The 60,948-nt window shown below is 39.5% G+C and overlaps 1 protein-coding gene across 1 annotated transcript; it reads right to left on the bottom strand.

The window, feature by feature from the left end:
* Nucleotides 1-542: 542 nt before the first annotated feature.
* LOC148595661 (potassium/sodium hyperpolarization-activated cyclic nucleotide-gated channel 1-like) lies at nt 543-44,503 on the bottom strand. The gene is made up of 3 exons (XM_088519974.1): nt 44,136-44,503; nt 17,929-18,352; nt 543-623 (listed from the first exon to the last, which is right to left on the bottom strand). Exons 1-3 carry the CDS (start codon nt 44,501-44,503, stop codon nt 543-545), a joined length of 873 nt encoding a protein of 290 aa, XP_088376100.1.
* Between the last annotated feature and the right edge of the window lie 16,445 nt (nt 44,504-60,948).

Raw genomic sequence — 60,948 nt, 5'->3', positions numbered from 1 at the left:
AGCAAGGGAAGTACGAGAATTTTTGGGATCAGTAGGGTACTATCGGCTGTGGATACCAGGATTTGCTGAGATTGCTAGACCGCTATATGAAGGGAGCCGGGAAAGCCCGGCCTGGTCATGGACCCCAGAAATGGGAGAGGCGTTCCGGGCCCTAAAGAAAGCATTACTAGAGGCCCCTGCATTGGCCCTCCCTGATCCATCGAAGGAATTCCATCTTTTTGTAGATGAGAAAAAAGGAATTGCGAAGGGGGTCTTAACCCAAACCACAGGCCCATGGCAACGAGTGGTAGCATATCTATCCAAGAAATTAGACTCGGTAGCCGCAGGATGGCCCCCGTGCCTAAGGATGATTGCTGCCACTGCACTAATGACAAACATTTGGGCAACAGTTACCGGTAACTACCCCTCACCAGGTAGAGGCAGTACTACGGCAACCGCCAGCCAGGTGGTTAACCAATACCAGACTGGCTCATTACCAGAGCTTATTACTGGATCCTACAAGCTTGAAATTTACCAATTCGTTGGTTCTGAATCCGGCTACCCTACTTCCGGGCACTGACTATGATGAACCAATTCATGACTGCCAAGAGGTCCATGCGGAAGTGATCTCGGTGAGTAGGGATCTGAAAGATAGACCTCTCGAAGGGGGCGGACTGGTGTGGTTCACTGATGGGAGCAGCTTTATAGAAAATGGGACAAGAATGGCGGGGGCAGCAGTGGTGGATGTGGATGGAAGAGTAATTTGGGCTGCCCGTTTGCCGGAAGGCACCTCAGCACAAAAAGCAGAACTCATTGCTCTAACAAAAGCCCTAGAAATGGCAGAAGGGAAAAGGTTGACTGTATACACGGACAGTCGTTATGCGTATGGGACCGTGCATATACATGGGGCCATTTACAAGGAAAGGGGATTTGTAACATCGTCTGGAAAAGAAATTTGGAACAAGCAAGAGATACTTCACCTATTGGAAGCCATACATAAACCTAGAGCAGTAGCCGTGATTCATGTCCCAGGGCATCAAAAAGCAGGGGATCTAATTAGCCGAGGAAATCAAGTGGCGGATGAGGCTGCAAAACTGGCTGCGCGTGAACCCATCAGAAAAGAAGTAATGCGATGGCGCTAAACCTCCCTCCGCCAGGAATGGGCCAGTTGCCGCCAACTCTAGTATACTCTGAAGAAGATCTGCAGTGGATAAGGCACAATGGGAATTTAAAGAAAGGAGAAGATGGGTGGTACCGAGGTTTGGATTCCACCTTGTTATTACCACAGACTTTGGGGGAACAATTATTAACTCAGCTGCACAAGTCAACCCATCTGGGAGAAAGAAAAGCAGCTAAACTCTTGGAAACGGCCAAACTTCAGTTCCACAACTAGGGGGCGATAGGCTGTAGAATAATAGAGGAGTGCATAGCGTGTCAGGTGATGAAACCTGGAAAAAGGGTAGGACAACATCTGGGGGTTAGGGAGAGGGGTTGGAGACCTGGGAGATCGTGGGAGGTAGATTTCACCAAAATCAAACCTGGAAAATACGGATATAAGTACTTGTTGGTTATGGTAGACACCTTTTCGGGCTGGGTAGAAGCTTTTCCCACTAAGCGTGAAACTGCCCAGGTAGTAGCCAAGGCGTTGTTAGAGGAAATAATTCCATGCTATGGGGTCCCGGAGGTTATAGGATCGGACAATGGACCTGCTTTTGTGGCAAGTACCACTCAGAACTTAGTCCAAATTTTGGGGACTATGTGGAAATTGCATTGTGAGTACAACCCCCAAAGTTCGGGGCAAGTGGAAAGGATGAACCGAACTTTAAAAGAGACTTTAACAAAGTTGGTAACAGAGACTGGCAGGGACTGGGTGACACTCCTTCCCTTTGCTATTTTCCGGGTATGAAACACGCCCTATGTTCTGAATCTTACCCCCTTCGAAATCATGTATGGGACTCCACCTCCGGTGTACCCACTAAGAGAAGGGGAAAGGAGAATCGAACCGGGACCAAAAGATATGCTTCAGGCAGTCCAGGCCGTGTATCAAGTACATAAGGAGATCTTTCCACTAATCAGGGCTATCTATAATCAAGGGAAAGGGCCTATGGAACCCGTGCATGATCTTGAACCGGGAGACTGGGTATGGGTAAAAAGGCATCACCGAAAGTCATTAGAAGCAAAGTGGAAAGGACCTTATGTTGTGGTTCTTGTAACCCCCACTGCTCTAAAGGTTGACGGAATCGACCCGTGGGTACATCACTCGCATGTGCGAAGGGCATCCTCTCCAGAACGAGAGGAAGCTGAGAAGTGGGAAGTTCAGCAGAATCCTGAGAACCCCCTAAAGATCCGAGTCAAACGACAGAATGCGGCATCTCCTGGTCCTAGTTCTGGTGGTGACTCGACTGGTAACAGGGGGAAGCCCTCATCAACCTTATAAATGGACTCTGGCAAAGTGGGAGGATGGGCAGGTGATACAGACAAGGGTAACGGCAGGCTCTCCTAGTTTCACTGCTGATCTATGTATTCTAGCTCCTATTAGCCCGTGTCTGAACCAAAAGGCGTATTATTTCTGCCCTGCTTCGAATCCAGGGAAGGGGGATTGCAATAGCCCCAATCAGTATTATTGTGCATATTGGGAATGTGTGACCATTTCGGCATGGGACTACCCTTCACAGGCTGATAAATACTTAAGGGTGGAATGGGGACCAAGGGGCTGTAAGCCTCAAGGATACGGTCCCCACGGGCGAATCAAGTATCCCTATAGCAATTGTAAATATCTAATCCTCAATGCTACAATCCCTGAGGATCCAGGGTGGAGGTTGCGGAAAACATGGGGGGGTCAGATATTGGGAACAGATAGGGGAGGCTTAATCCTTATTCGGAAAGAAGAAGTCGGGTCAGAACAACCTATAGGCCCGAACAAGGTATTGAAGGAGTCTAAGGGACAAAAAGATGAAACCAGAGGGAAAGGGGGGTTAACCACCCGTAGCCCAGAGGGCTACGTATCCTCCTCTCGTAGGGATGACACTACCCAAGTCCCTGGCTTTGGGAAAGAGGGGACCGGTGACGACCCTCTCTGGAAATTGGTTAGGGCAGCATATGAAACCTTGAACCAGACCAACCCGAATACCACTGCAGCGTGTTGGCTGTGCTATGACATTAGACCCCCCTTCTATGAGGCAATTGGACTCAATTCTACCTACAACCTCAGCACTCTGGATAGTCCTCCTCAGTGCAAATGGGAAGACAGGAAGGTAAAGGTACCCCACAATAGAAAGATGCTTTGCGGGGTGGAAGTGGAAGTGATCAACAGGACAGGAGGAGAGAAATGGGCAATACCTCAAGGAGGAGGATGGTGGATATGTTCTGAAACAGGATTAACACCCTGTCTCGCCTTAACAGTGTTCAATGAGAGCAAGGAATATTGTATACAGGTTTCAGTAGTTCTCCGCATATTGTATCATCAGGAAGAGAGTATGTACATTCACTGGGGGCAGGGGAAGTCAAGAATAATGAAAAGGGAACCAATAACCACGCTTACCATAGCAACCTTAGTAGGGTTGGGAATAGCGGGGGCTGGAACAGGAATAGCGTCCCTAACTTTACAACCTCAAAAATTGGCCTCATTACGAGCTGCTGTAGATGAGGATAATTGAAAAAATCAATATCATACTTAGAGAAGTCACTGACCTCCCTGTCAGAGGTTGTCTTGCAAAACAGACGAGGGTTGGACCTTTTGTTCCTACAGCAAGGAGGGTTATGCGCAGCTTTGGGCGAGGAATGTTGTTTTTATGCAGACCACACGGGAGTGGTCCGAGATTCACTGGCCAAGGTTAGGGAGGGGCTCGAAAAGCGCAAAAAGGAGCGAGAGAGCCAACAAGGATGGTTCGAAACTTGGTACAATCAATCCCCTTGGATTACCACTTTGGTATCCACTTTACTCGGGCCGGTAATAATCCTACTCCTGATCCTGACGTTAGGACCTTGTATCCTAAATCGTGTAATAGAATTTGTAAAGGATCGGGTGGGTACTGTACAATTAATGGTGATGCGACAACAATATTTAGATGTGGACGACCAAGATGAGAAGGAATTCTCAAAAGTGAACAAGGAGAAGGGGGGAATGTGAGAACGGAACATTATGTTTCTGCAAAACCCTTACACCCGGAAGATTTCGAGAAAAGACACTCCTTCCCCATCCACAAAGACGACCAATCCGAAGAGAACCCATAGTGATCGGACCTAAAAGGAAATATCTAGTTTTTGTGTAACCGCCCACCCCCTTGCTGGTATATAAACCCTGCGCGTGACACCAGGGGGGTCCTTGTGCAAGATTCCCCCTTTGAGGGTGAGCCGGGGACCCCAGCTAGCTGGTAATAAAGATGGATCCTGCATCTATCGGCCTCTCTGCTTCTGTCAGGCTTGCGGGCTGGGGAACCGGACTTAACAGCAACTAAGAAAAACAGAGATGAAACTGGAGCTTATGGAGAGACCAAACTGAAAATGAAGGTATTTTTGGAGAAAGGTAAAGTAAAGCAAAGATCAAGAAATTGGGATGGCACATATTTACTCCTATGACCTGATAAAGTAAATGCCAAGAGTAAAGCAGCACAAAAATTTGTGCTCATTTAAACCCTTTTTTAGAGGCCACTCTTTGTTTTTAAGGTCATGACTACCAACCAGGTCCTCAAAGGTAGATGGGGAGAAGAACCAGAGCAGGAAGAGACTTAGCAGAGTGGCTAAGGATTTATTGTTTTCTCTTTTGTTTACTGCAAAAAATACATCTAGGAAGCACATCTTTTATTGCTGGCATCCTTTACTTTTACATAAATAAAACACTTACATTATAACTATTGATAATGTAGCAGCTGTTATGAGACCCAGTAGGGAAATGACCATTTAGAGCTTGTTGTGTGTCCCCAAGACCATGTACAGAGGCAAAGTGCCAGGCAGCCAGACAAGAATGGTGTGCACATACATATACAGCAACACTTATAAAATCTGTCTTAATTTTAACTTTGACCTGGATATAGTAATGCAATGTTTTGTACCCATACTAAAGAAAAATTCCAGCTACATCTTACTCTTAGTGATATAAAAGAAGTTCTGGAAATAATTTTTGAGGAAAAGATGGCAAGACTATTTCCAAGCATGCCTGAAGTGATGTTTACTTTTTACACTTATTTTCTCCATGGTAACAGTGACAGAAGAGAGTGTACTACATGTTAGGTCAAAAGGCTTGAATATTTTCCTGTCAAGCCGGAGTCTAGTATCAATTCACTGCCAAAAAGAATCAGCTGTAATCACCATCTGGAATGTGCTTTAACTCTAATACTGACATCTTTAACACATTGCTCAGAAACACGTGAGCTAATATACTTAGGACATTCCTCATGCTTGCTATAACTGTATTTGTAACTCGTGTAGCCAAAAACTCCTGCATTTCAATTGAATTCCTGAATTAATTTGTATTTATTTGACAGATTCAGAGAAAGGATAATTAAACTTTTCATTCGATTCCTGTATTTAAATATATTTGCATATGAAGCATAACACATGAACAAAGCCTTTATATAATTTGGGAAGGAAGAGTTACTAATTTTTCATTTATGAACTCCTTTTGAGTCTTAATTTTCCACTTAAATGGAGGTGAAAGAAGGACAATGTGCATGTGCTGTGAGCTTTCAAGTTCATGATAATACATTTTATCAGGCGTTTCTGAGACTGACAAAACAGATTTCTCCATTAAATTTTAGCAATTTTAACAATTAATATTCATGCATTTCAAAAAGCACCTAACAACTGCTGTGTGACAGCTTACAAGAAGGTCATACTGGCTTATCAATAGTCTGTGTAATTATATTTCATCTTTCTAAAACCTCAAGCTTAAAGTAGTGTCATGATATTATTCTTTATCTCAAAAAAAAAACTCTCCAAAAATGAATTAATGAACTTGAATTATATGCATTATCTTTTATTTTGAATATATATATATATATATAAAATTCTGTTGTATGCAACCTGATATTGAGCACTTTTCACTGCAGGGTTACTTCCCACTCAACCAGTTTTTATAACTACAGTTTTTAACAGAGCAGTAGCACTCACGATAAGCAGCAGTGCAGTCACATTAGCAAGTTTTAAGTTCATCAGAGGTTCACTTAGTCTTCATGGAGATCTATATTAATGAGACACTAAAGCTGGAAAATCTCTGCAGCAGATAATTTTCTAAGGAACTATAGTTCCTTAGAACTTATAGTACCTTATAGCTCCTTCCTTTTTTCCTCTTTTTTTTTAGCCAGTTTTTCTTCCATATAATCATACTTTGCTCAGACAACAGTGTGATCTCTTGTTTCATAGAGATAAATTTTTTTCAAAAGCAATTTAAAGGACTATCTGAAAATAATGTCTAGATGATGGGATACCTAGTGTCAAGTAGAATATGGGAAAGTAGGAATTGACTGAATTTAAAGTACAGTAGGTGGGTTAATAAACACTTCATTTAACCTCAGATAAACATACACCTTTATTTTCCAATCTGAAATAATTTTCAGTGTTATTTGCTGTGATGTCAAAATTGATGCTCTAGAAATTCCATACAGCTGTACAGAAGAAGGATGGTTGTCATTTTAAATGAAATAAAAATAAATAAATGAAATTAAAAAATGTCATTTTTAAATGAAAATAAGACTCAAAACTTTGTTTTGAAAAAGATATAAAACCCAAACTGTGGTTTAAACTTATGATGGATAAAGTCCTGCTAAAGCCACTGCCTATTTCCTTAGGTTTTTTGAAGCTGATGATAACAAAATGCCAAGGTATGTACAGATCTGCAGCAGCCCATGCAACTTAGTGCTGCCTTTCAACTTAACACCTTTGAGTATCTTGAATACTATTTCTTGAATATCTTGAATATCTTGAATACTATTTCTTCTCCTAATTCTCTGAAGGCCAATTAGACTGGTGTTCTCAGAGTAGCCTAATTCAAACTATCAGGAGTCAGCTCCTCACGGAATTAAATTATGCCTATTAATGGCATTAGTTTTAGTAATAATGTGGCTGGGTAGATTCATGACTTCCTGATGACAGAGGTGGATCCCCTTTTCAGTCTGAGAGATCTGCTTCCACCTCACAGGACAAAAGCCTGTACCACCAGGTTACAAACTATACTGAAGGGCAGAACCCTGCATTACTCTGTGTTTTATACCATTTACCCAGTTGCTGAATGTATGCATTTGGGTGCTCAGCTTTTAGGATCGTCTGGAATCCTGTTCTGTCACTTTTCCTCATATACTATATAAGAAATCTCTGTGCCCTCAACAAGGTATCCTGCTCTCCGGAACATAACTACCAAAGATTATCATTTGATTATGCTGAACAGTAGTCATCAAATTTTTTTATTTCTCCCTACTAATAATATTAGTGATCCAGAGGGTTTTTTTTTTTTTGAGAGAGAGAGAGGATGCAGTATTAACTAACTGAATTAATATGAAAAAGAAAGAAATCTAAAACTTAGGGAGAGTAAGCAATTACAAAAACAAATGAAAAAGTGAAACGCTGATACTTTCTTAATACCATTTATTCACATGTCCAGACCTTAAACAGCAAAATCTCACTTCAAAGTACAATAATGTTCAGGTATATACAAGTAAGAAATTCCTTATGACAATTAATGGCATAAATATTGGACATCAATGGCTTTCTCTAAATATCAATTCTATGCTAGATTTTGTGCTTTGCATGATACCAAACTGGGAGGAGTAGCCGATACCCCAGAGGGCTGTGCTGCCATCCAGAGGGACCTGGACAGACTGGACAACTGGGCGGTGAAAAACCTCATGCAATTCAACAAGGCCAAGTGCAAGGTCCTGCACCTGGGGAGGAATAACCCCAGACACCAGTACAGGCTGGGGACCGACCTTCTGGAGAGCAGCTCTGCGGAGAAAGACCTGGGTGTCATGGTGGACAACAAGTTGACCATGAGGCAGCAGTGTGCCCTCGTGGCCAAGAAGGCCAATGGGATCCTGGGCTGCATTAAGAAGAGCATCTCTAGCAGGTCGAGGGAGGTGATCCTGCCCCTCTACTCAGCCCTGGTGAGGCCGCATCTGGAGTACTGTGTCCAGTTCTGGGCTCCACAGTACAAGAGGGATGTGGAGCTGCTGGAGAGAGTCCAGCGCAGGGCTACAAGGATGATCAGGGGCCTGGAACATCTGCCCTATGAGGAGAGGCTGAGTGAGCTGGGCCTGTTCAGCCTGGAGAAGAGAAGGCTGAGAGGGGATCTAATCAGTGTATATAAATACCTCAAGGGAGGGAGTGCAGAGGACGGGGATGGTCTCTTTTCAGTGGTGGCCACTGATAGGACTAGAGGAAATGGCCGGAAACTGAAACACCAAAAATTCCATAGGAACTTAAGGAAAAAATTCTTAACAGTGAGGGTGACAGAGCACTGGAACAGGCTGCCCAGAGAGGTTGTGGAGTCTCCTTCTCTGGAGATCTTCAAAACCCGCTTGGATGCAGTCCTGTGCCACGTGCTTTAGGTGTCCCTGCGTATGCAGGGGGGTTGGACTAGATGATCTCTAGAGGTCCCTTCCAACCCTAAGCATTCTATGATTCTATGATTCTATGTTATTAGCATTTTATTGTTGCAAAGAGAAGAGAAAGTATAGAGCCCTTAAGATGAGAAGAGTATTAAATAACGCATGCTGTAATTGAAAAGTAAAAGCCAGACAGCATCAAAACTGTTCCAGGCAGTATAATGGTTTTATCTGTTCCTGAAAATGAGTCATTATAATTCAGCAAATGCATGCTCACCAATCTTAGTCTGCACAAAAATCTGTTACAGTTTATGTAATTGTGTGTGACTCAGGAGAATATCTGATTAAAAAATACAAAATTCTTTTATATTGAGAAATAAATTTCTTTAGAAGTGAAAGACCACCTCCTTTTCTGACATTATCTGAAGGAACAGGAGGAGGGGAACTAAAATTGTAACAACCCTACAATATATATCACAGTGCAAATGAAAAATAAAGGTGATCTCAAAATGATTTGCTTTTTGTCAAAGTAAAATATTCTAGGTGAAGAATATTCTTCTTGAATCTTCCTATTGGTAAACTTGCAATTTCCAGGTTTTATTCTTTACCAAAGCAAATAAAATCTCAAAATCATAAAATCCTTCACAAAATAGAGTTGCTCAACAAGACATTGTGAGTGCAGGTTTAGCTGCTCTCTCCTAAAAGGTACGGCCTAAATATGCAAAATAATTTGTGGTCTTGTCTTTACATCTTCTTTGCCTTCCTCTTCCAAATACAAAAAGAAAAAAAAAAAAAAAGTGTAGGTGAACTACTCAATCCAGAATGTGAATTAATAAATCATGGAAAATCTGCACTGAGTAATCAATCAGTTTCAAAGTGTCACAAAAAATATCTCTATACTGTCTTCTGTCATAGTCAGATTGCACTCTAGATCTATGCAAACATACACACACATCATATATATATATATACATATATATATATAAGTTGTAGATAAATAAAGAGAAAAAAATGAATTAATTTACTATTCCTAAGTAACAAAACAATTTGGTACATTATCTCAAAAAAAAAAAAAAAAGGAAAAATCAAACATTCAAAACTGCCATAAGGATTGTGGCTTTGGTTCCTGTTATTTTTTAATGACAAAAGACATGTCTCCAAGTAATAAAGGTTGAAGCAAGTTTCCTGATTCTTTTCTCTGGCTGTGGGCTAAGGAAATGATGAGATCTATTCTGACTTTTCAAAGTTACAAGTACATTTCTACTCTATATCTCTTTCCTACCTGCAATCAAGCAATATCAACCTCAATTGAATCAGTGTATTGTCTGCCAAACCCTTTTGAAAATATGATGATTTAAATTTTTTGGATATCACCTTGCTTAGAAATGAAGGGCTATTAATAAGCAAACATTTAATTACACAATATATTATAAAGCCAAGTCACTTTACAAAGAGTTCACTAATAAAAATGAAAGACAATTAGAATTACTACAGTGCACAGACTTTGACCATTTCCCCAGCAATGAACAGCTGTCTTGTCACTGTGTTAATATTGTCTTTTGATGATCTGCCAGCCCTGACACTTTAAAAGCAACTGCTACTTCCTCTTCTGTCACTGGTGGTTATAAACATCTTACAGAAATGTGACAACTGGTAAAGCTCAGGAAGAGAAATGGAGAAAAGTTAGTTTTCAATGGATATGAAATGGAAATACCAGTGCAGAGAATTATTGCACATATTAGTCTAAATGTCATACTGAAATTTTGAAATAGGATACAGACATAACGTCTGCTTATCTGATTAACTTTAGTACTGAATAGGAAATGTGTCTAGAATTTCAAACACAAACAGATATAGCACTATGTGCATTGTAACAAGTCCAAGACATTTTTGCAAAAAAACAAAATAAAAAGACATTTCTTTCCAAGTAGCCTGGAGGCAAGAGCACTAATCTTAGACAAGAAAAAGATGAATTAATTCCTAAATACTTGTCTAATGACAGGCAAGATCAGAAAGAGAGTAGAGAGTCATCTGATAATTAGAACCACTCACTTGCAGGTACAGAAACATAGTCAGGTGGGGACTTTATCCCAATATTCTCCGGAAGTCTAGATGAGCTTTCTCATTTACTGGACATTGTTCTGTTTGGCATCTCTCTCTCTCTCCCTCTTCTACTTTGATCATAAATATTCAGACCTGAGAATGTTTTTCCCCATTAATGTTCTGACATTGGTACCTTCCCACCTATCACCTTTTTTTGAGAGAGGTGGGGGGTGAGGAGAGGGGAGACATCTATGAAGTGGCATCCCCTGTTGAAAGCTAATCTTGGCCAAAAACTCCAGCTCTAATTATCCTGCAGGCTTCAATTACCACTGCCAACGAAGGCAAGGCTGCATGCCGCTTTTCTGTGTTATGAACAAGGTCAGACATTGTTACTGCTGAAGCAGAAATTGTCCGGGGGGCTGCAACTCAGGCCTACACCTGTGCATGGCTTGTGGCCACCATGACCCTTTGGTCACTTCTATACAATGGGGTGCCTTGTCATATGCCAGGAGATGCATCTCTGACCCCATAGTAAAGATATTGCCAGTGGGACATGAGGACCTGCCAACACGTTGCCTCGTTTCACACTGGCAGCAGCCCTTGGGCAAACAGGGAGCCTGTGAGGCAGAGGAGAGAGGTGGCCTGCGGGACTAGACGGGCACACATCAAAGTACGTGATGAGAGAAAGGCATCGCTCAGGCACTGCTTTCCTCACTGGCAATATTACTATACTATAAATACTATAATAAGTTATGTTGTTTTAAAATACTGCCGTCTAATAAAAATTCCACATTATAAGTCTCCCCCTCATTAAGCTAGAAATTCACAGTTCATTTTGCACGTAATTTGGTAAGCCTTACACTTAATGTAATTTTTAATGAAAATCATTCTAAGTGTTTTTAATACAATGCTCAACAGCTCCCATAAAAAAAGCTCCCTGAAAGCACAGCCAAAGAAGCTTTTTACCTGTATTAAAAGCTTAAGTTGGGAGAGTTACCACTCTTGCTGCCAGGATAGCAGATGCAAACAGAAATTATATCTAGAAAGGCTCAAAAATTAATGAACAACAAATCAGACTCTAAAAGATTCTTTAAAAATAGCATCGTGTTACATTTCAACTGGAATCACCAAGAAATGCTAATGCAGGGGTGAACACATTAACTTAGTGACATAAGGTAGTGAATGCAAGACAACAGCAACAGGTTTGTTCCTCTACAAGCCACACAAACACACATGGAAAGAAGGAAATAGTACCTGACAGCATTTGAGTTGAAGGAAATTTATTTTAGGCCATTGCCTACATGTTTCATGTGCTAGGGGAAACATTAACACCACACCCACTGGGTATTTGCGCACATGAAAGCTCTGTTTGCAGTCTTAAGAGTGTGAAACGATTAAGCAACAGATTTTACACTCAGAACACTTACTAGTGATTCTGCAGGGAAAAGGACTATCCTTTCCATGAAAGTCACTGTGCTTAGATCATAAGGTAGGAAACTGAAAAAACAGAATATTAAACCTTGCTTGCATTTCAGTAATTGCCTGCACTACAAATTTGCTGTTCCTTTTTGGCAGTTAATATTCTATTATTAGGAAAACATGGATCATAATGCCTTCTAATTATCTCTATTAGTTATATATATTTTCCTGCTGTTATTTAGGCTTTAATAGAATGAGCAAACAAAAACCTCACAGCAAAATGTGCTCCATCGTCTATACATCTACACAAATATTTCATGGTTTTAGCTCCAATGATACATGCTCTTCTCAAATACATAATTTTCACTGATTTGAATGAGAAAGCACTGCCATAACTATGAGCAGAATCTACTCATCTAATGTTAATATATGTTTAAGTTTGCGGGAAATGAGAACCACTACGCTCTCAATTTTGTAAAGACTGTATTAGGTGCTCTATTTAGCAAAAAGCATATAAAAGGCTTGTAAATCACGACAAGAAAAAAATATTATTTAATAAGTCTGAGACTAGCATATCTATATATCTCGAGACCTATTTTTACTCTTATGATACCTTATATTGGAATTTATGTGTAACGTATCTTTTATATCTTTTCAGTTCTATACATATGTATATGTAATAGACTATAGTCTAGACTATAGACTTTGGACTATAGAAATAGACTATCGAAACAGAGTATCAACCTTTTAATCACACATCTGGCATTTAAAAAAAAAAAAAAAAAGTGGAGTGGAGAGAAGAAAAGGGCTGTTTGTCAGGATAACTTTTTTTTTAGGATCAGAGTTTGCGAATAAAATACCCTGCTCTCAGTTCCTGTCATAGAGACACACTCCCCATTAGCCCATGTCCCAGTCAAATTACAGAGGAATTCACCAACACCAGGAATCGTACCCCATAATGAACTGACAGCTGGGAGTGCAACTCACATGCACAGAAGTATCATGTTCCCTCTGGGGAACTAAGCTAAGCAATCCTGGGCGACACACTATGTGACATTTCTAAATGATCAGCTTGTACAGCTTGAAGTAGAAACACTCTAATAGCTCAGTGATGATGGAGTGCCACAGAAAGACTGAAGCCTTCCAAACAAAAGCAGGGGTAAAAAGTGGATTTTGAGGCTGCCTAAAACATCGTATCCAAAACAAGGAAGTTCTTCAAAGCAAGGAAACTCAGTTCTCCTGAGTGTTTTCTCCAGTCTATATGCTATAGATTGTACTGGATTTTTAGCAGACCAATAAATTACTCTTGACTTGAGGGAAAAAAAAAAGAAAAGGTAAAGCACTGGTTGATGTCACAAAATAGGGGAATAAAAACCTCCTTCTGAGCAGTATGGCCTCAGCCTGAAAAAGAATGATAAACATAAAAAAAACAATGATAGACATAACTATATTTTGATAATATATATTAAAAAAAACTCCTTCGGTAAAGATATATGAACGTATTCATCTTCCTGAAATACCCAACTAACTTGTTCACTCCCCCTTCCCACACAATTTTACAATCAATGATCCAAAGGAAAGACACAAAATCTTGATTTCTCAACAGATTACAGGATGATGAGCATAAAAAGTGGTTTGGTTTATATAGGGGGAAATTCATCTGTACACATACCACAGAAACAGCACACAATCAAAGTTAAAGTCTTCTTTCACCCAGGTAACACAAACATTCTTTAACAATATATTTATTTAGGCAGAAATTAATAATCCAGCCAATAAGTAATATTAATTTTTGCACTCTTAACAATAAGTAGAACAGGAACAAAAAGAGAGGACACCTAGTGGTGATCAGTGGTAATCATGATTGGATAATATCTCCCATAAGCAATAGACAAAATTACCTGATTTGGTAATGCCCTTACAGACTTGCTCAGTTTTCAAACGCTTCTGTGTGACTTGGCATGTAAGCAGGCTTGTGCTTAGGAGCTTTTCTGAATCAGTATTATTGTGAGGACTAGGAATAAAACAGCAAAAGTAGAATAGGACACTTTCATGTAATGTGCTCAGAAATTCTGCGAATGTTTCATTAACCACTTGAGGGTAGCAATGGCAACGATATAGGCTAAGTAACCTTAAAAAGGTTAGGAGAAATGAAAAACAGCTTTCAGTACAAATCAAACCAAAATAAGATATGGCGGGAATATATAATCATTGCATATTTTATAAAATATAACCTTCTTTGAATCTCTCGCAATAAGCATTCAGTCACTTTAAAATATGTTCCAATTCTACATTACCAGGCATCTCTGAGTTGCTAAGATTTAGAGTGCAGTTTTAGGAGTACAGGTTTCATTTATTTATACATGTCCATTTATTTATACATACCTGTCCTCTGATTGTAACAGTTTTAAGCAAAGCTAAACTCTTTTTTTCAAGTAGCTTCTGGAAAATGCTGTGATTGGAAAGAATCAGTAAATTTATATTGCAAGTAAATGTAAAGCAAAAATGGCATAGCATTTGAGATCTCTTGATTGAAATGGAAATTCAAATGAAAAAGTTGAAAAATTACTTAAAAATGTAAACAAATTCACTGTAACAATATATTTCTTCTTCATTAGTCATATATTTTATTATTATTATTACTATTGAGTTACCTAAAAATATAGGCAACTACTAGGAATAGCTAATTAGCTTCATGCAAGCTTATGTAAAATGTTTAGGGGTCAGCAACTTAAGCAGTCACAATCTCTCTTAGAAGCATTTTACAAAAAACAATTGCGAATTAGATCATTCAATATTTTATTATTATTGTATTTGAAGCAAATATATGTCCTTGTATTGGGTTGGATTTAAGTAAGTTATTCACTGCCCTATTCTCTGCATCTTCACTTTCTGATGTCAAACAAACTACAAAAGTTCTTTCATACTGGATTCTTTGTACACAGTAAAGTACTTTTCAGGAATCTATCCTAATAAAAAAAGCCCACTTGTAAGAAGCTATTGCTAAAATATAGTTTCTGCAATCAACAGTTTAAATAGCTAACTTTATTTGCATATTAAATTATATAACTTTAATTAAGTATATATATATATTTTATCTGTTTTGAAAAAGACTAGCATATTAGATATTGTAGAAAAAATAATCTGAGGACAATGTGAATTTGGAAATTCAGTAAATTAATTCCTGCAAAAATATATTCTGTATCTTTGTTTAAATGTCTCCTCTGATTTCCATTGTTACTTGTTTGAACAAAGTATTAACATCAGACTAAGACAAATATGTCATTATATTTTATATATATCTTGCACCACAGGTTTCAGCTGTTCCCTCATAACCATTAAAGAGAAAGCTTCTGAAATAAACACATTACCTCAATATTACCATATAAGATTTAGCAACTTGATACTGGTTTAACCAATTGAAAAGATGTGAAAATAAATAAATAAAAGGAACTCTGCTTCAAAAATAGCATATAATAAGCCTTCAAATTACTGTCTACTCATCCTAATGTTCAGGAAACATGAGGCTAGGAAAGGAAAAGCCCAAACAATTTCACCCTGTGTTTTCTGTTTAAGGACATAAATACCCCTCCGTGCGATAAGATTTTAAACAACTTTGTTCATTATACAGTTTTCCAGGAATTATCCTCTTGGCGATTTATTATGAATGATGAGCTTGCTGATCATCCTCTCAATATTTTTCACATAATGCTCTTTAATCTGGATCCAAATATACAACATTTTAGTTGCAGTCTGTATAATTCATATGGAAAAAGTACTAAAGCCTTTTAATCACACACATATAAACAGGGCTTGTGCATGTACAAACACCCACAATACAGAATAAAAATTAATGTCATCAGCAAAGGTTTCACTGACTATTGCCATGGGACAATCCAGCTACTGCTTTCTAATCCAACAAAGTGCATCCCTACTGGGTTTATTATTTTAAAACATTGCAATGCTATAACATGTGTTTTCTCAGAAGCTGAAATGGATCACCAGTTAGAATACTTACCCACCCAACATTCAAATTAATAAATTGCTGTGATAGCAACAGCCAAATATCAAAACCTACATAACTGCCTATATTTCTGACATTTCAAAGAGCTAGAGGTGATGGTTGCATGCCCTTCATTTGGGGAGTTACCAAATTCTACTTAGTCTCCATATTTATCCTGGCTACCGGCACGCTCCTGTTTAAAAGGAGCCAATAAGCTTAAGGTTGCTTTATGAGAGGTTCAGCAACAAAGAAAGGAATAGTACTACTACAGATTCTATCTATCTTAACTCTCTGAGAATATCCAGGGAGAATGATAACATGTTATCAAATCTAAAATCAGGGACTCAACTTATTTTTTAATACTCTGCAAAGAAAGGATCATAGGACAAATACTTCTCAAGTTTTATTAGTGGAATTGGATGCAAAACAGATGGCCCAGAGAAATCTTTGTTCTTGAAGAAATCAGCTGCCATTTGCTACAGATTACATTGCTGGTTTGGATTATATCCTCTGGTCTCTTCTAGCCCCATTTAGTGCGAGATTCAACTATTCCTGATTAAGAATACTTGATTTATCTTTGACAACAGAGGCAACAGAAAAAAAAAACTGTATTTATTTCATTGCTTAGTTGAGTTTTATTGTGACAAGCCATTAACTCAAGCTGCTGGAAAATAATGTCATTGACCACATTTCAGAAAGTTGTCTCTCTGCAAAGTAAAGAGACAAAAGGGTAGCTTTATGATAGAACTGCAAGATGTTCCTAATCATTTGCCTTAATTAAACTGCGTACAAAACTGCCATGTTCTTTTCCTGTGTAAAAAATATTTCTACAATGCATTACAGGAAGCAAAAAGATACAGAATTTGCTATAATAATAATAAAAATAATGACTGATTCAAGGAGATATTTAAGAAACAGCTATGAAGAAACAGCTATGATTCTAAGTTTGATACTTAGTATCATCTAGGATCAGGCCTTTTTAAATATAATTTGACTTCACTTGTGAGAAAGCTTAGCATCTAGGTTTCTGTAAAGGAGGAAGGTAAGGCTTTGAAAGCAACAGAACCAGCAGAAACTCACCAGAAAGGATATCAAGTAATCTTTCAATATTCATTTAATTAAAAAAAATAAAAGTAAGCAAATTTATGCGAGTCCATTTTTAATATTGTCCTTAAGTGAAAATGTTTCAAAAAATAATTCCCAGTACTCTTAGCTGCATGAAAGGCTTAAAGAACAGCAGTTATTTTTCCTGTGTTTTAGCACTTCCCTTTAAAACATATTATGATATTTAGATCTACAGGAATGGGGCAGGCAAGAAACGAAATGACTGAATCATGGTGGTATGTGCCAAAGTTTCACTTTCTAGCCCTAAGTATGCCAAATTAGGGAATGCCATAATTTCCTGGAAATGTCACCATGCCAAGTTGGCAGGAAGCATAAGGTCACGTCTGGAAATAGTGGAGTTTTGAAGTAGAAGTAAGTATTCTATATATTCAGCCTACATACAAGCCTTCAGACAATGAGTGTTCTAGGAAATCCAGTCAATTGTAAATGGATTCAATTTCTCCTGGAATAGAGAAATAGGAACATGCATTTTAAGTTCTCTTGGATTACAAAAGCATTTAACTCACAGTTGTAAGTGCTAGTCACTGAACTCACAGGCAGCTCTAGCTAGTTCCTAAAATTTCTGACTAACTCTCAGTATGAGCTCGTGCTCCTCGTGCTGATGGTGCCAAGGGGATTTTCAGTCTCTATGGTTAACAGCCTGAATCGGAAATGAACTTCCCTGTGCTTTCTTCAAAAACAGGCTTTTCCACTAGTACCTATACGTAACTACAACCAGTGAGTAAAAACCCTTGATTCCATACTGGTTCTGCGTAGCTCTCTGGTGAGAACTATTATATCTAGAGGAATAAGATCTTAGTGAATAAAAATATAAACATATCTTACCTCTTCCCACTGGTGTATGTATCTAATCAGTCTTGAAAGTCGTAATAAACGTAACAGGCTGAGGATTTTTGTAAATCTCACGATCCGAAGTGCTCTTGCTGTCTTATAAACCTCTGAATCCATTCCTTTTTCTACAATGAGAAAGATATAATCCACTGGTATTGATGAAATGAAGTCAACCACAAACCAGCTTTTTAAGTAATTCATCTTAATGACTTTAGGGTCCAGTATTATTTCAGAGCTGTCTTCATTAACAGTCCCAGTTCTAAAATTCATGATCAAGTCCAATAGAAAAACAGTGTCTGATGCCACATTGAAAATAATCCATGGTGTTGTTGTTTGTTCTGTGAAGAATGTGATTCCAACTGGTATAATGACAAGGTTTCCAACCATCATTATGAGCATGATTAAGTCCCAGTAAAACCTAAGAAATGGAAGAAACAGAATGGTTGATGTAATGCAGTATAACTTGCTTAGAAAGATGGTCTCTATCTCGCCATCACCTTCACCTCAAGCACATTTTTGGCTCTGTACAAATTAGCTACTGAATTAAAATACTGTAACGCATGGTCAGTTTTGCCATAAAATGCATACCAGGTTAGTAGCTATGCTATGCTGCTGTAGTGAGGTACAAGCTATAGGAGAATGCTGATATATTTTGTTAACACTAAGGAAACTTTAACTCATTTGATATATTCACAGTCAGCAGAGAAAACAAAGTAATTTAAACATTTTATTAGATGCCTTACTTCTCAAGGATATGCATCTAGGATGAAGTCAGCGCCATGGCTTATCATTTCACGGCATATCTGAAAGGTGCATGTGTGGCATTCAGTGGCCTTCTCCAAACTCCTGTCAAAACCTATTACCACGCTTATATAAGTAAAATGGATGCTTAGTGGCAATCACAAATGCTTTAGCAATGTGACTATTTTTTTTCATGGCTTCCATCCAAATGGAAACCCAAATATCTAACAGATAACATATTAAATGTAAGTACCTCTTTGCAAATGTATTCCTACCATTACTTTGCTGGAATAAAATTATTGGAAGTGAAAAAAGCACTGAAGCAGAAAATAGAATAAAAAATTAGATAATATCAAAATCTACCCTGACTTTTACAACCTAAATTGAACTTTCATGCATTTTTACAACCTGATAGCCTGTCTTTCAGAGCTGAATAATACCTGTAACTTTCACAGTAAGAATTGGATACTGTATTTCACTATTTTGTTTCAGAACTATCTAAAGGCTCCTCTTCAAACCTCACTGAAAACAGTTTGATACAGATGGTAAAGAGCCAGACTCACATCTTTAGTATCTTCTACAGAAACAATGAGTAAGGCTGCCTATTATATAGAATATAGATCTATTGTGATGAAAGATTTCAAGGAGATGGTAATATGCACAGAATTTAATGAATGATGATAATTCCTAATCAATAAATTACCATGGAAAGTTATTGTTGTTTAATAAAATGAACTCAAAGTGAACCTTAGAAAACACAACCCAAAGGATGACCTCTTGTTCTGTTGGAGAACTGGTTTAAACTGTAATCCAGTGCTGAGCGGGCAGTTGGACTGGATAGCCTCCAGCGATTCCTTCAGACTTAACATTCTATGGCTTTTAATACGTTTCTGTGCAACGCTCCCCTTTCTTGTGTTTCCCAAACAACACAATAAAAATACATATTTACTAATGGAGATATAATCCATGAGAACGACACACACACAGCATTCAAGGGCAACATGATCTGACCAGCCAGACTTGCTCCAGGAAGGCACGGAAACAACTGCTCAACAGGCTCAAAAACTGCTCAACAGGCTCAACAACTGCTCTCCGCAGACTCACTGCCCTTTCCAGATGTCGGGAAGGCAGGAGGGGCTTCACAAAGATGTGTCTGCTCTGGATCCCGATCGTAGCAAACTCTGGGCAGGGAATGAGCCACCAGCAGCCCAGTGCTGCAGCGCTGAATTCCAGCCAACTTCCACCACAGCAGCATAAGCTTCCTACCATGCCACGGGCACTCCGTCTTGATAAATGTCCATGGCAATCAGCAAGAAATACTGAGAGAGGATAATAGTTCGGTTGGCCTCAGAAAGCTTCTGAACCATGAACAACTTGACTTGCATACAGCATATGGACAATATTATGTTCCTTAGACTGCCTATTAAACTCTTCAAACAATCCATGTTTCACATTTATTTCTTAAAAAAATCTGTTTAGAGATTGCTGACCTGAGAATATAAAATAATTAGCTGCAACTGCACAACAGAAAGGCGAGAGTACATAGGATTGAAAGCGGCATTAGAATTCTCAGTTGTGAAACTCCTTACTCCAAGGAAAATCTAGCAAGGCTTTACCATCACCTGAAAGGGTTGAGAGCAAAGTACTTTCATAAAAGACTTTCCAAGAACTTGTTTGTGTAGCACAAGCAATGCATTTTCTGTCTTAAACACCTGCAGTCTTATTCTCAATGTAAAGACTAATTGCTGTGAATATCAGTTTTATCTAGGCTGTATGTATTTTTAATTATGGCTATAACTATAAACTAGCAAAAACTTCCAAATTTCTCATCATTTATTTTATTAATTTAATACTCTTACTGCTTTACCAGATTCCTTTTCAACAATCTAGAATTACCACAGAGAAGGAACAGCTGCTTTCCTGTATCATTGCTACTATGATCTATAGTTATAATTACCACAAACACTTTTACAGTGCTACCAACCAAAATATTTCATCAACCTGATTTGGGAGAATACACTTCTCCAAGGAACCCTGAAAATGAATGGAGAAAAACTAGAATAATAAATTCATCTCTCACAAGAGATAAATACATTCATCTGTGGCTCACTCCTAATCAAAGTATTGCTTAATTTCAGATTGAACTTTAAGTTTAACCAGCATATAACCAGGAGTTATGTTACTAAGGCTAATCAAAGGCAAACAAAGACCAACCATTCAAGCAAAATAATAATAAACCAGATGATTATAGCCTATTACAACGCAGTATTTAAATGGTCTTTATGCACTGTGATTATGCAAAATACACTGCCCTTCCTGATGCTGAATGTCAGTTTAAGTTAAATTATGAGTTAGGGCTTGAGTAATGAAATAACACTGAAAGGACTATGAGACTGTATCAGTTTTGTGTTTATATTTTTGTCCAATATGTAGTACAATTTGATTAGTTACTAAGAAAGGCTCTTATTGCATTATGATTCATTTTTCATTTAAAAAATGTATTGTTACTTTTCCTACAGAAAAATGTTTCCAGGTGCCATTCTGTTGCTCATGTTACATGATACTTTTCTTTCAGATGAGAACTAGATGTAACTCTTTGTATCGCCCTTTGGTGGCCTGTGAAGAGGCAGTAATACAATGTGTTCCCTGCCTGTCTGTTCAGAAAGTCCTATTTGTGTAACCAATAGAAAGGTGAAATGCTTCTGTGGTGCAATGAGCTGCTCCTCAGACACAGAAGAGCAGCCCTTTCTTTCAAACTATTTTAGCACTGATATTTCCTTTTCTATTTTTATTTAAATGAGGATGATGATTGTAAATTTAAAGCTTAGAATTTCAAAGTTCCATATTTTTATAACTTTTTAAAAATGTTGTCAATAAGCAAGAATGACACAGGCCTATAACAGAGACTTGTAGGAAATGAGGAAAAACTAAGAACCTGGGGGTTTGAATATCTTTCTGAGCTTAGAATGAGAAGGAAGAACTAACTCCATCATTTTTCTTCATTTAGCAAACAGCTCAAGAGCTTATTGTTCCTCTGAAGCTAAATCAGTACTGCTACTATTCGTTGCTGGGCTAAGTAAAATAAGAGGTTAACACAACAATCTCCATTGAATAGTATTACTGAAAAAAATAAATGCTTCTAAATGACATTTCTAATATCTCTAAGTGAAATAAAGTCTAAAAAGTATTGAAAAAGGTTTTCAAAGACAGCTTTAAGAATTTTGTTTTGCATATTCTAAAGGATCAATTTACATAAAAAGATCACACTAATTATTACACTGACATTTTTGAATAAAACTATTTTGATTCTGTGGAAGAATGGCCTGAAAAAGGGGCAACTTAGAAAAAGACTAGGGCCTAACGGAAGTTTTGGCATTACAAAAGCTTGCTTGGGGTGATACACAGTTGCCACTTCCAGGATGGTTGGTGCGCACGGACTCTTCTCCTCCACGGTTCCCTGGGCAACGCAATCTGCCCTCCTTGCAGCTGCAAAGGGGAGTAACGGAGGCTGGAGCAGAGTGAAGACACCGTGGCCAAACTCTGTTGCACTCCCTGTGCTGGGCTGCTGATAAGCCACACAGTAGCTGTCCAGTGGGAGATATACGATAACATGTCCAGTGCTGAGCCAGCAAGGGTGGCAAATCACTCCTTTCGGATGAACTTTGCTTGAACTTTGCTCATTATAATGTCAAAACACACCTCCATCCCCAAAGTTACCCGCCTCCAAGGTACGACCACTCCTCACTGAGCATGCGCTTTAGATTTTTGATTGACTGTACCTTTAAATGAAAGCGAGAAACTTTTTCACCAATCAATAACAATATTAAAGTATGACTCTAGTCACTCAAGCTCCACCTGAATGTAAAGTATAAAAGGTGAACTCAGGAGGAAAAGGAGGAGGGAAGAAACCATTGTAACTCCTGGGTCAGTCTATGGGCTGATCCCCCTTTCCTGCCCTCGGGTTGGGACGCCGCCTGAGGGGACTCGAGACTGAGAGCCCTCTCCCATCATCTGGGGTGAGTGATGATTGCACATTTGTACATCAGAGCTAACTAAAAACCCCATGCTCTAGTAGAGAATTTCCTGTACTGACCTGCTTTGTAAATGTTGCATTTGAATAAATCATGCTGTTTGTGAACTTGACTACTTGTTTGGGGTCAGGGGGGCGATCGGACCTACAGTTGACAGACTGTTCGTGAATCCGATACTGCCAGAGTCAGGCATATAGCTAACACAGTATTTGATATCTCCTTCCCCCCCACCACTACAGCTTTCAAACTGCAACAGATTCATAGTCATGCTACATCGATCTTTTCCCTCATACCTATTATGCTTTCAAAATTTACTGACAACGGTACTTTTTACACCTCAGAAACATACCAAAGTTTTGGTGTTTACTTGTTGCCCAGGTGATGAGCAACCTGCTTAAACTGCCTACCCAAGTACTGATAAATAACTATTTAGCTGATATGAGTTCATATTTGTACCAAGCTTAATAACGTGCACCACTATAAATTCTAAGGAGCATTTTATTTTCTACCTTATATGTTCAACAGTGAGGAGTGCAGTTTTTAACAAAGGAAAATTTAGCTCTAAGTCAGTTAATTTTCTATCATCTAGTTCACTGTATATGCAGTGTAAAAAGTCATTTGTATTTTTTTTTTCTTATTATTTCCTGGTTGCTGGCCACTGACAAGCATGGAAGGGGAAGCAGTCATAATATGCTTGTATCATTGGGGTGTTTTTTTTGGTTATATGATTATTCTTAAGGCATGTCCAGAGAGCTCTAGTGAAAGTCAGTGGACTCATCAATCACATCGGCAGTATCAAGTACATCTCCCACTAAGGCACTGGGTGGTATGACTTGAGGCTACAGGTCTTTGCTTAAGGTCACAGCTTTTTGAACTCTACAAAGATCAAGAAAAATCTTTTTAAGAGCAAAACATAACAGCAAAATTTCATGAAACTTAGTCACATATATTCATCAGTCATCTTATATAGTGGAAAGTCTTTGGAAAGCTGCTCATTCAAACTAAAATGTCTTTCAGACCAAATCCGATTCATCTGGGATGATTTTACTGGGTTCATTCAGAGAAGCATTAATTGTAGAAAATTCTATCAAGTTTTCCAAAGGAAAGCTGCCTCTTCTTCAGCCAAATCTCTTGCCTGGCTGCTTTTACTGGCTCAATGAAATGAATATTCTGACATTTTTTCTCTCACCTTCAAACACAGCTTTATTTCCTTTCCTTCATGGATCATCAATTCCCCTAACAGAGAAATCAATGTCCTATCCGGAATAAAGCAATCTTACTAGAGATGACAGTAATTTCAAACTTTATCATAGCATACTGTAACGAGCACAAAACTTGATATTATCCACATCAGAATTTAATTTTAAAAAGAGATGACATCTTCTTGCTGTTCACCTCTATTAATTTTATTACTTTAAAATGGAGAGCGAGACATGCCTGAAAAATCAGTAACTTTAACATAATCTTGCTGGCACATGTGCTGCAAGAGAAGGGAGGTTTTCCCTTAGGGATATAGATTTTTCCAATGCTTGCACAGGTGCCTGTGCTTGAAAACCTTCTGAGTCCCAGCCATGCAATCAAATCGCAATCAGCCCAAATGTGAGGACATTCCCTTCTGCCCAGCTATGCCTTTTCATTTGCTTTTTCCCTTTCTCCCTCCTTCCCCCGCACCCAACATACATAATCACACACTTTAAAGGATTTTCACATTTGCCTCCCGCTATCTAGAAGAAAACATACTACTTCTGGAAAAAAAGACGTTTAAATGAAATATTAAACTACCTATATTTTGCTCATAAATATTACATTCAACATCCTTTATGCAACCAATTCTGTTTAAATTTTGCAAGTGCATGGAGTGCTTCCATGATTTTGGCTCTGTATATATGATTTATGAGATATGACCTCTGAATGTGTAATGTGAAAGACAATAAAAAATGCTGCAATATTCTGCTTTAAAAGATTCCAAAATTTAAAATGTCCTTAATCTAGCTTTATGATCACATTAATATGTATGCTTTAAAACAGCTGGTGAAACATCCCTATTCTTCACATTTGCAAGCATCAGGCTGCCAACAGGTGTTTTTCTGTGGTTATTTTTGTGTTGCCCTTCTATACAGATAAAACCTTTCTCTCAGATAAGTGTATTTAATTTCACAATGCTTTGGGGAAGCAATAGTTTTATTTAAAAAAAAAGTCTCCTGCATTCTCCTGAAACTTGATTTATAGCTTTATTCCCTTCTATTTCAACCCTGAGGGTTTTTAACTGCTAAGTTCATGTAAATGAGGAATTCTGGAAGGCTGAAATGGAGCCCCTTCCCTGGCCGACTCCAGTTGGGATTAAAGTACACAGTACATTAGAGTACTAAGAGCTTTAAGAATGACCCAACTAATAGCATTTCTTCAGCTCAAAGCATTGAGTTTGAGCTGCAGAAACATCTCTAAGACTAAGTAGAAGTATTTGACAGTTTCTCAAATGAAAACATTTCATCAACTTTTTCTATTTTTTTTTTCATTTAAAACAAGTCAAGTACCTGAATTTTCCCTGAAAGTTTCCCTGAAAGTCCCTTAGTTATAGAGCCTGCTGGGAAAACAGAAAGTCTTTCTCTACTTGCCTGAGGCTAGCAAGTCTAGGATGAAGCAGAGGCTTAAATTCAGAAAACTCAGTTTCACTGCAGGAATTACAAGCAGTGATGGAGCTGGGAGTCTAACAGACCAATCATTTAATTCTGATTAAGACTAAAACCAATGAAATAAATAATAATAATAATAAAAAGTTTCTGGACTACCAGAAATCTTCATATGTTTTGAGACTAATATTGAAGTCTTTTGCTTCAAGGTTAATGAACTTACATGTGATGTTGATATTTTTTAAATATTGATGCTACTTCCTACATGCTATGAGAAAAGGATTGAGAAAGATTAATGAAGTTCTACAATGCTGACTTCCCTTTTTTATATAGCTATACATTGTATCTTAACAATATCTGTAGAAATTTTATCTGTAAAAATTAGCAAGTTTTATGATTTCAGATTTTTTTTTCATGAACTTTAACTGGTGATAAATCACAGAGGTTTTTGTTCAACACTTAGCAGCGGAGATTTGCAATGTTTTGCCCTGTTGTGATTATATGTGCAAGGCAGGTGACTGAATGAATACAGTGCTCAAGGAGACCTGATCAGAGCCTGGCAAAGACAACTATCATTAATTTACTACTTTTGAAAGGCTTTGGCTGTGGAATTTGGTTAGGGCCACAACGAGGTTTTGGAGTTTGTTTTTTTGTTGGTGTTTTTTTTTTTTTGAATACTAGAACAAAAAATCATAGTATTGTCCATATAAAGTGACTTTAAAAATAACTGATTGCCATTAAATTGATTCATATGTACTATTCAGTAAATTCCGCTATCATTCAAGTAGGGCATGCTTCACCAAAAAAATTGTCATTTTTTGTACTCACGCAGTACCTCTTGTCCAAACTTTTTAAACTATCTTACACATACTAAAAAATTAAGTCGTAGATTCCTGAGGTAGAAATGGGTAGAGGATTAATATTGCCTTCACTGCATATGGAGGGAGGATGAAGAGAATGGTCACGCTAGCTCGTTAAAGGACACAGTAAAATAATTCAGAAAGGCAACAACGACTGGGTTTTAGTTAGCTGATTTTATTCACCAGCACAAGATCTTTGTGATAACAACATCCACCACTAACTGATTGTTACAGGGACTGGCTTATCAATTAGTAAACAGCAATTAGTGCAACGAAATGAAGTACCCAGCTTGTCCCAGTAAAATGCTAGAGAGTTTCTTCCAGAACCTTCAGGCAAGATCCATGAGAGTATCTGCTCTTTGCACCACAAGCAAGGCAAGTTTTGCAAAAGTATCGTATTTTTAGTGAGTTTGGTATTGCTGCAATTTTTAGCAAAGCGAGACCACGCTGCCTCCGCAAGACTTCACAGTTCCCTGCTTTGCTGCCGGGGACAGCGCCCAACATTTCCCCACTGCGTTTCTGCCACATCAGCTGAGTTCGTGCAGTTTGGCAGATTCACTGTTCACTTTATTCTCCCCAAAAAAACACAGAAAATCATGCCATATGCCATTATTATTTCATAACATGATCCATTCTTTGGTTTTAGCCAATAATTTCTTTCTGTAAATGCTTGAATACATATGATGTTTGCAGCTCCTTTTCACCCAGAGAAACTTATTAAGCTAAAGTAGAAAAATTAAAGCCCGACTTCCACTTAACCTTGGACAAGAACAGGAAATTATTCTCAGTGCAGTTCTGATACTACCTTGCAATTCTCCAGCCTTCACATAGTTCCTTCCTTCCCTAGCCCCATTCCTCAGTGTAATACAGGGTAGTGCTCCTGGCCAGGGAGCTCCTGGCAGAAAAAATTGTTGAGGAAGAGTGAGAACACACAAATGGGTTTTATGCTGGAAAAACGTGAAACCTGTTTGCTGACCTATACTCTCATTAAAATATTTCAGATCATCAGAACTGCTTCAGCACCAGTATGCCTCACAGCACAGTTAACGAGCCTCCTTGAAATTTATCCCCTCCTCTCAACCTGTTAGACTGCAACCTGTCGATATGAGACAATTCTCTGTAGGTACCCCAACCAATTTGTTTCCGTTTCAGATAAAAAAACTCTTTAACCAAACCAGGCTTGCCAGCATGCTGATTCTTTAAGTGACAGCACACTTCTGTAGTAGAACACTTGTAAAAAAACATCCGTATTCTCAAATTAGAAATGAGCAATTTACAGGCATGAGAAACAGCCTGAAAGAGATAGAAATTTAAAAATATCTCAACTGCAAAAATATTGCAATTTCTCATGTTGGAATGCATGCATTAGTTAAGAATTTGTAGTGACTTTAATTTTAAAAGAACTGTTTAGTAATATCATATTTAGGATACCTCTGTATTAAGTAGCAATTGACAGATTTAGGTTGGGAGTAACCTTCTACAATTCATGCCAACAAAATAGCCTGTGAAAGGAAGGCAATTTAAACCAGACACCCCCCATACACAAAAAAAAAAATGTTTTTTTGAGGAGGATGGGTGCACCTTAAAATTTTCTACAAAATGGCAGAAATCAGCAATAGCACTATAGCTAACATGTCGATTAATATTAATATGTTATCTCTCCATTTATCCTCAGAGACAAGAGAGGCGATGACAGGGGAAGTTACTCCTCAGTAGCTATTGTCACATCTCAGTGATGGGCACTGGTGGGGAGAAGGGTCTGTGACCATCAAACAAGTTGTAAAATGAGTTTTGTGAGGTGAATTCTTCTCACAATGAGAAGACTAATACCCTCAACTCAGTTCACATCAGCCACCAAGATTTCTGAGATTTCAATACCTACTACTACTACTACTACTAACAATTTAATCCTGCAACTTGAAAGTGAAAAACTGTCTCTAGGCATATAATTGTATAGATATAGTAGGAACTGACAAGCTACCTCAAACATTAACTTTTGCTTGGGAAAAAAATGTGGTACATCATTTCTTGAAAAAAAAAAACACTGGAAGTAAGACCAGGCATACAGTTAGACATGGATTAACACATTATGTTTAAACTAAAAAATGAAGAATTCTTCAGATATTTTGAAGGAAAAAACATCGTGGAGAAAGGGGAGAGGAGAAAAAAAAAGTAGGTATGGAGCAAGTTGATGGATTCCATATGAAGACTTTTTTGTTTAGTCCTACCTCATGAATGAAAAAAAATATACACAACTGAATATTTATACACCCTTACATATCTACTCAGATGTACAAAATTATAACACGTCTAAACAATCAAGGGAGCTTATATATGTCAAGTTAAATTTTTGCTCCATATTTTGGCTAACCTTTGGCTCCAAAGCCCCTGTTTCTTCAAATAGAAATGTAATTGCCAAGAATGGAACAATATTGTCAACTCCTTCATTAAAATAAGTGTAAGTGTTGTTCTAAGAATCAGTAGATTGTTTTATTATAATCCATGGATTATAGGTTGCAGTAAGCCATTTGTTTCAAAAGGCAATTAAATGTGATTAAAATCTCATTTTAAAATAAAATATCATTTTAGTGAGTTATTAAGAACTCTTGTGCTTGTTGTGGAAATAACTTGGGAAAATGAAGAACGGGTAATGGTAAATCAAAATAACGTTGTTGTTCGTTTTTACTTTCTACTTTTAAGGATTAAAATATATTTTAGACACTTTAAAAAAAAAAAGGTAAAGATCAAATTCACGAGAGAGCTAGATAAGAAACCATTGAAGAAATGCCACATCCACCCCCCCCTTTCTCCAAACCACTCAATGCTTGGAACACCAACCAAAGTCTAAGAAAGATACACATTTCCCTCATCTATCTGGAGCCAGTTGAGCACAAAATTCCTGAGCCCCAAGGCACAGAGTATCTCCTGAAGTGAAGTGATGCTGCTGACAAAGCTTCCCTTTGCTTAAACAAAGTACAGTGGAAACCACAATATTTTTCCTGGATGAATAAGTTAACCATTGGAAGAGTTCTTCTCAATTTTTCGCTCTGTCAAAGCAGAACAACTGTGAGAGGTGATATTGAAAGTATCAATGCCAGAAGTGCTGTCAAAAGTGGATAGCAGAGGTTCAAATGCTGTCCAGCAGAGGATGGAAATAAATCAGCATTTTCAACACCTGGGCTGAAAGCTTTTGCTTCCTGATCTGATGGCTGAAAGGAAAGATCTGTGTACATGCTCAAATATATCAGCTGAAAATTGTATTAATTTCAGTTAGTATAAATAGATCAATTCAGTTAATATCTTTAAAATCTCCATTGATTGAAAATACTATGTATACCACACAAAACATCTTAATGACAGATGCAATTTTCCACATGTGACTTTAAATGCTTCCCCATGTATATTTATTATGATACCCTTCACACACATTAAGAACTGTGCTAATGACCAGATGGGAAGAGAGATGCTCAACCAGGGAATTCAATATTCAGTTTCACCATCATCTTTCAAAACCAAATTTATTACTTCATGCACTAAAAATGCTTGCCCTTACCATAAATGAAAAGCAGCTGATGTAGGTTTCTTCTCCTTACTCTATTCACATTCATAAATCACTACCTTATTCACTACTCAACTTGTGTCTTGGTCTCTCCGCTGGCTGTTTGCCTTACACAGAAGTTAAACAGATGCAGCATTGCTTTCTGCCTGCATTGCCAAAACAAATCAACTAATCATATAGCAAGGTAGAACAGTGATAGTTAGACCCAATATTCACTTGTTTAAAACAAAAAGGAAAACACAGAAAAGCAAAACAAGCAAATAAGAAAGAGAAAATATGATGTTGCAGTTTTGGGCCTGAGTAACTGTGACCTTGTTAGTTTTACTTCTCTCTGTTCCTGCTGTCTTCTTCCCAGGATATTTACCTTGCAATGCTCCAGCGAGCTCCATGCAGGCAGGCCCGAGCGAAAGTTCCTGCAATGAACTTTCATCACAGCACAGGCTGCAGGTTTGGAACATAAACTAAATTTCTGAGGACCCAGAATCTGTCTCAGACACAGTAGCTAGTGCAATTAAATGCTTTCCTGAAGAGCTCTTTTACAATTTAATTCAATATAGAGGAACAAGAGTTGCCTTTTTTCTTTTTTTTTCCAATGGAATAGTTTTGGCTGTTCTTTTTTAAAAAAACAAAAACCACAAGCAGTCAAATCAAAGCAAAACAAAAACAAAAAGAACACCCTCCTCCCCACATTTGTTAGGCATTCCTGATGCCTAAAATACTGCAGTGTCAGGCACTCTTAGATCACACAGAAGCTGTTACGTTCAGAGAGGCAGAATTCTGCCCAGCTCTTCTCCCTTCCAATGCCCTCTGCCCAGGGAAGCACCACTAGTCACATCCTTTGCACACTTCCAGTTTAAGAATGAGACTCTATTACAGCTTGTTACAGGTATATGCAACACTGCAGAGTATGGTCACAATCCTTTTCTAAAACCATAATCTTTATTCTATCTTTATTGAGATAGAACCATCTAAAATAGTTATATAAAAATATATATTAAATAAGTTTTTCCTCCTCCTTTTTTTTAATAAAAAGGGAGTAAATCATTTTGCAATGTGAAGAAACATGTCAGTTTTCAGCCTCAAAAATAAGATTGATAAAGATATTTAGATCTGAAAACTAGCTCAAACTTAACCATAAGCTTTGTTACGTTTCACCTATAAATATTTATAAGAAAAAATAATAAAAGAGAATTATTTAATAATCCACTTCTCCACTAGCAAGATTTATATTTTGGTAGAGCGTTTTGTTTTTCACAATTGACTTTGAAGTCTCCTGGTACAGAAATTCTCTTTCCCCAATCTTTGAGAGTTCAGACAGAGCATTCCCGTCTCCTTAGTGACTCTGCCCGCTCCTGTGCCGCTTCTCTGGATCAGCCGCAGAGCACAGGTTAAGGGTGACAAGGGAAAGTGTCTGCCTGCAAGGAAGGGTGGCTCTAATTGCAGCTGCTGATAAGCTGCTCTAAAATAAGCACTTGGAGAAACTTTGGTCAGGGACCTATGATCTTAACTATAAACAGCAGGAAAAAGTAACGGGAAAGCTATTTACTTCCATAAAGATGGATGACTGTTCCTTTGATAAACCAAAACAACAACAACAAAAAAAGTTATTCCCGTTACCATTCTGGATAAAACACCAGATATCCATCTTTATCTTCCATTCATACTCACTCAAAATGAAGTTGTCTGAATGTAATAAATAGGTTTTTGTCTTCCAGCAAATAAAAACATTTCACTTTGGAGATCTGCAAAAAGGTTTTAGCCACAAGCCAACATTCCCCCAGGAAGATTAAAATCAGTTTAGCCAAATATTTATGTTTAATTTTTGGAAGACATAGATTTATGAACTATTAAAACAGAATTAAACTAAAGACGTGCAATAATTAGAAAAGTCAAACAAATGTTAATAATTAACTGGTGGAAAAGAGAAAGAAAACGAAAGTGAAAAATGATCACCAGAATCTTAAAAAAATATTGATCTATAAACTGCAAAATCAAAATACATGATATTACTGACATGGAACATAGCGCATAATCAAATTACTTACATACGAATTCAAAAAATGCATAGAACTCATGGATGATGTTATTTTTAAATCAGTTATACCATGTAAGGCTCCTTGTGGCTGGAATTCTCAAAGGTATTTGGGCACTGAGACCAGATATTTTCAAGAATCTAGGCCCCAAACTTCCTCCGAAGTCCGAAGATAGATAGCCTCCTAACTTCCACAGGATATTACAGAGGTTTGCACATCATGTTCAGATCATCAGATAAAATAAGTATTTTCAAAACCTTTCCAGAAATGGAGAATTTTGTCCTGGAAATCTCGAACCAAGTTAAATATCTTTTTCTGTTTAGTTATTTTGCCAGTGGTGTATAATCAGTACATCCATTCAATGAACACCTGATGGAATTACCAGATTTAAAAAAGATACAAAAGAAGCTTCAAGTCAGTAGCCACCGCAGTAACATGTGCTACCATTTTCGACAGATCATATCTCGTGGCCCTCTTGGCCCTTCCAGTTCTATAAAGTCAGCTCTTATCCCTTGGAAAAGGCTGAACCGTGTTGTGCAACAATAAGAAGTGTGGGAAGTGCAGCTCATCCATCCTTTCTACAAAATGATAAGTTTGATCTATCCTGTCTTGGATGTAAAAAATTGTCTGCAGCTTAGAAGTGATTGAAACAATCATGGTCATATAAAGCAGTGTTAATATAATCCTCAGGAATGGGGGGAGATGAGCAGAAATCACTGAGGATCATTGACAGTCTAGTGATGGGGTATCTCATCACTTGCTATAATGAGAATCATCAGTCATCAAAAGAAAATTGGCTTGCATACAAAAGACAGAGCACAGCATATAGGCAGACCACAGAAAAACACACCTTCAGGAAACAAGAATAGCAGAGCAACTATTAGGTACTGAATTTAATTCTTTTCAGCATTAAATACTTAAATTGTCTTCAGCATTTTTCTTTTCTTTCAGAGAGATCAGCCATCATAATAAATTCACTACTTCCATAAATACACATACAAGTCCTACTCAGTTTTTCAACACTCAAATAATATAATACATAGCATTGCATTTAATAGTCCACTCTAATTTTAATAAGCACCTATAGGTAAATAACATACATTTCACTTATTCACTGACAGAATGTATGCAATTAAAAGCTAGCTTTGGTCATGTGGGCATCTAAATTAGGCTACTTATATCTCACTTGTCCCGCACATACAAAGTCTATTGCTTAATAAGCCACTGGATTTCAGACATTTTCATATTTTGACCCTTTTAAAGTGCTCTGTTAGATTGCCTAGCATCTGGCAGTGCTTATTCTTGACACTGCACTCCATTTACAGTAAGCGAGCTCCTTTAATTATATCTTTAGTATGATAGATATAGGCAACACAAGAAGCCCCAAGCTGTCAATAAATAGTTTGAAGGGACAATATGGACAGAGTATATTGTTACCAGATCTATATTAATAGCATGTCCAATTGCATCAGACCTGTCCTCAGAAGAAAGCTGCTGATATGCCCAAATCATGGCAATACAGAACATACTATTAAGTGTTTTAATTACATAATGTACACACTGCAAGCTCCAAGACACTATGGAGAATACCTAGTTCAGACTACAAAAGAGAGCTCACAACCTCCTAACTAATAGACTCAGTAGGAATCAAAAACTATAGAGAGCTAAATTTAAATAAACCATCAAAATGACATTTACACATGTATAAAGGATTAAAACTGTCTTATATCTCTAGGAAGGGACAGGGATTATGGAAGGAAAAACAGAATGAGGGGAAAAGAGAACAAGGGAAATAAGTGAGAAAGAAGGAAAGAAGGAAATCAAGATAGATGATGTGTCAGGGTTTACATGTTCATGCTCTTGCAGACTTTCAGATAAGAACTCCAAGGTGTCTATAGTGGAATTTCAGTGGAAAACTAGACCATCCGAAATGATATAAATAAATGACAGAAAAAGCAGGATTCACTATTTAGGGAGTCACCTAGATAACTGGGTTTCTATAAACACAGGGCATACATTCTGAAAATGGGACATCTCGCAAGTATTCTTGAGACTAATTGCTAACTACTAAATAAGTAACTACTCAGACACCCAACTATTAATTTAAGCTTGAGTCACATATGCTTTATTTATTTTAATAATGATGTTGGCTTTCCCATTTTTTTTTACATCTCAAAGACTAATCCTAAATCTTAGCAAAGAAATCTTTGTTTTGCTACCAAGCAGCTATAGCCCACAGTGCGTTTGGGGAACCCAGAAGCCTGCACATCTGGCAGGAAGTAACAACATGTTTTTAGAGGACAGTATGGCCTAGAACTGGTTTTGCAGCATTTCCTCTACCAAACAAAGCATCGGTCTTCGAGGAATAAAACTACAGACTGAAGACACTTTATGGTCTAAGAGGAAATCTCAGGGCAGTCATGTGCAAACTTGATTACTTCCCCATGGTTTTCCATCTATAGCATTTGTTCCATCTCCTAGGTACAAGGTTGGATAGATCTTATAAAGTCTCTCAATATTTCTCATTGCTTGGATCCAGAGCAAGTTAGATCAATTATCATTTCGCTCCTATGAAATATTCCCCTAAATTTACCAACCTACAGATTTGCTCAAAGTTCAGATCACATCAAACCAGCACTTTCCAAAGCTGCGGTCACTCCACAAGAAGCTGCTTTGTTGAGGATGTGATAAGGTAGTGTAATATACTACTCAACAAATCGAACAAGCATCAATACTTTCAATACTTTAATACTGATAGGAGAAAAAAATCTGGAGGCAACGAGAAAGACTTCACCATCATTTTAGATATTAAACTAAAGCAACCTGTGCTTTTTCAGCTAACAACAAAATATCTTAGCAAGAATAAGATTTTTTTAATAAATATGATATTTCTTTAAGGTTTTAAAAATAATATACCATCAGTATGCTAAATCCCAATAGAATAACAAGTATTTTTATTAAATGTCATGATTCATTAGATAAGACACCCTCAAAAGCAGAACAGAAATTAACACAATAAGAACCGAATTCTATTCTTAGCTACATGCTGCACCTCCAACTGTGGGAATTTCGCTGGCATGAATAAGAACAGTCTTTGGTCTTATGGTGGTCTTAGAGTGGAAACAGATTGCATTTCTTTGATAACCAAATGAAAATTTTCTGAACACAAGTTGTGTTCCAGCCTTGTTCCAGCTGCATTGCTAACCAAGGCAGTAATAGAAAAGATTATTTCAAAATATCGTGCAGCTTGCCTGAATCTATCATCAGATTAAAATATATTAAGAGAGATTTTAGGGAATCTAAATGACAGTGTCCTTGAGGTAGTACTGACATTGACTCCAGCTGATACATTTTTTTGGTCATTAACATACCTTGCTATGTGTCTAGAATGAGCTCTCCAATAATTAGAGCTGAATACACTATGATTTTTAAAATTAAATCATGTCTCTGGGAAAGAATCAGGGAATAGACAGCTAAAGGATTTTCAAGCAATTAGCGAGAAATGTACTGTCAGGTTAAAAATTAAACATTGCAAAGTAGGTTAAGAGTTTCTTCTCTGCCAAAATTGTGTGTTGACACAGAAGGCTCTCAAGCATTCTGTTGAGTGAAAGGACAGATGGGAACGGATACTGCTATTTACAACCAAATTAAATATGTTTCTCTACTGAATTTTGCATTATGCCTTCCTCTCTAAAAAATAGTGTGCCCTACAGTACTTTCAAATCAAGCCTTTCAAAAGAAGCTGATGAAGTTTAATTAGATTTCACAGTGTCACCCATCTTAGGTAAACTGAAATATAGAGGTAAAGACTTATATGTTTAAGTGACCTCTTATTTCATAGGTCTCTTCCCAGGTGCATAAAAAAAAATCTTCCTAGACTGAAAAATCAAAAAGTGAGCTACACAAATTTAAGTAAGATTTTATATTAAAATAAAGAAAAAGCTAAGCAACTCATTATTTACTATGTGCACTTTATATAGCTTTTTAAATACCCAAACCCCCAAATCCTAGACCTTTATTAACTATGCCATACTTTTATAGAATATTCTAATTCATGGTTACCTCCATGTACTCATGTCCAAGAAACCTAAAATAAAATACCCTTGCTCTGACATATTTATATTATTTACTTTTTGATTAGTTAACAAATAAACTGCTAGTAAACATTCAAAAATGTTTAATCTTGCTAAAATAATGTGAATAGTAGAATTACTACTTATTTTCTCCACAAGCCTAACTGCAATATTGCTTTTATGAAGTCTAAATTTTGTTAAGTACAAATATAAATAATACTAATCAGGCACTTCTTTTTTCCCACTCTTGTGAAAACATAATCGGAAAACTGAAAGAGAATTTGATGTTACTGAGTATCCTGGGTCACAGTTTAAAGACTCAAATATAAACCCTTCCCCATCACCTTTTAACCACAGGAATTCTATGACATTTTGGTATGGGTTTCATGGTGATTTTTTTTAACATAACCCAAAGCAATGACACACATATTTGCCTTTATTTAGATTGTAAAGAAGTTCAATGTTCTAAGACAAGCATCCTGCAGGGAAAAAAAAAAAAAAAAGGGTACTTGGGTACTTACCCATAGGGGCTGCATTGATGCCCAGAACATTCCAAGACAAACTAAAAGCACATCAGAGAAATGAGGAGTTATTTACTTGAGTTTGGCTTACCAAACTCTCCGTGCTGTAAATATTACTCTATGTACATGAACTCTGTAAAAGGCTGTTGGACGGTTATTTCCCGACTATAGAGGATGCAATAAAATTTATGAAATGTCAGACAGATATGTGAGCTCAAGCCATGCATTCCAATTCTGCATTCTCTAGAGACAGAAGGGTATTTATAAATAATATGAATTGCTTTCTTTACACAAATAAAAGCATAATCCTCCCCGTAGCCCCTTGAGGCCTGCAAGGCAAGTGGCTCCTGCACTGACCCCAGTGGACTCTGCAGGATTTCCTTGGTAATTCTGGAAGAAAATCAGTGAGGGGCCAAGAATGCAGCATCCTCACGGACCCCAAAGCACATGACATGCATCTAAATATCCATTTACACGTCCATGCTAACAAGCGATACAAAAAGAACCACCAGTAGGTAGCTTTGGGCAACCAGATTTCATAACAAATCAGTCAGTGACAGACAATGATGAGGCATTATGCAGTATTAAAAATTACAGAAACTAGAGATGAAAAAGAACCTAATGCTTTTCTGGCTCATCTTCCACATCAAAGCATTTCCAATAGACCATGCTGTTGCTCATTTTTGGTTCAGCTTACCTTAAAATGTTTAGCTTTATGGGAACTGTGTTTTACCTGGGGAACTATTATAAAATGTAATAGAACTTACTGTCAGGAAGAATTATCTGATATTAAAAACAAATTAAGATAGATTACTGGTACAAATTTGTCATTTTATGCTTCAGGCCATTTACAACAGTAAAGTGCAAAAATGTTGGAATGTAGCAAACAAAAGCCCTTTTTCATTCTGAATATTTTGCTATTTTCAGTCATGTGCAAAGCATGACTATTCATGTAACATGAAGAGTTAAACTGTAGCATTTTTTGATGCAAATAAAAGTGATTGTTGTCACAAGAGTATTTAAAAAAGACCTATGAAGGACAGTCCTAGTTAAAATGTGCTTCACAATCACAAAAAAGCAATCAGTTCGTGCAAAGAATGTACAGAATATAGTTATAAATGCCTAATAATCAGCATATTAGCAAATAATACAGAATTATGAATACTGGAAGAAGTCCTTATCAAAAAATCCTAAATATGTAATGAGACTTTGAGATGACTACCTTTAGGATACAAAGCTATAGATATTTCAGACTCCTACACTACCAGTGACAGATTGCATCCACTACCAAACCACACTAATTTGTAACTGATCTATTTAATATAAGCCAATATGATTTGTGGGACGGGGAATGTCACATGGACAGGGCAATCAGTGGAATGCAGCCAAAGCCAGAAGGTGTCCAACAGGAGTATGGTAGTGCGGAAGTGAGTATAGCAGATGATTATAGAGGGTCCTCTTTCACCCCTCCTGGGAAACCTGCAAGCTCGATTACTTCCCTGAAATGCCTGTACACCAATGCGCGAAGCATGGGGAATAAACAGGAGGAACAGGAGATCTATGTGCGGCCCCAGGATCATGATCTCATTGGAATCACAGAGACATGGTGAGACAGCTCACATGACTGGAGTGCTGCCATGGAAGGCTATGTGCTCTTTAGGAAGGACAGGCTGGGAAGGCGAGGTGGGGGAGTTGCTCTTTATGTGAGAGAGCAACTGGAATGCATGGAGGTCAACCTGGGAGTGGAGGATGAGCAAGTTGAGAGCTTGTGGGTAAGGATTAGAGGGCAGGCTAATGTGGGAGACACTGTGGTGGGTGTCTGCTACAGGCCACCTGATCAGGACAAGGAAGTTGATGAGGCCTTCTATAGTCAGCTGGAAGTAGCCTCACAGTCTCAGGCCCTGGTTCTCATGGGGGACTTCAACCACCCTGACATCAACTGGAAGGACAACACAGCCAGACACAAACAGTCCTGTAGGAGCCCTGCTGGATGAGCAAGGAGCTGCTGGCAAAACTCAAACAGAAAAAGGCATTATACAGAAAGGGGAAAAAAGGACAGGATCCTTGGGAGGAATATAGGAATGTTGTCAGGGAATGTGGAGATGCAGCAAGGAAAGCCAAGGTACATTTGGAATTAAATCTGGCAAGGGATGTTAAAAATAACAAGAAGAGCTTTTTCAAATATATCAATGTCAAAAGGAAGATTATGGAAAACGTGGGTCCGCTGGTGAACTGGGTGGGTGCCCTGGTTACAAAAGACACTGAAAAAGCAGAGCTACTGAATGCCTTCTTCGCTTCAGTGTTTACCCTCTGGAATCCCAGACCCTAGAAACCAGAGAGTGAGGAAGACTTGCCCTGGGTAGAGGAAGATTGGGTCAGAGAGCACCTAGGGAAACTTGACATCCACAAATCCACGGGCCCTGATGGGATGCACCCGAGTGCTGCGGGAGCTGGTGAATGTTATTGCTAAGCCGCTCTCCATCATCTTTGAAAGGTCCTGGAGAATGGGGGAAGTGCTAGAAGACTGGCAGAAAGCCAATGTCACGCCCGTCTTCAAAAAAGGCAAGAAGGAGGACCCAGGCAAGTACAGGCCAGTCAGCCTCACCTCCATCCCTGGAAAAGTCATGGAGCAGCTCATCCTGGCTGTTGTCTCCAAACACAGCATGGATTCACTAAGAGGAAATCTTGCTTGATTAACCTGATAGCCTTCTATGATGGAATGACCAGCTGGATAGATGAGGGGAGAGTGGTGGATGTCATATATCTGGATTTGAGCAAGGCTTTTGACACTGTCCCTCACAGCATCCTCCTGGGCAAGCTCCGGGAGTGTGGGTTAGATGAGTGGACGCTGAGGTGGATTAACAACTGGCTGGATGGCAGAGCTCAGAGGGTGGTGATCAGCGGTGTAGAGTCTAGTTGGAGGCCTGTAGCTAGTGGTGTCCCCCAGGGGTCAGTCCTCGGACCAGTCCTGTTCAATTTATTCATCAACGACCTGGATGAAGGCACAGAGTGCTCCCTCAGCAAGTTTGCTGATAATACCAAACTGGGAGGAGTAGCCGATACCCCAGAGGGCTGTGCTGCCATCCAGAGGGACCTGGACAGACTGGACAACTAGGTGGTGAAAAACCTTATGAAATTCAACAAGACCAAGTGCAAGGTCCTGCACCTGGGGAGGAATAACCCCAGACACCAGTACAGGCTGGGGACCGACCTTCTGGAGAGCAGCTCTGCGGAAAAAGATCTGGGCGTCATGGTGGATGATAAGTTGACCATGAGGCAGCAGTGTGCCCTCGTGGCCAAGAAGGCCAATGCGATCCTGGGGTGCGTTAAGAAGAGTGTCTCCAGCAGGTCGAGGGAGGTGATCCTGCCCCTCTACTCAGCCCTGGCGAGGCCACATCTGGAGTATTGTGTCCAGTTCTGGGCCCCACAGTGCAAGAGGGATGTGAAGCTGCTGAAGAGAGTCCAGCGCAGGGCTACAAGGATGGAACATCTGTCCTATGAGGAGAGGCTGAGGGAGCTGGGCCTTTTCAGCCTGGAGAAGAGAAGGCTGAGAGGAGACTTGATCAGTGTCTATAAATACCTCAAAGGAGGGAGTGAAGAGGATGGGGCTGGCCTCTTTTCACTGGTGGCCACCGACAGAACTAGAGGAAACGGCCGGAAACTGAAGCATCAAAAGCTCCACAGGAACTTAAGGAAAAATTTCTTAACAGTGAGGGTGACAGAGCACTGGAACAGGCTGCCCAGAGAGGTTGTGGAGTCTCCTTCTCTGGAGGTCTTCAAAACCCGCTTGGACACAGTCCTGTGCCATGTGCTCTAGGTGACCCTGCGTGTGCAGGGGGGGTTGGACTAGATGATCTCTAGAGGTCCCTTCCAACCTTAAGGATTCTATGATTGCATGATTTACCTACTTGATTTTATATACATATACCTACATAAATCATATAAAAGGAATGATACAATAATTTTTATTCTGATTAGAAAGTATTATTTTCCAACTCTATTACTCTGTATAAACCTAAGTATGTAGCAGCTCACAAAAAGATAAATCTCATTAGCGTCAATGGAGACATTACAGACATGATAAGAGAAGGGCAAAGTGCTTACCCTAAGCTTCTTAAACTTTAAACTATAGGTATAATAAGTAGAGTATCCAAAACGGTTTGTATAATCCTAAAAGTGCGTAGATAAGAAGTTACGTAGAGAGATATTTTCAATATAAAATGGCAATAAATTATTGGTATTGTTACAAAGTAGTTCATACTTGTAATTTTGTATAAAAGAAAGAAGACTTCTAGTATCACCTGCATTGTACCTTCTTATCTATCACTGCCAGACAACTCCATTTCACAGACTTATTTCACTTCATCTTAAAAACAGAGGGATTTTTCGTCCCTGTTTTCATACAAAGTCTGTTCCCAAACATCAAATTAAAGATGATTTGTAACCATCAGAGTATGATGCATTTACACACATTTTATTCCCAAATCACTCTTTCTCAAATTGCTCTTTCTCTTTAAAAAGTGTCTCTCTCTTGTCACTTTGGCGATAAAACCTCTTTGCTGTCTTTTTAGACCCCATGATAGAGATAATCTGACTTCTGTGGTATAAACACAAGGCTTCTATGAGAGTGTGAGTTCATCTCTGCACTTGCGGACAGGAGGAGGAGAGACGCCATAAGGCACCTCCCAGCCCTGGCACACGTAAGCAGGACCACTGAAAGTTTGTGGAACTACTGATGTGCCTAAGGACACGGAGACATTAACTGTCAGGTGCCCACCTCAGGCACGTACAGCATCAATAACACTTAGAAAGCCAGAACATATACGTCCCCCAAACCCTGGGCCTCCCACCACTCTGCTATTAAGCGAATGACACATGTATGGAAGCAAAGGGAGGATTTGCAACTCCTGGGCTCTCTGTCGGCTTCGCACTGCTTTCGTGTCCCAGGGGTCAGTTCTGTAGTGCTTCCTTGTGCCTTTGTTGAGTGAGTGGATCCAGCCGCAGGCACTTGGTGTCCCTCAGAAAAGCAGGCAGGACTTCAATAAACTCTAACCAAAACATGTAGGGCAAATTCACTTTTGTGAGTCACACAGTTACAAGGAATTCTTTTCCGAGTTTACAGACTCAGTAACCACAGATGTGAGAGATAAACAGAGCTCTTTTTATTGTTTTTGATGTGCATTAGGTGCTCAGTTTACATAACAGTTTCCAAATTGGACATTACCCTCAGAAGACCGGTAAAGAACAACCAGGAATGAAACAGTCCACTTACTTATGGAAAAAATATGTAATACTAATGGAATTTATTTCTCCAAGGAGATATATATATATATATATATATATATATATATCTGACAAAGAGCAAATACTTCTCTGAAGCAAAAATAGACCAAAGAACCATAAAACTAGATACCAAAAGCAGAAAGGATGTTAGCAACCAAGTCATGGAGCACTGAGTTTATGTACACATTTTTTCCATGCTTATCTTCATACCAAAAAGGAGGGCAGGGTGAAGGACCTTAAAGGACACCCTTTCCTCAAACTACACATCAAAATGTTTTTCAGTGTGTAGATAAACATGAAAAATTTCTTACAAACCATCATGAGTGATTGTGGTCAATTAATGCAGCCAAATGATCCAAATATTCTACATATTGGGTATGTAAGTTTTCAGCACCAGAAAAAAAGGAAAATACATTAAAATCTACAAGAACCTGCACAAGAATTTTCCCATACCTGACATGGTTAACCCAGCGTTTTCCTAAGTGTGCATATACTCGAAATTTACGATGATGTCAATTTTCCTATGTGCCACAAATATTCTAATAATAGCTACATTTACAAGCTTACTCTAATTGCTCCCATTTGTACAGCGTAAAATATGCAGCTTTTTACCTTTGTGTTGTTGTCTTGATAAATTTAGTTCTTTCCCTTGGTGTTACTAAAATACTGGTGAAACTAGAATACCTCTTTGGAATCTCCGCAGCTTGTCTACATACAAACAATGCATCGCTACAAGATCACATGCTAAAATAAATGAGAACTCCACCCTTAAATTTGCATTCATTCTGGTACATTGGAGTTTGAATATAGTATACATTACAACTTATTTATTCTTTTCTATAAATACTGCCATCCCAATAGGGTAGTTTCTTTTAATGATTAAAATCATTTCAGGAGAAACAACATAAACATCTTAGATTTCTCACTGAAACAGTCCTAGTGGCAAAAAAATATCCCTGGATCAGGCCTGGGAATTGACCCAAGACTAATGAAAGACTGTGAGCATCATCTTTATTCTTAAAAAAAAATAACACATTAAGAAAACCCACAAAATACAATTAATTTAAGAACAGGCAGACCACAGACCTGCAGTGTTGTTTACTCCTATTGAAAATAATAAATAAAAATAAGCTGTGGATCTGTAAACCTCCCCATAGGAGCAATTAGGATAGAATTAGAAGGTATAAGTGTAATAAAACAGAATCAATGTACTTATCACCTATCATCAGCTTTAAAAGCTACAGGGCTCAAAATGTGATTCATAATCTCATATCGCCCGAAATCCTGGGCTGCTGTGTTCGGCGCTCAGAACTCAAGCTCAGGACAAAATGAGCGCGTTCGCTCCCAAGAACAACCTCACTAGTTTTAAGGGCATCCCCACAAGTGAAGTTTCTCGTGCCCACACCAGGGGAGGCAGAGGCTACTGAGCAGCAAGTGGAGGGACTCTGGGCTCTCGCCCTTGCTCACCTGCTCGCTGAGCAGGCAGAAAGGTCTTCCAGGAAAGGCACTAGTGCCTTCACTGCCTCCAGGGAGCCAGGCAGAAGCAGGGGTTGGGAACATGACTTTGAGTCATAGTTGAGTGCTTGTCCTGCTCATTGCTGCCCACTGCACAGCGCGAGCACTGCGAGGTGCCACCACGACTCACTGCCTCTGAGCAGTCCCAAAGCAACTCACACTGTTAAAGTATTTCTTTCTGAAACATGTTCTCTTTAAACTACTTTTTTGTTTTTGCTTAAAAGATCCATGTCGCTGCTGAGCGTTCTGGATTTCCTTTTCAAAAGCCAGTCCCCAGCCTGTTTCTCTGGTTATTACATATGTGTAGACCGGTCAGTTGAGCCCCCTGATCAAATACGCTTAATGACACTGATATTTCTCCAGCAGACGTCACCGTGTGTTCGATTTACTAAGTTCACACACACAGTTGAAGTGAAGCAACCCTCCATTTAAAATACATATAGATGTGTATTTTTAAGTGGAGATGCCTCTGCTTGGGAATTCGCTCGCGCTGCTTTTCGTGCTACCCCCATTCCGTACGCAAGCGAACTGCCCTGCGAGCAACACGCTGATGTAGCGCAGCACTTCAGTGTTCTCGCCGCGACGCCGCCGCTCCACGCCCGGTTCTAGCTCGGCAGCAGTTTGTACCCGAGCACGGCGGAACGGCCCCTCCCCGGGGCGTCCGCAGACGCGCTCCGAAGAGCCCGCTCGCCGACGCCCCCGGCCCGCGTGGCTGCCCTCGCCCACGGGATGGGACGGGACGGGGCGTGCGGCCCGTGAACAGCACGTTGGAGAGCGCCGGGCCGCGGCGCGCGGCTGGAGCGGGCCCCCACACCCGGCGCGGGAACCGCGGGGACAGGTTCGCCCCGGGGGTGGGGAGGGGGGCAGCCGCCCCGAGGCCGCGCACGAGGGGCGCGGGCAGCGCCGTCTCGAGCCCAAGTTTATGTCGGTCCGGGCGAGGGGTGCCCGCACTCACCTGAAGTCGCTGTAGGGGTGTATGATCCAGAACCCCGCAGTTTTAACCCTTTCCTGCTCCTTCTCCACCGCCTTCTGGCTGCCGAACATGCGGAGGGAGAATTTGTTGACGCCGGGCTGCAGCATGGAAGTGAACTGCCGCTGCATGAAGCCATACTGCCGCCGCGGACCCTCGGCATCCTCGAAGCCCACCACGGGCTCCTCGCCGCCGTCCACTCTGAAGCACACCGAGTTGCCGTGCTCCTTCACGCCGCCGCCGCCGGGGCTGCCCTGCGCCTTCTCCGCCGGCGCCGCCGCCTTGGCGGGGAAGGCTTTCGCACTGCTATCGTCCCGGCTGCCGGCGGACGAGCTGCGCTTCGCAGCCTCCATGCTGCGCATCGGGCCGAGGAAAGCGCCCGTTGCCCTTCAGCGGCGCGGCTCGCAGCGGCTCGGCCCCGCTGGGCTCAGATCCGCGCCGCCGCGCCGCCCGGCATGGCCCGCGCCGCCGACACTGAGCCGCGCCGCCGCCCCGCGGCCGCCCCCTGCCGGCAGCTCGCGGCCGCGCCGCCTGACATTGAGCGCCCCGGAGTCCTTGAGGGTCTGAGGTGCCCGGCGGGAGGCGGCGGGGCGGGGCCGGCGGCGGGAGGCGGCTCTGCCCTCCGCGCGGCGCGGGGCGGCGGGGCCCGGCGGCCGCCGCTGGGGCCAGGACGGCGGCCCGGCCCAACATAGCGCCGCGGGGAGAAGCGACGGAGCCCGCGTGGGGCTGAGGCGGAGCGAGGGCAGGAGGCGCCTTGGCGGCGACCCGGGTGGACACGGAAACCCCCCCAAGGAAACTCTGGAGCGCTGCGGGGGGGAGGGCGCGGGGTTCCCCTGCGCAACCTTGGCGTGAAACGGATCCCGGTGCCGGCCCAGAGCAAGAGGCGGGCGACGATAGCGGAGGAATTCTGGATTTGCACCACTCAAAATGAGATAAGCATCTGCCCTCTGCCTCGCGGGCTGTGCGCGTCTGCACGGCCGGGGAGAAGGAGGGCGGAGGGGGCGGGAGGGAGCCAGGCTGGCTGTGCCTGGCGTGTGTTTACACACGCGAAGCGCTTCGCGCCGTTGAGACAGGATTTAGGTAGCGCTGAACGTCTGCTGCCAGCTGTGTGATGCTGGGGAAGGCGCGCGGTGGCATGCGCGTGTACGAGCGCGTGGCACGCAGGCTGGCGTGCCGGGGAACGTGACGGGGTGTGATGCCCGCTGGAGAGTGCGGCCCTTCTGCCAGCTGCCCGGCTCCATTACATAGACATGAGACGGTAGTGCCATGCCAGTGCAAGTGAGCGTGTACACAGCATGCAGACTTTCGGTCTTTGTGTTGTGCAGAAAATCTCGCTGTCAAGAACTGAATGTCCAAAAAGGAGACAGAGGAGTCCTAAAACTTTATTTGAATAAAGGGAGAGTCCACCGGGCATATCCCTGTGGGGTCTCTCAAATTGCTGGAGGACGCAGCCCCCCTTTTATCCTAATTTCCCGACCGAGGGACGCCCTCTCCTTTTCCCCATTGGCCGAGGTACTCAGAAGTTACAGCCTTCCTGGCCTGCCTACACCGAACTCCTGCCTCCTGCCATCTGTTCTCACCTAAGGTCACCTGACTCCTTTGTCCCCCTTGCTGAAGAATGTGGGGGAATTCCCCTATTTCCCTCCTTTGCAAAGGCCCCCACCTCCTGGCAGATGCTCTTTTGTCCCACTCCCTCATGGCTCCGCTCAGTCTCCTCCCTCCCTTTGTCCTGCTCTTCAGCCAAACTGTGGAGAAACCCCCTTATTGATGAATACACAAACTTAAGCATTCCACTCAGTGTAGACAGGGATCAGGAGGCCACTTTCAGCTCTTTCAACCTCAAATTTAAGAGCGTGATTTACAACCAAGAGCCCTCCAGGTATACATGGTAGAGCAAGGCCTGACTAGCAGGAAGCAGAAGGTGTTACCAGCTCCCAAATAGTGTGAGATTAACCTCAAAGGAAATAGGATATGTGTTATTTGGGGCACCTTTACACAGAATTTCTTGGGGACATTTCAAAGAGGGGTGAAAATATTAGCAAATCCTAGAGGTTCCAATGATAGTGTAAAATTTTGAGGGAGCTGTGGAGTAGGGTAATATCTGAGAAAGCATCAGGCATTTCCCCTTGTCCCAAGGGAAGACATTAGTAAAAAAAAAAAAGCTGTTTACAAGCCATGAGCAAAGAGGACAGCTTTGGTCATTTCCCTGGAAAGTGAAAGGTGTAAATATTTTAATGCCAACAGTTTATTTGGCTTGTAGAATGGTGGATAATCTGTGTCCACACCTCTGTGTATCACAAGAGTCGTGACACTGTGTATAAAACCTGTATAAAACCTCTTGCAGAAGTATAAAGGCACGCATTAAAGCAGCAACGTGTATGTCTTGCTGCTCTGATTAAGTTTGACCATTTAGATTTCCACACATTTTTATACACTTTTCATTTTGTACCTTAAAACATTTTCAGATGGAATCACTCAAGTCTCCCAAGCTTGGTTCCTGTATTTTCAGTGTTATTTGTCACTTCATTGTCATCCGATGCCTCTGTTTAAACAAAACTTGATAGAGAAATGGGTCTGCAAAGGCAAATCTGGTGCAGCGGGAAGCTCTATTTGACTTCTAGAGTTAGAGACTATTATCAGCAATTCCAGCTCTAGCAGAATGTTTATGTGTGGTGTGTTCAGACCTGAAGGTTCAGGCCTTGATAACATTGTTAAACGTGGAAGATGTTAACATGACATTAACGTGGAAGAGGATGTCAAGTGTACATGCACTGGGATGAATTGAGGGGCTGGACATGGACCAGCATGGGAAGGAACATGCTTGCAGCATGATTGGTTGAGGGCTGACATATATAAACCTTCCTCATCTGGAGTGATACTTTTCTGTGTGGTTTTTATCCCTAAACAGTGAAGAGTGTGTGCACAGCTGCTGGTGGCTCATTCACAGCTGCTGATAGACAAAACCCTCTTGCTGGTTTATCCCCAGATGATGTCCACCTCCTTCCCTCATCCAACGTCTGTCAGCAAATGATAATTAAAAAGTAAGAAATTATTATTCTTTTACAACTTTGTGAAAGAATTATCTCACATCATGTTTGACAAAAACCTACAAAGGACACGAATAAAAAGACTGAATCACACGGTGTTGTTCCACAAAGTTGCACTGTTTACCACTGTGACAGTTTCCACACTTCAGTCGTGTACCTTGCAACCTTAACTTTGCTTTCAAAGAGAAACCAATTTTCCTCTACTCAGCATTTGAGAGGTCTTTTGCACTCAGACCTCGAGCTGAAGGGTCTCTCCCAGCATCTGCTAAGCAATAACTAGTCGTGTGCAGGAGAAAATAGTCTTGCCAGGAGTAAATCCAGAATGGTGAAATGGACACGTTTACTGTTACGATGAGATTCTGATGTTCATCTCTCTTAATTGGAGGAGAAGTGGCTATTAGGAGTGACAGTCCTTCATTTCTGAATCATGAAAATTGTACGCAGCAAGAAAATCAAATTCCTTATTTTTAGAAATTTTTATTTGCTTGTATTTAATACCTAATTTTGTCAACATTTATCTATCCTTACTTAGTGTGGACTGCACAACTACCAGAAAGAATCCTCCTGCTTAATTACTCCATCCTTTTACCCTGCAATAATCTGACAATATTCTGCTTCTTTTTATAGCATTATATATATATATATATAGAGAGAGAGAGAGAGAGAGAGGTGATTTATTACATCAAAAAGTCATTGTGGAAGAATGGCCTGAAAAAGGGACAACTTAGAGAAAGACTAGGACCTAACGGAAGTTTTGGCATTACAGAAGCTTGCTTGGGGTGATACATAGTTGCCACTTCCAGGATGGCTGGTGCACACGGACTCTGCTCCTCCACGGTTCCCTAGGCAACACAATCTGCCCTCCTCGCAGCTGCAAAGGGGAGTAACGGAGGCTGGAGCGGAGTGAAGACACTGCAGCCAAACTGTTGCACTCCCTGTGCTGAGCCACTGATAAGCCGCACAGTAGCTGTCCAATGGGAGATATACGATAACATGTCCAGTGCTGAGCCAGCAAGGGTGGAAAATCACTCATTTGGATGAACCTTGCTTGAACTTTGCTCATTATAAGCTCATTATAATGTCAAAACACACCTCCATCCCAAAAGTTACCCACCTCCGAGGTACGACCACTCCTCACTGAGCGTGCTGTCTAGGTTCTCCATTGACTATAACTTTAAATGAAAGCGAGAAACTTTTTCACCAATCATTAACAAAAGTATGTTTGACTACAGTCCCTCAGACTCCACCTAAATGTAAATATATATATATAAAGGTGAACTAAGGAGGGAAGAAGTTGGAGGAAAGACTATTTCGGATCGGTCGACGGGCTGATTCCCCTTTCCTCCCCTCAGGTTGGGACGCCGCCTGAGGAGACTCAAGACTGAGAGCCCTCTCCCATCTTCTGGGGTGAGTGATGATTGCACATTTGTACATCAGAGCTAACTAAGAAGAACCTCACACTCTACTAGAGAACTTCCTGTACGGACATCCAAAACTTGCTTTGTAAATGTTGCATTTGAATAAATCATGCTATTCGTGAACTCAACTACTTCTTTTGAAGGCAGTCAGACCTACAGTCGACAGACTGTTCATGATTCTGGTGCTGCCAGAGTTGGGCGTGTAGCTAACACAGTATTTGGTATCCCTATTCAGAGATGAGTCCAGCCACGTCCAATCCCTCTAACCTTTGAGGATCGGCTGGAACGCAAGGGGGTTAATCGCTCACCAAATTAGACCCCCCTTCAAACTGACAAGGACACACTCCTGTGTCCGGATGCAAACACACAGTGGTGGCATAGAAATAGATGTGTAGTCTTCCTATGGATGATCTACTGGGTAGAATCAAAGTGCGGTACTAAAGAAAAAATAATAATTATAGTGAACTGATTTGTATTCCGTGGTATTCTCAGTTACAATTACTCTACAGAACTACAACCTGATTTACTTCCTGAAAGTCACAGCAGTCTCTCACCTCTCAGAAAGTCTTGGCATTCACCTCTAGATCAGTGCTCGTTGTAGCAAAGGCTGCTCTAGAGTAGCTCCGTGTGGCGCATCAGCACAACTGAGGAGGAGGGCAGGCAGGGTGTATTTTTTCCCCATGTTGCAGGGTGAAATTAAAATGCAGAAAATGCTAGCAGCTCTCTGGAATGTCCCTTATCTATATAAATCACTTTTAAATTTGGTAGAATATTTGTGTGCTCTGAATGCTTCTTTTTTTTGGAACAGTATTTTAATGTTACTGTTCTTTACCTGTTTAATAACCTGCCAAATCTTTCCCCAGTCTTTGTAGAGGCAAGACTGCCATGAAATAAAAGCTGGAAAATTACTAACTGAATTTTTGTAGTGATTGGCGTATGATAAATGTTTATTAAATTTAACTACATTTGGCATTTTCGGGTACTTGCAGTGCTTTAAAAATCATTAAGGAATCATTTTCTCTGACAAATGTTTGACTGAACAGCTAAATGGCTTTAACAATGCACTTTGAATTTTTACTATGATAAAATCTTTTTTTTTACAATTAGTTCATATGTAAGTGGAGTCCACATATTTTTTTTTTTAAATAATATATGCCTTATGATTGTATAGGTTTGACAAAGTAAGATTTGAGACAACAAATATGTAGGCTTTACTGAATAATTTCTCTACGTATGATACCTTATTTAATACAAAGCCTAGTCCTATAAACAGCTCTAAAATTGGTGTATATACCTGTGAAACATCGCATGACATTGTTCAGAGTGGTAAATACTATGTTGGGCAGCAAGTATTTTCAGGCTTCTCTAATCTCTCCTCTGTAATATATGGAAAATATACTACTTATCTAAAAATGTAAATACCTTTAATTCTTCTGGAGTGCAGCTTCACGTTAACAGCAGCTTTTTCCTCCTGTTGCTTACCATGTTACTACATGATAGTGTAAGCATTCCACAAAATCAAGTTCTTGTGATTTTAAACTTAGTTCTTTTGAAAATTTCAGGACCAAATAAATAAATGCTTTTTACAGCAGTGTATATTTTAATAATGTGTGGATATAAGCATAAAACAGAATAACTAAGCATATGTTATCAAATATTTGGCTGTGATGTGTGCATATTATGATAGATACTATGTCTTTGAATTAATTTCTTTCCCTAGTTCTGATTTTCCAGAAATCAACTATCTTGTTTATCTTTGCATCCTAACTTTGCTCAGGGTAGCAGAAGGTGTTAAGGTGCTCTACAGATGGCTAGAAAGTGTCCTTCTGTTGACTTTTAAGTTAATTAGGTAAGGTTTTAATATCTGTCACTTTTAATCATCTTTGAAAGATCCTGGAGAACGGGGGAGGTGCCGGAAGACTGGAAGAAGGCCAATGTCACGCCAGTCTTCAAAAAAGGCAAGAAGGAGGACCCAGGCAACTACAGGCCAGTCAGCCTCACCTCCGTCCCCGGAAAAGTGATGGAACGGCTCATACTGGCCGTTGTCTCCAGGCACATGGAGGACAAGAAGGTGCTCAAGAGTAGTCAGCATGGATTCACCAAGGGGAAATCTTGCCTGACTAACCTGATAGCCTTCTATGATGAAATGACCGGCTGGATAGACGAGGGGAGAGCGGTGGATGTCGTCTATCTCGACTTCACCAAGGCTTTTGACACCGTCCCTCACAACATCCTCCTGGGCAAGCTCCGGAAGTGTGGGATAGATGAGTGGACAGTGAGATGGATTAGGAACTGGCTGGATGGCAGGGCCCAGAGAGTGGTGATCAGCGGTGCAGAGTCTAGTTGGAGGCCTGTAGCTAGTGGGGTCCCCCAGGGGTCAGTCCTTGGTCCAGTCCTGTTCAATTTATTCATCAATGACCTGGATGAAGGCACAGAGTGCTCCCTCAGCAAGTTTGCTGATGACACGAAACTGGGAGGAGTAGCTGATACCCCAGAGGGCTGCGCTGCCATCCAGAGGGACCTGGACAGACTGGACAACTGGGCGGTGAAAAACCTCATGCAATTCAACAAGGCCAAGTGCAAGGTCCTGCACCTGGGGAGGAATAACCCCAGACACCAGTACAGGCTGGGGACCGACCTTGTGGAGAGCAGCTCTGCAGAGAAAGACCTGGGTGTCATGGTGGATGATAAGTTGACCATGAGGCAGCAGTGTGCCCTCGTGGCCAAGAAGGCCAATGGAATCCTGGGCTGCATTAAGAAGAACATCTCTAGCAGGTCGAGGGAGGTGATCCTGCCCCTCTACTCAGCCCTGGTGAGGCCGCATCTGGAGTATTGTGTCCAGTTCTGGGCTCCACAGTACAAGAGGGATGTGGAGCTGCTGGAGAGAGTCCAGCGCAGGGCTACAAGGATGATCAGGGGCCTGGAACATCTGCCCTATGAGGAGAGGCTGAGGGAGCTGGGCCTGTTCAGCCTGGAGAAGAGAAGGCTGAGAGGGGATCTAATCAGTGTATATAAATACCTCAAGGGAGGGAGTGCAGAGGACGGGGATGGTCTCTTTTCAGTGGTGGCCACTGATAGGACTAGAGGAAATGGCCGGAAACTGAAACATCAAAAATTCCATAGGAACTTAAGGAAAATTTCTTAATTCTGCAGGTTTCTCTTGTGCGTCGATTGACTTAGTTTAAGTACTTAAGATCTATCAACTGTCATATTTTAATGGATGTGAACACCTGCAGTATACTCAAACTGCAAAGAGTATGCATAAGTTTTATTTTGTATTCAGGTTCTTATACAGAGCAATGTCTTGTAGGGCAAATGTCTATATTCTGTATAACATTCGTGAAGTAAAATACACTGCTTTGGAAAGATTTTGGAATCTTTCTTATAAGGAATATCCTAAAACCTTGAAACCTGATGGTTCCTAAGTGCTTGTAAAAAGGGTGGCCTGTCAGATCTGCTTCTACTTTGCAGGAATATCTGAAAAGCAAAATCTTTTGAGATGTGGAAAGCTTTTTCTTCTTATTGGGTGCTTTGAGGAAATCATTATGAATATATAAAACTTTTTAATTTTTCAAAACTATTCATCTTCATTTTTATCCAAGAAAAGCAAATCCAGATATTACATGCAGCGCTAATCAATAGCTATTCCTACTACCTGACTTGCTTTCTTTGAGAAGCCTGGGTATATATAGAGTTTTTTTTTTGAGTTACTTTTGAGATGGTCATATAGGCAATAAAACTTGTGTTGGGGGAAACACTTACAACCTCTGTAAATGAACTGTGAACCCTGTGCCTACTGGAGACCTATGCACAAGACTCTGCAGAGCTAGAAGGGTCCGTGGGATGTCTGTAAAAATTTCAGGTCTCAGAAGAAGGAAAACTGAACAGAAAAATAAACAGACTTTTTGAACTGAATGTCAGTTCCTCAGGGCTGCTGTGGTGGAAGCATTAGAAAGTTGAAATGTGCGGAGGTTCTTAACCACTATATCCTTTAAGCCAGCTCAGAGGAGCTCAAAATTTAATGCTAGCAGCAGTTATCAGTGTACTTGTAAACCACAGTATTGCTGAACCATTGGTGGCAGCTGTGGAACATTACTGGAAAGAGTATTATAATCATTGTCTCTAAGAAATAACAGAAAAAGGCATAGAGACCTTGACAAATGGAAGCAGATGGAAAAATGTAAAAGTTTGCAGCATTTTTATGAGCAATAAATGATGCACTAGCTAGTACAATGTACAGTGGAGTAACTAGTACATTGTAGTAATTATCATCAATAATAGAATAAGTAGCCTTAAAGCTTCGGTAAGTGAAGGCACTTTTAATATTTCCTTCTGATTCCTTTTATTTCAGAATATTTTCTGTTTTCCCTTTTATTTCAGAATAAAATATTTTTAAGCGACTATGCTTGCAAAGTGCCTTTCAGTCAAGTTAGGAATTACTGGCAGTATTTGAGGCAGAAGTTAGACAGATGCAAACACTTGTGAATTGATTTGTACAGCCAACCAGTCACTTGTACCTGTGATATATGAAGGTATGGAATGATGTTTGTGTGACACACGACATAGTGGAGATCATTGTGCATTTATAAGTGTCTGTTCGTCTTTGTGAATAATGGAAGAAGTGAACTCAAAGATCAACAGGAAAAGAAACACAACACGGGCAATATTTCTATAACATATTTTTGGTTTTGGTAGGGAAAAGAAAGGGCAGATCCTTCAACAATTAACAACTTTCTTTTAAAAATAAAGTGATGCAATATAAATAAAAGGGGAAAATATGAATGCATATTTCCATTCAAAACTTACCCGAAAAAATGTGGAAAAATATTGCAAAAGCAACTTATTTAAGAATTGAAAGGAGGTTTATCGGATCTAGTAGGTAAGGTTTGAGCATCACTAGATGCAAAATATTATTAAAAAAAAACCTATTCAAATAAATAGGGATAGTAGTCAATGCAAGATGTGATTTTTTTCAAAATGGTTGTGATACAATACTGCTTGCAATAGGAGGAGCATCTGCTGAAGGCCAAGAGTGTCCTCAAAGATTTTTTTAAAACTTGTGAGAAAATACATGCCATGTGCGGCAATCACAGGTAAACACAGGAAAAACAGATATCTGGCACTTTAAATTCTCCAGTTGTGCTTGTCCAAAAGTGCAGCAGCCTTGTCTGCCAGTAATGTACTAAAGAGGGCAGGTGATGCTGATCTTAGATGATACAATGTTATCTCAATTTCTTTGCTAAGACAGACATAGATTTCAGACATATTCATAGATATTTCAAGCTGGAAGTTCAAACCTGATATGCAGGAGACTAATACAACTTGAAACTAGTTAGTGGTAGCGATAGAAAGATGATCTTGAAAGCTCTGTATCTAAACCTTGATTTTATTGAAATGTTTTGATTGCTGTCTGTACATATTAGGTGGCAAGTTGCAATGGATATGAATTATTTTTCTGATTAGCTTTTTTTGTTTGCTTATTCTAAACTTGTTTGTGTTTTGTGGCTGTCCTTTTTTCCTCATTTCTTAAAGAAATACACACTGTCTGGGCAGGGACTTCATTAGATTCTGTGTTCTTCACACTTTGTGCCCTCAGAACATCAAGGCTTTTACTCAAGCATAATTACAAGTGTGATGAAGCTAAATATTTCCAGTCAGATGAGAACCCTCATTCTGTTTTATCATCTTGCAGATGATCTAGTAGTACGTCCTCTGGCAACAGGAGAGCAGTGAATTCAGCAGTTCTATTCCTGCTTCTTGATTCTTTTTTTTTTCACTTTTTTCAGAAAAATCTTGAATACTTTTTCAGAAGACCAAAACTTATTCCTTGCCCAAAAGATTTCACTCCAGTAAATGTTAAATTTTATATCAAAACTTGAATGTTATAGAAAGGCTAAAAAATTGCCGCAATTGGATACAGGAAGATCCTCTTTGTTTGGTCTATTTTTTTTTTTACAAAAATGTCTGAACTGTTCTGTCCATCTGCTAAAATTCAGCCCAAAGCAGATTTCTGCTCAGGAAAAAAAAAAATCTGTGGGTTTGTGCAGCCGACAAAGTTTCTTTTTCTTCTCTTTTTCTTTTTTTTTTTTTTTTAAGTAATTCAAATGGATTTCACTGTTGGATGGCCTTAATAAAAGAAGGAGTTGTTAATCCCATCTACAATGTAATTATGTTGTCATTGTCGTCAGGTAAAATGCCAGCAGCCTAAAGTCTGGTGATAAAAATTAGGAAAGAACATGGCAGCACTGCTGAATGGGACCTGCACTTTTGTTTGCTCAGCCTCTTACTGTCTCGGATCTACATAGGGAACGGGCCTGCTCTAGAGCCCCCAGAAAAGTGATGTACACAGACAGTCTAGCTACATGTTTGAGCCTGTTTATATGAAAGCATCTAATAGCATATGGAGCTCCTTGTGAGTCGAGGTGTTCAAATGAGTGAATTAGCTAAGTTATAACATATTTAGACCTCTTCTGTTGCTTATGCTTTCTCTTTTAAAGCTGGTTTGTACATTCTTTTGTTGAACTGCAGGTGTACTTTAAAAGGAGGTATTATACTTGAGAGGAAACTAAATAAGGTATAACTTGGCAAAATTTCTGGGTGTATTTAGTTAAAAATATTTTATATTACCTTCCTTTTGTCTTCAACTATTAAAGTACTACAAACTTGACCACATTTGTGTTTCATATATCATAAATATCTGTTCATATATCATGATATCTGAGCAGCTCAAGCAGATTTTTTCCAGTGCTGGTCACACAGTACCACATTTTTCAGTTTCTAATTCACTAAACAGTTTACTCTTCTACTAATCAGCTCCACTTTATAGCTCCACTTTTTTCATTAGCAGAGACAGATTGTCTTTTCCTCAACAATGCTGCCCACTCTAAGCAAATGACTGAAGAACCATGCAGAACATATGCTCAGCTATGCCACTGAATGCTACATAAACACTTTTTCTACTGCTAAGAAATGTGGCTGTTACCATCTCTCAATTTTTCTCTCTACACTCAAAGATTTATTCAATTGCTAATGCTGTTTGAGTCATGGAGTATCTTTGCCTACCACATGGAAACAGGAGGAGGGAAAACATGGAACGTACAATTATAGAAGGAAATTGTAAAAGAAAATAAAAATATCAGTTGTGCAATTTTAGCAATACTCATGGAATCTTAGGGAAAAAAGGATTCATTAAAATTCCATTCTGTTTTTTGGAGATCAAATGTTAAATACACAGCTTGAATTTTAATCTATAAAAGCTTTCTAATAGGTCAGAAATTGGGACATTCAGTGTTAATCATACTAGAGAATCTTATATAATACTGTCTTTAAAATATGTGGGCCCATTCATTTTACAGATGAAGATTTCAATGCTCACACTTGTAGTGAGTGATTGCATTCATGCTGATTGTGTTTTGAAAAATGATCCTGATTTGAGACTACCTATATAGAAATCCTTCTAGAACAATTAGTACCTCAGACAGCTATGCTATGTAAGTAAAATACTCTAGCAACATATTTAATCATATTTAAGAATGCTGTTATGATTATAATTTATCTCTAAGTGAGATCCCACTGCTTTCAGTTGTGCAGAGCAGACCACATCCAAATCCTATGTAAGTACTGAGCTAAGTAAAACTGTGTTGTTCACTGGTCCTGAGTGTCCAGCAGGACAAACATATCGGAGTGTAAAATATCTCCTTAGGATGGGATGGGCAACAAACCAACTGTTTCACCTCTGACCTGTTTCGTAGTGCCGCATAAAATGTAAATGCTCTTCGTCTTCTATCATATGATGCCCTGATCTGTGATCATTGAGATGCAAAGTGATCTTTCCTGTGATGCTCTGGAAGAGAGCACAGGGCCGATCACCTCACCTTTAGTCTAAAATCAAGCACAGCGTTCTGTGGCTAAAATAAAAATATCTCATGGTGCACAAGTTTATTTATCTTGTTTATAGAAGATAATCAATCCAAACCTCAGAGGGAGATCACTATCTGTGGTCATACTTTAAAGATATTATACTGGCATCTAACAGGAACATGTAACACTGTAGAGCTTGCAGAATTATTTTGGTTGCTTTTAGAAATAAGCAGTAAAGCTCATTTTAGCCATGTTATTTTAAAACAAACTTTTATAACCTAATAAATGATTAAAGCCTATTCTATCTGCAACAGTAAGCAGTTTGCAGAAGTTTTTAGGTGAATATCACATACTTAATTTTGCCTACCTGTAGTAATTTGCTCTCTGATTCAGCAAAATGACTCGACTTAACTGAGAGCCTGCAAATGCTCAGTTTTTGGTATACATCTCAATAATTTGGTCAACTGAGAACTGTGGCCCTTCTTCTATACTCTGATATATATTTTCATAGATATTTACACTGTGCACTCTTTAGTTTTCTCCTGTCATAGTCTCTCAAAGCTTTTCCTCAAAGTGTTCAATTATATTTTAATATAAACTAAAATTCCATCTTCCTTTTAAAGGGGACCAGTAGAAATATTTTGCTCTAGTTGCACTACAATTTGGAGGAATAGTTCATTTTTTTCCTGTGCTTTAGCAATGGAAAGTATGTTTCAGTGTGATTTCACCAGCTGAAATGCCATAGGACTGTTTTCCAAGACAGCAGTCTGCTAAGGAAATTGGGCAAAGAAGGCTGCACGTTTCCTTTGATGGTCTTTGTTACGTGTGTAGCTGATGCCTCCTGTCTGGTGTAACTTCACCATGCACAGCTTGGACGTTGCCAAAGCTGTTGATGACAAGAAATGCCTGAATTCAGTGTTGAGACTGTAAATTTTCACTTTTTTCAATTCACTCAGCACACCCCACTGAATAGTCTGAAGGTTGCACAGAATTGTATATTTTAAAGTGTGTTTTTAGGATTATGGTAAATCTATCGACCGAAAATCGAGAGATGTCTTTTCATTACCTGTCATATAAAACCTGTAATGTTTTGTCTTAGTTTTAAAGGTGAATAATGCAAATGATTCTACCGAAATCAATGGTATGAATGGCTTCACTTCAATACAAGTGGCAGGATAAACTAATTCTAACATACATTTTCATTGTGTCTCTGAGACATGAGTCTTACTGAACTTTTCAGAAGTATAGAGTCAAATTTAAACAGCCAATACATTCTAGATGCTAAATTTCATATGCAAACTATAAAGGCTGAAAATATTTGAGACGCTACTCTTGCATGCAAATTGAATTCAATGTAGATGGAATAGCACTGCCAAAAAATATTATCTGCAGAAATATTGCTGCCTTTGAGTGTCAGTCTTTACTACTAAGATTAAAAATTTTTTTCGAGGAAAGAATTCAAATGTCACTGAACTTTGTGAGTTATGGATAGTGATAACATCTGCATGGTTCAGTTCCTGTAGCGTTGACAGGTCTTCCTTTAGTGTAGTGACATTGAAGTTTCCTGCTATGGCAAACAGGAATATAGATTTCACTCTTACTTGAGTAAAACTGTGCCAAAATACGAAGGAATGTCTCTAAAATGTTTCTTTTCTAAACCAGGATATAGCTAAGGGCATTTTCTTGCCAATGAGTTGTGGCAGGGGCTGTTCAGGCTTGGTGGCTGCTGCCTTGGTATTCCCACAAACTCAGTAAATCATTCGGCTTTACCTGGGCCCCTGTTACACAGCCTTTCCTTGGGGATAAATGGCAGAGGATGTGCCAGTTGGCACAGAGCTTCTGAAATGAATAAAACACTACCTGATATTTTTAACAACTTCTGGTCTTTTCTATCAACTGCTAGCCAATGTTTCAAATTAGCGTGTCACATTCTAGAAACAGCCGAGAGACAAATTCACTCAAGCACAGCATTTTGGGCTAAATTGCCTAAGAAATTATTTGAAAAAAGCAATAGATCAAAGAAAGTGATTTTGTGTCTTATAGATCCAAACAATCAATACAGTACAAACCAGATTCAGCACTAAAGCTCTGTGACAAAAGTCCAGCAGTAACAGTGATTATTCATTTATTCACTTTCTTCTCTCTTAGCAGTATTTCCTGCCTGAAGATTAGATCATTAAGAAATAATGCTAGGGGTTGCTTTTAAATCTTTTCTGACACAACTCCTTTTTAAATCTTAAGCAAATCATAAAAATCACAGGAAGTGAATGTCAGCACCCTTCTAAAACCTAACTATAGAAAAACATTTATACACATATTATTCTTCTTTTGGCAAGTGATTTTCAATATTGATTGCATAATTATAATATATATATATATTGAAACATAACAAAAAATGCAGCATCATCTGCATTCCACCACAGCTCTTGGGACTAAAAAATATTCGTCTGCAGGAGGAGTTGAATTCGTTACTGTAGACATTCACCACAAAGTTGAAGGCTTAATTTTTCTGAAGCAAATCGCCTCTGCCCTTGTCACTGCCCTCATAAAGGTTTTGTCACTAAAACGACCCTACTGGAAACCACCTTGCCCTGTGATTGGATCTTCCATGATGAAGTGATTCCTGTGCAATTCTTGCACTACCATCAATGCATTTTGGACTTCCAGGCATGAGATTAATTAACACTTGAATTAGTGAGTTTTTGAAATCCACAGGCATTCTAGAACTAAAACAGTAGATACTGAAAGGATAAAATGAGATTCCAGCCTTTACCACCCTCTTCATTTCACTTCAATGGAAAATTGTCCAGGCCTTTTTGGAAATCTAGCACTAGAAGGTCAGTGAGTGCAATAAGGAGCTAATTCTGTGAACAATAATGGAGCACAGATTTCTCCTCCCTCAGGCATGAGTGCCCTAGTCGCTGAACTAGAATCCTGTTCCTCCTGTTCTCTTCTCTTTGGCCGAAGAAATCGTGAATTCTTTTTTTGGAAAATAGCTAGGTGTTTTAAATCATGGCTAGCCTAGTTTCCAGGCTAAGGGATTAAAAACTTTCTCAGACTGAGAATATAATTTAACCACTGACTCTTACATCTTTTGCCATAAAATGTAGGTGTCATCACGTTTTTGGCAGCCATGCTTAGGAGAAGTTTGGTTCATGAAAACTGATTTTGGGGGGAAAGAAGATGGCCTGTTGAAACTTTTCATGAACGTTTAAAATTGTGATAGACATTTTTAGATTTCTAGAGCATAGCATTAGCAAATGGTGTTCCTATCAATATTCCCTTATCCCAAACTAAAAAAAGAATAATCATGGTGAGTTTGATTTTTACCAGGACTACATGCACACTGGTAAGGTGATACTTAGGTTTCTGCTCTTTAAAATAGAGCCTTAAGGGAAGAAAAGAGGAAAAACAGACCTAAATTGCAGAAGGGAAATGCTCTCCAGAACACTTTCTAGTGTTTGATATTTGCAATCCAATAGAAATGTAAGACTTTGAATTTTTAATCTGATTAAGTTAAAAATATGAGACGAAAAAAATCACAAAAACTTTAAAGTAGAAACTTTAAATATTTTCTGTTTATTTGTCCCCAAGATTGACCTAGAATTGGAAATGGAAGTAACAAAATAAAAATCATAAATTACTTTGGATTTTTTTTCCTGAACTCAGGAAAGTAGACTATTATTCTGTAATTTTAGTGTAGCTTGCAGACCAAATTGTTTTAGATCAGATCAATTCTATTTCTTCGATGCTACTGCTTCCAGAAAATTCTAAAGAACATTTATGTTGAAGTTGCAACTTGGGAAATAATGAAATAGGAGATCTCTAAGCAAAGTCAAATAAAATCAGGCAATCTGATTAGAATTCAGACTGAGTGTTTGGCTTTTGATACTGTCTTTATTACTGAATATCATCATCATGAACAGGGCCTGATTTTTAACCTAGCAATGCTTTTTTATTGTTGGTCAAAATTAGATATAATAAAAATGTAGTTACATAATAATGGTATCACTTAAACTCCTGACAATGTGAGTGGTCACTGAAAGGCAATGTGAAGCACTCCAAAGCCTCAATAACGAACTTAAAAACATTTTTTGAAGCAAAAGCTACAGATTACATTGTTTGAAATGAGAGAATATACATAAAATACAGTGTGAAAAAAATGTCTTACTAAAATTGTGTCATGAACTTCCACTTGACTTTGTGCTCATCAAACCTCATTTTGATTAGGAAGTCAAGTAATAAATATTGTGGACCAGTTAGTGATAGATCCATATACCATGCAATTAACTTTAGTTTTGCTAACAAATACATTTGAGGAGATAAATTTTTAGGGGAAAGAAGAAATTATAATTGGCTGTATTCCTGCCTGAAGGCTGCTAACAATTAGTATATTGATTATAATCTTGAAGGTGAATTGCACATTCTTATTTGGAACTCCCTCTTACTCCAAAACATTGATGTATAATTCAA

The sequence above is a fragment of the Tinamus guttatus genome, unplaced genomic scaffold (genome assembly GCF_059628265.1).
Source record: "Tinamus guttatus ecotype Peru unplaced genomic scaffold, ASM5962826v1 Tinamus_guttatus_pri_ptg000078l, whole genome shotgun sequence".
Taxonomy (NCBI): Eukaryota; Metazoa; Chordata; class Aves; order Tinamiformes; family Tinamidae; genus Tinamus; species Tinamus guttatus.
Note: the sequence above shows the minus strand (reverse complement) of the source record. Positions and strands in the feature narration are given on the sequence as shown.

Coding starts and splice junctions, on each gene's coding strand:
- LOC148595661 (XM_088519974.1), bottom strand. CDS start 44,503: ATGGAGGCTGCGAAGCGCAGCTCGTCCGCCGGCAGCCGGGACGATAGC. Junction 18,353..44,135: donor CACCCCTACAGCGACTTCAG/GTGAGTGCGGGC, acceptor TCCATTTCTTAG/GTTTTACTGGGACTTAATCA. Junction 624..17,928: donor ACATACACCAGTGGGAAGAG/GTAAGATATGTT, acceptor TCTATCTTTCAG/ATCCCTACTCACCGAGATCA.